This window comes from Oryctolagus cuniculus, chromosome 11 (assembly GCF_051225735.1).
Source record: "Oryctolagus cuniculus isolate XC-2025 breed Fujian yellow rabbit chromosome 11, ASM5122573v1, whole genome shotgun sequence".
Classification (NCBI taxonomy): Eukaryota; Metazoa; Chordata; class Mammalia; order Lagomorpha; family Leporidae; genus Oryctolagus; species Oryctolagus cuniculus.
The window spans coordinates 30,892,002-30,963,483 of NC_142877.1; the positions used below are offsets into that span (position 1 = coordinate 30,892,002).

Below are 71,482 nucleotides of genomic sequence, written 5' to 3' on the forward strand. Positions count from 1 at the left end.
ACTGCACATTGGTGGCGTGACCCTGGGGGGGTTACTCTAACTTCCAAACCTGTTCTCTCCTTTGTAAAATGAGAACACAACTGCTCTACCCTTTATAGGCCGATCTGAGAATTGCTCAAAGGGGTATCTGTGAACCGCTTGTCTACCCGTTAAGGGCCACCCATCGCTAAAATGGAAATGCATCCTCAACCTTCAGCCATTCAAATGCAAGGCCTCTGGCTTCCCTTGGAATACAAGGATCAACCAAAAAGTGCATGGGAAAATGGAATTAAGAGATAATTTTATTTTGATGCAAACTGTGGCAGGCTCCTGGTAATGAGAAAGGCCCCAGTGAAAATCCCCAGCAGTAAAGAATCCAGTAGCGATGGAAAAGCCCCTAGCCTGTAGCACTCTGCCTCTGATAGGTACCTCCTGGATTGTAATCCGCATCGCATCTCTTACTTGCCTGCCAGCCCCTTGCATGTATTTTAATAAGCCTACCTGCTCACTTCTCTCTGCTCTACTGCTGGGAATTCCTTCACCACTTGGGACCCAATCTTTGAAATCCATGCAGTTTTTTTTTCTTAATATGCATTTTCATGAACTTTTTGAAGACTCCTTGTAGACACAATTTCAAATTTGTTCTTTTTTTTTTTTTTAAAGATCTATTTACTTATTTGAAAATCAGAACCACACAGAGAGAGGAAGAGAGAGAGAGAGAGAGAGAGAGAGAGAGAGGTCTTTCAATTGTTACATCACTCCCCAAATGGCGGTAATAACTGGAGCTGGATCAGGCTGAAGTCAGGGGCCAGGAGCCTCCCCTAGATCTCCCATGTGGGTGCAGAGGCCCAAGCACTTGGGCCATCTTCTGCTGCTTGCCTAGGTGCATTAGCAGGGATCTGGATCAGAAGCTGGGAATTGAACCAATGTCCATATGGGATGCCGGCATTGCAGGTGGTGGCCCAGCCACTATGCCACAGCACTGGCCCCTGAATTTGTTCCTGCATCATAATAAACTTATCTTTTAATTCCATTTTCCACCAGCTTTTTCAAGTACTCTCGAATTTATTGCTTTGCTTTCTGCTACTTTTTCCAAGAGGTGGAGCTAGAAAGGGAGAAAAGAGCTCACGACAAGGCAGGAGAGGTCAGGAAACTTGGAGACAAAGCCAGGGAGAGAGGAGTTGCAACCAATAGTGAAGGTTAAGTGAGATTGCCAAGGGACTCTCTGGGGACCCAGTGATCAGCCGCTCCCTGCACCAGCAGAGAGAATGAGCTGGAATGCTGTAATCATGAGGAGGGGCCCATGGAAGCCCTCAGAGTTGCACTTTTCTTTCACAATAGAAAATATTCACCTTTTTAGCAACAGTGAGTGGGAAAGGACACAACTGGACCATATTTTTTTTTTTTTTTTTTTTTTTTTTTTGACAGGCAGAGTGGACAGTGAGAGAGAGAGACAGAGAGAGAAAGGTCTTCCTTTTGCCGCTGGTTCACCCTCCAATGGCCGCCGCTGCAGCCGGCGCACCGCGCTGATCCTGGCAGGAGCCAGGAGCCAGGTGCTTTTCCTGGTCTCCCATGGGGTGCAGGGCCCAAGCACCTGGGCCATCCTCCACTGCACTCCCTGGCCATAGCAGAGAGCTGGCCTGGAAGAGGGGCAACCGGGACAGAATCCGGCGCCCCAACCGGGACTAGAACCCGGTGTGCCGGCGCCGCAAGGTGGAGGATTAGCCTATTGAGCCACGGCGCCGGCTTGGACCATATTTGAATACATATAAGACTTTTACTGAAAAATGTCATACAAAACCATAAAAAACCTAAAGATTCCTGCAGGTAGGAAAGCAAACGATGTGAAAAGGCACATGTTTGCTTCAAATTTCACAAGAAGTCAGCTGACTTTTTGCACCCAATATTAAAAAAAAAATCCTTGTGCTGCTCTTTGGAAAGTGTCCTTTAAGGTTTTCTGGTCACCCTTGTTTATTCCTTTGGGGTGTGGCCGTATGATTACCAAAGAAATGCTCCTCTGAAAGTTGCAACCAACAGAAAGTTTGGTTAAAAGCAGCAGATTCCTTTGGGAGTTCCATGGACCTGCCAGACAACCATGCAAACCCCAGGAAGAGAAGCAAACAGAAGGCTTGGCTCTGGTAGGATGGCCAGAGCTGTGCTTGGCATCAAAGAGCATCATTTGAGTACAGGGCTCCTCAGCATCTTTTTTTTTTTTTTAATTTTTTGACAGGCAGAGTGGACAGTGAGAGAGAGAGACAGAGAGAAAGGTCTTCCTTTTTTTCCATTGGTTCACCCTCCAATGGCCGCTGTGCCACGGCCGGCGCATCGCACTGATCCGAAGCCAGAAGCCAGGAGCCAGGTGCTTCTCCTGGTCTCTCATGAGGGTGCAGGGCCCAAGCACTTGGGCCATCCTCCACAGCACTCCCTGGCCATAGAAGAGGGCTAGCCTGGAAGAGGGGCAACCGGGACAGAATCTGGCGTCCCGACCGGGACTAGAACCCGCTGTGCTGGCGCCACAAGGCGGAGGATTAGCCTATTGAGCCGTGGCGCCAGCCGGCTCCTCAGCATCTTAAAGACCCAGCTAGCTCCCAGGATACAGAGAAATGACGAACGCTGAGCTGGACACAGCACCCTTAGCAACGGTTTCTGCACAGAATATTTCAAATGAGCTTCTTTGTGATATGAACCCGAGTGCTTCAGCAAGTGCTTCAGCCACCTCTGAGCTTTAAGCTTGGCCTCGGAATTCATCTGGTGGCTGGGAGCTTCATTAACCTTCACCTCTAAGGAGAGGCGGAAACAGGACTCCAGGCAGCGTTTGGCTCGGGGCAGTGGGTGCCTAGCTATGGCTGTCTCCAGGTGGCTTCAGATTGCTGAGAGCGCCCTTTGCAGATGGCTTTGTTGGGAAATAAAGCAACAGTTGGGGCTAGCAGGCATCTGAGCTCAGCCAGGTTCCCCCGAATATTGGAATTGGAGTATTCACCATATCCTTGCAACCCATGTTCTTTGCGTGGTAGGAGAGAGTCCGTAAAAATCACACTAAAATATTTTCTGATGTTTCCATTTGCCTCTCTGCTGCTTCTCACCTTCTCAAAACCACTGGGAACCAGAACAGCAAAGGACAATCCAGGCAGCCATTCAGCGGCTCACACTCGTGTTCCAGGGCAGGGAAGAGAAAGTCCCGTACTGGCTTGTGATTTACCGGAGCCAAAGAGGCCTTTAGGGGAAAGGCCAGGAGTCATAGACACACCAGGTCCAGGACGTGGGCTGAATGGCGGCCGCCAGGGGGAGCCTCAGTCCCTGAGAATGGGCCTGCTCTGCCCCCTGACGGGTGGGGGGAGACCCAACTGCACCCCTCCATGCCAGGAGACAGCTTTTATGAGCACAGAGCCCTGTGCCTATCTTCCTGGGCCCCATTCCAGAAGCGAACAGTTGAGACCTGGACCTGAGTTGAGGTTTCCCTGCACCGCTGTGTCACTCACATCTTCAAGAGGGGCTTCCAGGGGCTTCGGAGGCCCCAGGGATAGAATGGGCTTGAGGGTGGCTGTAGGAACCAAAGGACCAGATGGGTCAGCGGTCACCTTGCCAGGCGTCACTGTGGGCAGACGACCCCGAGGGCCTGTGCCCTGACCCCCTGTCGCCTACTGATAGCAGGTGACCCCATCTCTCACCTCTCCAACCCCGGGACTTTGGCCTCCAGGGCACTACGTCATGTCAATACAGGAGAGGTCAAAGCAGTTGTATTAAGCAAAGCCCTATTTCTTTCCATACCTGAGTTTGTGGGATAAGATTTGCACATGCTCCGTGTGATTTTTACCTGTCTGTCTGCTTCCCTGACATCGCGATGAGGAACAGAAGCACGGGGCCTCACTGACAGGCTCTGCACAGCAAAACTGGTGCTGCTGCTGGACCTTAGAGCCGTCTCACTGCGCCATCCTCTCCGTTTCCCACCCAGTTTTTGGAAAAGGCCACTAAGACCCCTGCTGTCCTGCTGGCAAAGTACGGAAAGGGAAGCGCCGGCCGTGTGTTTGGAACGAGGCAAGGATCCGGTGTCTCTCCACGCACAAATGCTGTTGTTTGCATGGAATCCACGCACTGGACAAGCCAGAGATCCCGTGCAGAGAAGACTCGCAGCAGGCCTGCTCCGCCTCAGTCCTGCCCGCCGGTCAGCTTGTGAAACAGGTCCTCGTCGAGTGTCTCATTCTGGTCCTTGGAGCGGGTGGACAGGAAAATGTAGCCCCCGATGTACTCGTGCACGACCTTGCAATCCGCACTCAGGCAGGTGAACGCAATGGAGACGTTTTGGTCAAACTCGATCGCCACCTGGAGGAGGGAGGAGAGAACAGCATGGAGAGAAGCTGCACAGCAGGAAGTGACCCCTGGAGCCAGGACCGCTGACGTGGCCACCACAGGGACTTCCCCCAAAGGAGCAGGAATGGCAGTCAAGAAAACCTGTCTGCTCTCCTTGCGCCCTCTTGTGGCGCCGACTTCGCCACATTTGTAAAATCTGACTGCCAGCACGCATTCACAATGTAGGTTCTGTCTCTCTTCTTTAGATTGAGAAACTTCCCAAACAATGCCTGTGTTGAGGGTCAGGATGTTTTGCAGACTCTTTCCTGGAAAGTATAAGGTCTTCCCAAATTTCCCAACAGCCACTGCCCTGTGAACCTTCCCAGCTGAAGGTCATAAACCAGAAGCACGGGGAGAGCTGTCACTGGTTCTCAGCCTGAACTGTCTGCAGGAGTCACCCGAGCAGCTCTAATGATGTCTGACATTCAGCTCCCACCCCAAGCCTGATGTAAGTGGTCTTTGGCATGGCGTGGGCAGTGGCATGTCAAAATTCCCCAGATCTAGGCCGACCTTGTGGCGAGGCTGGTTAAGCCACCACCTGAGCCCCAACATCCCATAGGGGGCTGGTTTGAGTCCAGGCTACTCCACTGCAGATCCAGCTTCCTGCTAACGCCCTGGGAAAGCAGCAGAAGATGGCCCAAGTCCTTGGGTCCCTGCACTCCACAGAGGATGAAGCTGCCTGCCTCCGCCTGGCCCAGCCCTGGACGTTGTGGCCATTTGGGGAATGAACCAGCAGATGGAAGATTTCTCTCTCCCTGAGCCTCCTCTCTCTTTCTGTAACTCTGCCTTTTAAATAAATAAATAAATAAATAAAATTTAAAAAGAAAAAACCTCCCCAGATGATTGAAATATCCACCAAGATTTTAGAGCCACTGCCTTAGAGGTTATCTAATCTCAGAGCTTCATTCTACAAACGAGGGCCCCGGTGGTTATCAGCATCCTGCGTTCTTAAAAACAAGTGTGGGTCACCTACCACCTGCTGCGTTGTAGGTTTTCTTTTCTTTCTTTTCTTTTTTTCTTTTTTTTTGACAGGCAGAGTGGATAGTGAGAGAGAGAGACAGAGAGAAAGGTCTTCCTTTTGCCATTGGTTCACCCTCCAATGGCCGCCACGGCTGGTGCGCTGCGGCCGGTGCACCGCACTGATCCAAAGGCAGGAGCCAGGTGCTTCTCCTGGTCTCCCATGGGGTGCAGGGCCCAAGCACTTGGGCCATCCTCCACTGCCTTCCTGGGCCACAGCAGAGAGCTGGCCTGGAAGAGGGGCAACCGGGAAAGAATCCGGCGCCCCGACCAGGACTAGAACCCAGTGTGCTGGCGGCGCTAGGCGGAGGATTAGCCTATTGAGCTGCGGCGCCGGCCTGTAGGTTTTCTATTGGGAAAATGAGAGCATTCCGTCATGGGGGAGCAACATCAGCTTGCTTTCAATTAGCAATAGGTGCCAGAGTGCCTCTGACTTCACCTGAGTAACTCCCCATGGTTTTAGTCCCAGGGTGGGACATCATGGGAGGCTGTAACCCAGGCTAAGTCACAGGAAGCTAAGCTATTCTCAGGTATCCCTGTGCACCCCACCTGCAGGTTTCCTCTCTGGGGACTGAACTGCTCTCCTGGGTGTAACTGAACTTTTCAGTTCTCAACCAGTTAGATGTCTTGGCAGCCAGATGGATGGGGATTTATTTCATAATGTTCAGGATTTATTTCATACAACAGTCACATTCAGGTGGTTTCTGCTGAGGGATTATCATCAGTCTAAGTCTCATGCAATCCTATACTGGGTCGAAGAACATTAAATTACTCAGCAATTTTAGAGTCTGTGCAGAACATCTGCCCGGAGACCAAGCCAGCTGGCAGTGTTACTTCAAGAACATCTGGCCTGTACTTGCTAGGAGGCTGCCTGGAATTACAGGTGATTGTGTTAACAGACAACTATTGTAGCTTGTGGCTTCTTAGCTCTAAACATAAGGATGCCTTTGTAAGATCAGAAAATCTGTAACCCTGTGGAAACATAGGTTCACAGGCTCAACACAAATATCAGCAACCTTCGCATTACCTGTCTGATTTCCCAGTTGACATTCCACTGTTTCATATTTGTGAATCTCCAGGTTGTAATTGGAACCCCAGTGACTGCATCGATTCTAATCAATCTATTATAGGAAACTCCCAGAATGTCGTCTTTTTTGCTTCCTTTAAATCTGAAAAAAATTATATTAGTCAAGAGAAGCAACTTTCCACTCACATGCAACTTCTTAAGGATTAGAGAACAAGCTGCTACAGGAGATAATTAAAGCCATCCTGAAGAATTCTTTAAGTGAAACTGACATCAGAGGAAAGTAAGCTAAGAAGTCAAATCAACTCACTCAAAGCTGGTGCCAAGTGTGTATGCCAGGCACCCTCTGGGCCCCAGGGATTCAGTGGTGAACTAAGTGTGTAGAGCTGATTCTCATGAGGGAGTGACCCAGGAGGAAGTCTAGGGAGAGGGTATCCCAGGCAGAGGGCATAGCCACTTTTTCTGTTTGTGTTTTGCTTTATTCTGCATGCTGCAGGACCTGCTAGGTGGCCAAGGTGACTGTAACAGAGGAGGAGGGGGAGGAGCTTGAGGTAGAGAGCACAGCTCTTGTAGTCTATTGCAAGGACTTGGCGTTCCCTCTGGGTGAGACAGGGAGCCTTCACGTGGCACTGAGCAGAAGCCTGACATGGTCTGACTTCAACTTTAAAAGGATCATTCTGGCTACAACACTGGCAAGGAGATCAGGTGGGATCTCTGTGGAATAGGCCCACAAGTTGTGGTGAAGGTGCTAAGAAGTGGTCAAGAGGTGGGCATTGTGGTGCAGTCTCTTTGTGTGTCTCTTTCTGTTGCTCTACCTTTCAAATAAATAAGAAGTGGCCATATACCCTGTATGCTTTAAAGACAGATCAATGGGATTTGGTGATGGACAGGACATTGGTATAAGAGAAGGAGCAGTGCCAAGGATGACCCTAAGGTGGGGTTGGTGCTGTGGCATAGTAAGTAAAGCATCTGCCTGAAGCACTGGTGTACCATATCGTCACATATGGGTACTGGTTTGAGCTCTGGCTGCTCCACTTCCGATCCAGCTCCTTGCTAATGACCTGGGAAAGCAGTAGAAGATGGCCCAAGTGCTTGGGCCTCTGCACTCGCATAAGAGACCTGGAAGAAGCTCCTGGCTCCTGGCTTTGGATAGGCCCAGCTCCAGCCATTAAAGCCACTTGGGGAGTGAATTGGTGGATGGAAGACCTCTCTCTGTAACTCTACCTCTCAAGTAACATAAATCTTAAAAAAAAATGACCCCAAGGGATTTGGCTTGACTATCTGGAGGGAGGGGTTGCCACTTAATGGAGATGCAGAAGAATGCAGGGTGAGCAGGTCTGGGGGAAATATCCGGAGTTTTGGACATGTTAAGATGGGATGTCTGAATGGGAGAAAATATTTGCAAATTATGCAACTGATAAAAGATTAATAACCAGAATCTACAAAGAGATCAAGAAACTCCACAATGACAAAACAAACAACCCACTTAAGATATGAGCCAAGGACCTAAATAGACATTTTTCAAAAGAGGAAATCCAAACGTCCAATAGACACATGAAAAAATGTTCAGGATCACTAGTAATCAGGGAAATGCAAATCAAAACCACAGTGAGGTTTCACTTCACCCCAGTTAGAATGGCCCTCATACAAAAATCAACTAACAACAGATGCTGGCGAGGATGTGGGGAAAAAGGCACACTAATCCACTGTTGGTGGAAATGCAAACCGGTAAAGCCACTATGGAAGACAGTTTGGAGATTCCTCAGAAACCTGAAAGTAGCCCTACCACATGACCCAGCCATCCCACTCCTCAGAATTTACCCAAAGGAAATTAAATTGGCACATAAAAGAGCTATCTGCACCTCAATGTTTACGGCAGCTCAATTCACAATAGCTAAGACTTGGAATTAACCTAAATGCCCATCAACAGAAGACTGGATAAAAAAATTATGGGCTATGTACTCTGTAGAATACTACACAGTGATAAAAAAAATGAAATCCGGTCATTAGCAACAAAATGGAGGAATCTGGAAAATATCATGCTGAGTGTAATAAGCCAGCCCCAAGGGACAAATATCATATGTTCTCCCTGATCTGTGACAACTAACTGAGCATCTAAAAGGAAACCTGTAGAAGTGAAACAGACACTATGAGAAACAATGACTTGATCAGCCCTTGTCCTGACTGTTGAGGAACAGCTTAGTATTTTATTCTTTTTAGTATTTTCTTATTCTACTTAATACTGTTGGATGAACTCTTTAATTAATACACAAGTATTCTTAGGTGTTTAAAGTTAACTGAAAATTTATCCCTGTTAAAAATAAGAGTGGAGGATGGCGCCACAGCTCACTAGGCTAATTCCCTTCCTGCGGCGCCGGCACACCGGGTTCTAGTCCCGGCCAGGGCGTTGGAATCTGTCTCGGTTGCTCCTCTTCCAGTCCAGCTCTCTGCTGTGGCCCGGGAGTGCAGTGGAGGATGGCCCAAGTGCTTGGGCCCTGCACCCCCATGGGAGACCAGGAGAAGCACCTGGCTCCTGGCTTCAGATCAGCGCGGTGTGCCGGCCACAGCGTGCACCGGCTGCGGCGGCAATTAGGGGGTGAACCAATGGAAAAAGGAAGACCTTTCTCTCTGTCTCTCTCTCTCACTGTCCACTCTGCCTGTCAAAAAAATAAATAAAAAATAAAAAAGAAGGTTGAACTTGGTGTGGGGTTTCAGCCTGAAAAAAAAAAAAGAGTGGGAATAAGAGAGGGAGGAGATGTACAGTTTGGCACACACTCATTTGGGCTTACCCCTAATGGTAGAGCAGGAAATGTGCCATGGAATTCCAAATCTCATTAAGTTGGCATGTACTAATGCCATCTTACTATTAAAGTGATCAGTTTAAGTTCATAATTGATCGTAAAGATAGGATTAAGTGCCAAAGGGATCACATAAATAAGACCAGTGTCTGCTAGTAATAACTTACAGAATTTAAAAGGAGAGAACGATCCAACGTAGTAAGCAGGATACACAGCAGACTCATAGAATGGTAAATGCCCTAAACAGCACTCTGGCCTCAGAATTAGCCCTTAAGGCATTAGGATCTGGCTAAAAAAGTCCATGAGAGCTTCTCAGGCATGGAAAGCCAAGACACTGTGGCAAAAATATGAAAATATGAAAGATCTGAAAAGATGGAAGACCTATACGAAAGATCTCTGTGAGTGTGATCCCAGTAAGGAATGGGCCATCAAAGAAGGAGGTACCTTTCTCTGAAGGGAGAAGAGAACTTCCACTTTGACTATGGCCTTGTCTAAATAAGATTGGAGTTGGTGAACTCAGGAGGCTTCCATGGCCTTAGCCGCTCATGACAAGAGCCTCAGCTGATTACTGACGTCATAAATAAGAGTGTCAATCATTAAATCAACAACAGGAGTCACTGTGCATTTGCTCCCCATGTAGGATTTCTGTCCTTAATGTGCTGTACTATGTGAATTAATGGTAAAACTAGTATTCAAACAGTACTTTATACTTTGTGTGTCTGTGTGGGTGCAAACTGTTGAAATCTTTACTTAGTATATACTAAGTTGATCTTCTGTATATAAAGAAAATTAAAAATGAATCTTAATGAAGAATGGAATGGGAGTGGGAGTAGGAGATGTGATGGTTTGTGGGTGGCAGGGTGGTTTTTTGGGGAAAAACCACTATAATCTAGAAGTTGTCCTTTCAAAATTGATATTTATTAAATAAAAGTTTTCTAAAAAAATAAAGACGGGATGTCTATTAGCGATCCAAGGGTAGATAGATTTATGAATTTGTAGTTCAAGAGAGAGAGAGAGTTCTGGGATTAGCATTCAAGTGAACCAGCAGATTGACTGAGCCCAAGCAGATGGGTATAGTTTGAGAAGAGAAGTGCTTCAAGAACTGAGGTTTGGGCACTCCAGTATTATAAAAAGTTGGGAGGATGAGAAAGAACAAAGGAGAACAAAAGAACTGGCCAGTGAGGGAGGAGGAAAACCGAAAGTTGGCTCTCCTGGGTCAAGGGGGAGGGCATGGATTCAGCAAAGCAAAGGTCATGGGTGCCAATGGGTGACCTTGATGAGAGCAAGTGCAGAGGCCTTGGGAGGGCTGACTGGAATGTGTTTAAGAGAGAAAGGAAGTGGAGACAGCAAGTAGGTATAACACACTCAAGAAGTTCTGCTGTAGGAGCAGAGGTTTGGCCTAGTGGTTAAGATGCCTGCATTCCATATTGGAGTGCCTGGGTTCAATACCCATCTTGGGCTCCCAGCTCCAACTTCCTGCTAATGCAGGCCCTGGGAGGCAGCAGCAGGGGACAGCTCTCCCCGCCACCCACAGGGGAGACCTGGATTGACTTTGCAGCTGCTGGCGTTGGCTTCAGCTCAGTCTTGGCCACTGTGGGTATTTGGGGGAGTGAATAAGTGGATGGACACATGCACACTCCCTCTCTGTTTACCTGTCTCTCTGCCTCTCAAAGAATTTAATAAAAATAATGAATAAAGGGTTCTGCTGACAAGAGGGGCAGAGGTCGGGGACTCTGGAGGGAACAGGAGGCTGGGAAGCTGCTGTGAAAATGGATGGAGCAAAGAGAGAAAAATACCATTTGAGAGAAACAGTCCTAGTTGGATAAGTGACTTCCACACTTTTCTACCTCCTCCTTATCACCCTTGATTCAAGTTTACTCCACTCTTCTTAAATCATTTAATTATTCATTCTGCCACCTTAATCCTATCATCACAAGTTTATCTGTTTCTCTCTGACCTCTGGGAACCCCCCCTCCCCAGGCCTCTCCCCAGCCTCCAGGGAGCTGTGAAACAGAGACCCGGCTTCCCCTGGGGTGCACAGGGCATGTGTGTGTGTGTGTGTATACACATGCTCATGTCTGCACACATGTCAGTGTCCAGCACAACACCACCCTTCCTTACTCTTTTGCTGGGATGAATAACGCAGGAGTTGCTTGTTTGGGATAGACATGGGGGGACAGATGTTAAATGAGAGATTTTTATGACCAGCTGGGTCTTTGGAAATATTCAAGAAAGACAATGAAAACTCTAGTTTCCTAGAAGCCAGTACATTAAGATGCAAGTCAAGGCTGCAGTCCCCACATGATAAAATGAGAAAGCACTGGAGAGTACTTGCTGCACTACAGGGTTAAGTGTAGGTGTTGCTTCAATATGAACCTGACTGAACTAAATAACACACTTTGATTTACATGCACGCTGTGGAACACATTTTGGGAAATCCTTCATTTTACACCAGAGGCAGCGCCGCCATGCTCAGTGGGCTCAGGAATACAGACACTGGGTTCTGCTGCCATGGCATGCCCTTGACTGGGAGGGCACCTGGACACGATGCAGAAGTTCTTTTCCTCTGTCTCAGTGTAAAAGAGAAGGGGGCAATAGCTGGGTCCCCTACAGAGTCTCTAGGCTCAGAAATCTCCAGAGACCAATGGGAACAGGAGCGCTACCTGATAAGGCTGGGTGAAGGCAAGACACAGAGTTTGCTGAGATGTCTTAGTCTAGAACCCTGCAAACTCTGCAGAGCCACACTGCAAGATGTGGTGTGAGAAATACAGCAGCAAATAAGAGCCAGACGTGGAGGGAGGCCACAGACCTCCTACACTGAGAGTTGACATTCTCGGTCTGCTTTTGCAAATGAAATCTCTTTACATATTTTAAAATTTCCTTTTGCACATGTAGCAGAGTTTAAGAGGGATTTTGACACCTTGAAAGGAGGGTATGGGAGATTGTTACGAGCAGGGGGAGAGTCTGGGCCATTTGTGAAAGGGCAGTGTTAGCAAAGACTTCCATGTTCTAGCCTATGTGAGAATAAACCCGGCTCCCAGAAGCTTTTTAACATGACACGGACAGCGAGAGAGGCAAGCCGTGGTGTGATCACCTGACAAGGTAGTAGGTGAGGCCGAATTCAGGTAGGGACTGCCACGCCTGGATGAACCGCAGCTTGGCTTCGACCAGGGGCATCTGGGCCACGTTCTGGTGGGCTTCCAGGATCCGGGCCGCCAGCTGAGCAGAAACAGGAGACATCACTGACCGCGCCCTGATCGGTCCCTCACCCCCCCCCCCCCCCCCCGCCCCGGGCACAGTAAATGCGATGGCTGCTTGCAGCCCGACAAAGACCACTCCTTCTCCTCCACCCCTCCTCGCTCACTCTGGCTTTGTCTGCAGTGATGCCGGAGCATCACTGGGGAGAAGCAAGAGTGAGGTGAGCTAGCACACAAGCTTGTAGGGCTCATGGGAATGCAGTGTCTAGGGGTCCCTCTTGCTGGGGTTTGTGGAGAATCCATGGACAATAGTTCCACGGAGTTATTGTTGTTTCATTTTCTGTGAAAGAGAGAGAGAGAGAGAGAGAGAGAGAGGGAGGGAGAGGGAGAGGGAGAGGGAGAGGGAGAGGGAGAGGGAGAGGGAGAGGGAGAGGGAGAGGGAGAGGGAGAAGGAGAAGGAGAAGGAGAAGGAGAAGGAGAAGGAGAAGGAGAAGGAGAAGGAGAAGGAGAGAACTTTCCATTCATTGGTTTACTTCCGAAATGCCTGCAACAGCCAGGGCCGGGCCAAATCCAAGAGCCCAGAACTCAGTCTGGGTCTCCCATATGGTTGGCAGAAATCCAAATACTTGAGCCATCACTGCTGCCCCCAGGGTGCACATTAGCAGGAGGCTGGAACCAGAAGTGGAGCTGGGACTTGAACCCAGGCACTCTGATATGGAATGTAGGTATCCCAAGCTGTATCTTAACTCCTATGCCAAATGCCCACAACTTAGCTTTGATCTTGTGGGTTCTGAGTAATTTTTAAAAAATGTTTATTTAATTTTATCTACTTGAAAGGCAGAAGGAGAGAGAGAGAGAGAGAGAGAGAGAGAGAGATCTTCCATTTGCTGCTTCACTCCCCCAATGCCCACAACAGCCAGGGCTGGGCCAGGCCAGAACCCTGGAGCTTCATCTGGGTGTCCCATGCTGGTGGAAGTGGCCCAAGCACTTGAGTCACCATCTGCTGCCTCCCAGGATGCATTAGCAGGAAGCTGAGACTTGAACCAGCACCTTGATTCTGGATGTGGGTGTCCCAAGTAGCAGCCTAACCAGCTGTGCCATAATGCCCAGCCTGAATCATTTTATGCTTCATTAAGCTCAATATTGTAATATTGCCACATGCAGTCAGTAGCAAAGTCATTTGATGCAAAATTAACAATAATTTCCAATATCACCTAGTACCCAGCAGACAAATTTTTCTATCAACTGATTTTTCATGATGATGGCCTTAGAGAGATTCCTCCTTTTATTCCAGAACTCAAAGAATTTTCTGCCAACCAATGCACTAATAAGAGTAGCAGTACCTGTTTAGATTTGTGTTTTTTTGCACACCGAGGCGACACAAAACACTCCGGATTCATGTCCATGCTCTCGACACTGGAAGTCGCCTGAGATGATACATTCCGGTTTTTCATCCTCAAAAATGAAAGGATGTTGAGAACCTCTGGCTGGTAGGAGCTGTCTGCCATGGTTTTGCCCTTGGAGGCCAGGATGCAGGCAGCCATCCATTGGGCATATTGGTTCTCCTGTGGCAAACACAAGAGGGCTGAGAGGCAGGTTCAAGTGCAAAGCCACTGTGCCACAAACAAAGCAGGACTTGGGCTTTCTTCCTGGTCACAATACAAAGCCATCACCATCCACAAAGGAAAGAGGTGCACCCGTTCTGAGCGGCTGTTGGCCACCTACACTGACACTCAGTGCTCAGTGGAGTTTCTAGATGCTGTCAATAGGACAGGAATGTCGGCTCTGATAAATTCCACACAGGGAACTTCATGTTTAAAGACAGTTCAAGGACACAAAGGAGCACCGTGGAGCACAGGCAGGTGGACCCTCCCACTCCCTGACAGTCTTCCCTGATCTATGCAGGCACACGCCGCATGATACCACCAGATAGATGACAGCGCTTCCATGGGTTTACAATAGATCTGAAAAACTCCTATCAGGTAGTGACATGGTTGCCATCATAATGTCATAATGTAATGCATCGCTCATGTGTTTGCGGTAACACTGTGTGGAAAGAACCTCTGACCATCATATAAGAGCACAGCACACACGGTCATGGGCAGTACATAATACTCGATATTAAGTGAGATTGCTACCATTTTATGCATTGGCTCCACTTTGCTCATTACTTCATAGTCTACTCCTTCTACTTATTGCAAAAAAGGTGACATGACAGTGTGCTGAGTCATGCTGGCAGCAGTCTCGTGCGTCTTGTGCTGGCCTGGTGTCTTGATGGCAGCTGAGGCCACGCTGAGTGACCGACCTACAGTGTCTAAGTTTGCTCAAGTGCACTCTGTGATGTTCACACTGATGAAATCGCCTGATGACACATTTATCAGATCCTTGTCTGGTTGTTAAGCAATGCATGCCTGTATTTCCATTTTCATAGCATGTCTGATTTCTGTGCAAAAAGAAAATGCTGGAAAAAAATCTTAACTGATTTCCTGTATTATTTGTGGCCTGGTTTATCCTATGTCAAGATTCTAATCCTAAGGTTGCAATCAGGGCCACTGGTGGTGGCTTCTGTCTTTCTGTGAGGCCTTCGCTCATCTCTGACCTGTGCGGGAGAACAGGAGTGGGCCCCGGAAGCTGAGGGGATGCAGTGAACAGAGGGATTGCTCCGAGCTGCAGTAGGTGTGGGACACAGAATTACTGGTCTCAGTCTGTAGTGCCTCCCCTCCCTCCGTGTCCGTACTCTTTGCTGTGCAACTCCATGGTCCCTCCCAGCAGAGCCAGGATACACTTCCTGTCCCTTGACTGTAGGCTTGGCTTTGGCCATGGCTGGAAGTGACAGTGTGCCGATTTCAGGTCTAAGCTATAGGAAGCCTCGTACGTTCCCAGTTGTGCTCTTGCACTTCTGCCATCCCTAGAAGAAGCGCCTCACCCTGGCAGCCTGGGGCCCAGAATAAATACAATCAGGTCAACCTACAACAGGGTCTAACCAGACCTGATGTCCAAGCAGACCTGAGAAGTTGACACCAGCCTGGATCATCCAACCACCAGCCTAACCGCAGCCTGACCGCAGGTCCTTCAGAAACGAATGCTGACTGCTGAGTGGGAGTCTGAGACATCGTGATTATTAGAAAGCAATAGCTGAGAGATACACGGTGCTCTTGCTTTGAGAAAACATCTATAAGTTTGACTATTGGGCCTATCGAAGGTGAACTGGCTTAGAATTTTTGTGGTTTTACTTACATGGTCACATCTCAAATATACTTCATTCATGCCATCAGCTACGGGGATCAGTAACTTGATTCCAAATTTTCTCCCTGCCACATTTACATCTGGCACGACTTCACAGCCTGAGGACGAAAGGCAGGGGCAAAACCGAGTCGCGATCAGTCTGTAACAGGAATATCAGCCATGCACTGAAAAGAACAAAAGCTTTACACGTTTGGTTCTTATCTGAAAAACAGAAGGGCAAGCTGATAACATTAATTAAAGGACAACTAAATGAGAATTAGGGATAATTCACATGGATGAAGAAAAATTATTTTCTCCAATCATAAAATCAATTGAATTTATTTTCCAGGGTTTTGTTAGCTATTGTAAGTCATAGGAAAAATTGTGAGCTGTAAAATAAATCCAGGCAGAGGGAATTCTTTGATGGTCACCACGCTGAGAGAGTTGAGCACACTGGTTATTGAAACATTTCAATTAACAGAGAATTACCACTACATTATCAGCCATTTTCAAAAATCAGACTTGGCATTAAAGTGACATCAAATTAAACATGATTGCTTCTGAATCCAGGTTTTTCTGGATCCCACAATGCTCATGTGCCACACTTATGGACGCGATCACCACTATGTCTCGGCCAATGGACAGATTGGGAAAGAGGAGTCAGTGGAGGGCAAACAGCCAGACCTGCCACACCAAGTTCAAGGTCCCTGCCTCATGAGAAAGAGGAGCTGCAGGCGGGCTGTCATTGCCACACGGTTCCTCTAGAAGCAACTCTTGCTCTGTTTCACAGGAGTCATGTCTTCATTCTGCTTGCTGCACCATGACAAGCCATGGCCAGGCATAGGGCGCTCTTACCTCTAAGATTCAGCTTTTCTATTGGCTCTCCTTGTTCAACTTCCTTATTTTTAAAGTAGGCTATGGATGTGTCTTTGAAGACGAACCAATATTGTTTGAAAGCTTTTAACATTAGCTTCTTGGGCCTGAAAGTAAAAGTACAGTGAATGTTGAAAGCCCTGTTTAGAGACGTGGGACACATTCAAATTCTGAGCAGATCAAAATGGCTTTGCCAAATAGCAGTGCTCTTTATTTTTAAAAACATTTTCTCAAACGACTGGTTCATTTCTCAAAACTGCAAATGAGGCGTTGCTATGAGATGAAGAAGTTAGTGGAAAGGACCGAGTCGCACCATCTGGGTCCACACCCTGACTCTGACCTGTTCCCCTGAGAGAGGCACTGCATCTTCACTGTGGACAGGGACGGGGCAGTCTCCACATCTCATGGCTTCTGTCAAAATGGAATGAGGTTATCCACATGAAGTGCTCGTCACAGTCTCTGGCACAACCGCCACGCTGCTGAGAAATCTACACGAATGTGGTGACGGGAAATCTCAGCACGCTTCTGGGAGCTGAAAGATCGACAGGAAATGAGCAACTTCTCCTGTATTTTCCTCTTGATCCTTAAGAGAAAGCACTAGAGAATTCCAGAGGGCCACAGGAAGGTTGGCAGTGCTAATGGCAGGTGTACAGCTTGGGTTATTCAAATAGGAGATGAGAAACAAAGGTAGGAGGTAGGAAAAGGGACAGAAATAGGTAAAGGAAAGAAAAATGAGCTGCATGTGATTCAGTAGAACAATCCTGGCCTTGGGGGCAGAGCAGGCATCTTATGCCAGAGTTGTGGATTTCTGTGTTTAAGAATGGCAGAGAGGATGTGAAGGTGCCACTTGGATACCCACAATCCCATACTGGAGTGTCTGGGTTTGCATGTGTGTGTGTGGGGGGACCTTGTATCACTGGTTCACTTGTCAAATGGCCTGAAATATCTGAGGTCAAAGCCAGGAGTCAGGAATTCCATCTCCATCCAGGTCTCCCACATGGGTAGCAGGGACCCAAGTAGTTGAGCCATCACCTGCTGCCTCCCAGGGTACACACTGACAGGAAGCTGGATTGGAAGTGGAGGTGGACCTGGATCCCAGGCAGTCTGATCCAGCATGCAGGTGTCAGGTGCTGCTTAATCTGCTGCACCAGAACGCCTATCTCATTCACATAATTCTAAGGAATATATTTAAGAGATTTGTCTAATACTAAGATTCTCCAAAATTAATATTTTCAAAAGAAAATCTAAAGACACAGTCTGTAACCAAAAGGTATGGTCAGCAAGGTCTTTAGTCCTAAGCATCTAAATATTTCTCTTCATAATTAAGAATGAAACACTCCATTATAACTGGAATGAAAGAGTCTCACCAGAGCTCAAATTCCTTTGTGCATCTTGTAGCCTGCTTCCAACTCATTCACATAGCTAATACTTACTGCTCAAATTCTACACTCCAGAGACTGAAGGGGGTCAGGGGAGGGGAAGGGAGAAGAGGAGGTGGTTGGGAAGGGGATAATGTGCAGTCAGCTCTCTGTATGATCAGGTTCCCAATCCTCAGATTGAAACAACTGCAGATTGAGAATATTAGAACAAAATGCATTTGTCTGACCACGTACAGACTGTTTTCTTTGTCATGATTCCCTAAACAGTGTAACATCTATTTACATAACACTTACATTGTATTAGGTATTGTAAGTAACCCACAGATGATTAAATGTGCACCGGAGGATGTGTGTAGGTTATCGGCAAATGCTATGCCATTTTATATCAGGGACTTGAGCACCCATGGATTTTGGTATTTGTGGGGGTCCTGGAAGAAAACTCCTGTGGATACTGTGAGTTTAGATGCTGACTGAACTCAAGAATAAGACAGTCTCTTCATTCCTCATGGGACTCATAGTTTAAAGGGAGAAAAATACAAAATAGGTGAAAAAAAACAAAACTTAGTATAGTACATAACAAGGGTGTGGGGAGTACTGGTGAATTCACTGAGGTCGCAGCACTTAACCCAAGAACGATGGATGAATGGGACTTAACAGGCAAAGTGCAGAGTGCAGTCAGTGCTGGCCAAGCTTTCCTTCAACACCTGCCCTGTGCTGAGTCCCAGGAACCAGGAGGGGGTGGTTTCTGTGGTAGCAGCATTTTCCTGGCTGGAGAATGATGGTGACAATCCCAGCAAGGCCGGTTAGAGCTGGACTTCAGGTGGTGTTTACCAGAATCAAAGGCAGCCAGTTAGAAATGCTCGAGGCCAAGAGGGTTCCAAGAGGGCGGAATAGGGAGGGAGCTTACTGATATAGTCCAGGAAAAGATAGTTTAGTAAAAGTGGAGATAGTGTGGTCTCAAAGAAGAATTAGGAAAAAACTGCAGAGGAAACTCTTCCGTAATTAGAGGAACATGGTGGATCTACATGGAGGGTGTGGGTGCCCATGGCTCGGGACCCTAGCTGCTGAGAGCCTCTGCACCAGCGCTTTAAAGCAAGGATGAGATGAAACTGCAGTAGCCCAAGACACTGGCAGAAAAGCAGCAGGAATAGCCTAGAGGGAACGAGGCTTGAAGCCCTGTGGGGGAAAGTACACCAGCCTAACTAGAGAAGAGAAAAAATAAAAGGGATGGTACAGACACGATTCTCTCTCTCCAATCACCTTACAAAAGCATACAAGCTGATAGAGCAGGTGCCATTTTGGACATATGTGACAGCTGCGCCAGCTTGGGGCTACACCGGCAATCGGCTGAGCAGAGAAACCTGACTCTGATGGGGAGCAGTAACAGAAAACTAAGACCTAGTAACTGTGTGGAGCTTTTGAATAGGGACTGTTAAAAAAAAAAAAAAAACAAACCAGGGTGTGTGGGAGAATTCACGGTGTGGCTGAGATTTTGAGTAGTCTTGGTGGGAGATGCCATGAGCTCTGGCGGCCCTGGCTACCTGGTGAGGGACATTGCAGGGGAATCTGAGCTTACATTGAGGACTGCACAGATCCTTTGTGTGGTCCTTGGGACAGAACAGATGAATGCAATACCCACTGGGGCTCACACTCAGGCACTGATCGCCGTCAAGGAGAAGAGCTCAGCTGAGGGGAATTACTTCCCTTCTGATAAAAAGAGAGAGAGAGAGAGAGAGAGAGAGAGAGAGAGAGAGAGAGATTTACCATGCTAAACCTGGGTGTGTCACCTTAAGCACACCCTTAACCCTGAAGAACTGAACAGAGCTCTCTGGCCACCCACTACAAGCCCCTAGAGATTCATGAAAGCAGACAATCCACTTATCTACAGATCATAGTACAATGAGAAAAGCCACCACAGTAGAAAACAAAAGGAATAAACCATCAAGTATCTCCACAAATGCTGAACAACAAATGCAACAACCCAAGAAACAAGAATAAGGAAGACAACATCATGCTCCCAAAATAACATGATAATTCAATACAGGATTATGAAGATGATGAGATAGAAGAAATGCAAGAAATGGAACTAAAAAAATTGATGATAAGAATACTTAGAAGTAATCAAAAAACAAGCACACAAACTACTGAAATCCATGCAGGACATGAAAGAAAATGTCTCCCATGAAAATGAAATCTTAAGGAGGAATAAAAATGAAATGAAGAATTCAATAGAACATGAAATTGAAATATTGAAGAGAAATCAAAATGAAATGAAGAATTCAATAGAACAAATAAAAAATACAGTTGAGAGCCTTAAAAACAGAATCAGTGAGGCAGAGAGAGAATATCGGACTTAGAAGACAGAGCACAGGAAACTATACAGTCAAACCAAAGACAAGAAGAGGAAATTATAAATCTAAAAAAAAAAATGTTGGGAATCTATAGGATACTATTAAAAAAACCAAAATTCGGGTTCTGAACTCTTCAGGAGTTTCTGAAGGCTTGGAGAGAGAGAGAAAGGATTAGAAGGCCTTTTTAGTGCGATACTAGCAGAAAACTTCCTGGGTTTGGAGAAGGAAAGAGACATCCAAGTACAGGAAGCACATAGAACCCCCAATAAACATGACCAGAAGAGATCCTCACCATGACACACTGTAATCAAACTCACCACAGTGAAACATAAAGAAAAGATTCTAAAATGTGCAAGAGAGAAACGTCAGATTACTCTCAGAGGATCTCCAATCAGACTCACAGCTGACTTCTCACCAGAAACCCTACAGGCTAGGAGGGAACGGCGAGATATAGTCCAGGTACTAAGAGAAAAAAAACTGCCAGCCTAGAATATTATATCCTGCAAAGCTCTCATTTGAGAATGAAGGTGAAGTAAAGATCTTTCATAGCAAACAGAAATTGAAAGAATTTGTCACCACTTGTCCAGCCCTGCAAAAGATGCTTAAAGATGTGTTACACACAGAAACACAGAAACATGGTCATCAGTGTGAAAGAAGGTAAAGGAAGAAAATCTCTCAGTAAAAGTCACAGGAAGTTCAAAGTATATATTAGAAATATCTTTGGAAAAATGGCAAGGCAAAGTCACCACTTATCAATAGTCACATTGAATGTAAATGGCCTCAACTCTCTAGTTAAAAGACACAGACTGACTGAATGGATTAAAAAACAAAGCCCATCTATTTGCTGCTTACAAGAAACACATCTTTCTGACAAAGGTGCATGCAGACTGAAAGTGAACGGTTGGAAAAAGATATACCATGCCAACAGAAACCAAAAAAAGAGCTGGTGTAGCCATCTTAAAATCAGACAAAATAAACTTTAACACAAAAACTGTTAAAAGAGACAAAGAAGGGCATTATATAATGATTAAGGGATCAATTCAACCGGAAGATCTAACTATTATAAACGTATATGCACCTAATTACAGGGCACCTGGCTATTTAAAAGATATGTTAAGGGACTTAAAGGGAGACTTAGACTCCAATACAATAGTATTGGATGACTTCAATATTCCACTTTCAGCAATGGACAGATCAACCAGACAGAAAATCAACAAGGAAACAACAGATTTAATCCACACTATAGACCAAATGTATCTAACAGATAATTACAGAACTTTTCATCCTACACTTAAATAATACACAATCTTCTTAGCAGTGCATGGAACTTTCTCTAGGACTGACCATATACTAGGCCATAAAGCAAATCTCAGCAAATTCAAAAAAATCAAAACCACAGCATGCATCTTCTCAGACCACAATGGAATGAAGCTGGAAATTAGCAACTCAGGAATCCCTAGAGCATATGCAAACACATGGAGACTAAAAAACATACTCCTGAACGAACAGTGGGTCATAGAAGAAATCAAAACCTTTCTGGAAGCAAATGAAAATAACAACACAACATATCAAAACTTATGGGATACAGCAAAAGCAGTGTTAAGAGGAAAATTTATAGCAATAGGTACCTACATCAAGAAATTGGAAAGGCACCAAATAAATGAGCTATCAATGCATCTCAAGGATCTAGAAAAACTACGGCAAACCAAACCCAAAACTAGTAGGAGAAGATAAATAATTAAAATTAGAAAAGAAATCAACAGAATTGAATACAAATAACATTACAAAAGATCAGCAAAATGAAGAGCTGTTTTTTTGAAAAAATAAACAAAATTGATACCCCATTGGCCTAACCAAAAAAGAAGAGAGAAGACCCAAATCAATAAAATCAGAGATGAAAAAGGGAACGTAACAACAGACACCCCAGAAATAAAAAGAGTCATCATCTTTGTAGTCAAATTACTAAAAAGAGTTGTATGCCAACAAACTGGGAAATCTATCAGAAATGGATAGATTTCTGTACACATACAACTTACATAAATTGAACCATGAAGACACAGAAAACCTAAACATACCCATAACTGAGTCAGAAACTGAATCAGTAATAAAGGTCCTCCCAACAAAGAAAAGCCCAGGACCAGATGGATTCACTGCTGAATTCTACCAGACATTTAAAGAAATAACTCCAATTCCTCTCAAACTATTCAAAACAATTGAGAGAGAGAGAATCTTTCCAAATTCTTTCTACAAAGCCAGTATCACCTTAATTCCTAAACCTGAAAAAAATGCAGCAGAGAAAGAGAATTACAGACCAATTTCCCTGATGAATATAAATGCAAAAATCCTCAATAAAATTCTAGCCAATAGAATTAAACAGCAAATCAGAAAGATCATCCACCCAGACCAAGTGGGATTTATCCCTGGTATGCAGGGATGGTTCAACATTCGCAAATCAAGCAATGTGATACACCACATTAACAAATTATGAAGAAAAACCATATGATTAATTCAATAGGTGCAGAGAAAGCATTTGATAAAATACAACACCCTTTCATGATGAAAACTCTAAGCAAATTTGGTATAGAAGGAACATTCCTCAACACAATCAAGGCAATTTATGACAAACCCATGGCCAGCATCATATTGAATGGGGAAAAGTTGGAAGCATTTCCACTGAGATCTGGTACCAGACAGGGATACCCACTCTCACCATTGCTATTCAATATAGTACTGGAAGTTTTAGCCAGAGCCATTAGGCAAGAAAAAGAAATTAAAGGGATACAAATTGGGAAGGAAGAAGTCAAACTATTCCTCTTTGCAGATGATATGATTCTTTATTTAGGGGATTCAAAGAACTCCATTAAGAGACTATTGGAACTCATAGAAGAGATAGCGAAGTAGCAGGATATAAAATCAATGCACTAAAATCAACAGCCTTTGTATACACAGACAATGCCACAGCTGAAAAAGAACCTCTAAGATCAATCACATTCACAATAGCTACAAAAACGATCAAATACCTTGGAATAAACTTAACCAAGGATGTCAAAGATCTCTATGATGAGAATTACAAAATCTTAAAGAAAGAAATAGAAGAAAAAAAATGGAAAAATCTTCCATGCTCATGGATTGGAAGAATCAATGTCATCAAAATGTCCATTCTTCCAAAATCAATTTATAAATTCAATGTGATATCAATCAAAATACCAAAGACATTCTTCTCAGATCTGGAAAAAATGATGCTGAAATTTATATGGAGGCATAGGAGACCTCAAATAGCTAAAGCAATCTTGTAAAACAAAAACATAGTTGGAGGCATCACAATATGAGATTTCAAGACATACTACAGGGAAGTTATAATCAAAACAGCATGGTACTGGAACAGAAACAGATGGATAGACCAGTGGAACAGAATAGAAACACCAGAAATCAATCCAAACATCTACAACAAACTTATATTTGATCAAGGAGTTAAAACCAATTCCTGGAGCAAGGACAGTCTATTCAACAAATGGTGCTGGGAAAACTGGATTTCCACATGCAGAAGTATTAAACAAGGCCCCTACCTTACACCTTACACAAAAATCCACTCTACATGGATTAAAGATCCAAATCTACGACCTGACACCATCAAATTATTAGAGAACATTGGCGAAACCCTGCAAGATATAGGCTCAGGCAAAGACTTCGTGGAAAAAACCCCAGAGGCACAGGCAGTCAAAGCCAGAATTAATAATTGGGATTGCATCAAATTGAGAAGTTTCTGTATTGCAAAAGTAACACTCAGCAAAGTGAAGAGGCAACTGACAGAATGGGAAAAATATTTGCAAATTATGCAATTGATAAAGGATTAATAACCAGAATCTACAAAGAAATCAAGAAACTCCACAATAACAAAACAGACAACCCACTTAAGAGATGGGCCATGGCCAGTGCCCCAGCTCACTAGGCTAATCCTCCACCTTGTGGCACTGGCACACCGGGTTCTATTCCCGGTCGGGGCGCTGGATTCTGTCCCGGTTGCCCCTCTTCCAGGCCAGCTCTCTGCTGTGGCCCGGGAGTGCAGTGGAGGATGGCCCAAGTCCTTGGGCCCTGCATCCCATGGGAGACCAGGAGAAGTACCTGGCTCCTGCCATCGGATCAGTGTGGTGCACCAGCCGCAGCACACTAGCTGCGGCGGCCATTGGAGGGTGAACCAACAGCAAAGGAAGACCTTTCTCTCTGTCTCTCTCTTTCACTGTCCACTCTGCCTGTAAAAAAAAAAAAAAAAAAAAAAAAAAAAAAAAAAAAAAAAAAAAAAAAAAAAAAGGGAGAGAGAGAGAGAGATGGGCCAAGGACCTCAATAGACATTTTTCAAAAGAGGAAATCCAAATGGTCAACAGGCATATGAAAAAGTGTTCAGGATCACTAGTAATCAGGGAAATGCAAATCAAAACCACAGTGAGGTTTCACTTCACCCCAGTTAGAATGGCCCTCATACAGAAATCAACTACAACAGATGCTGGGGAGGATGTGGGGAAAAAGGCACACTAATCCATTGTTGGTGGAAATGCAAACTGGTAAAGCCACTTTGGAAGACAGTTTGGAGATTCCTCAGAAACCTGAATGTAGCCCTACCACATGACCCAGCCATCCCACTCCTCAGAATTTACCCAAAGGAAATTAAATTGGCACATAAAAGAGCTATCTGCATCTCAATGTTTATTGCAGCTCAATTCACAATAGCTAAGACTTGGAATAAACCTAAATGCCCATCAACAGAAGACTGGATAAAAAAATTATGGGATATGTACTCTATAGAATACTAAACAGCGGTTAAAAAAAAAGAAATCCGGTCATTTGCAACAAAATGGAGGAATCTGGAAAATATCATGCTGAGTGAAATAAGCCAGCCCCAAGGGACAAATATCATATATTCTCCCTGATCTGTGACAACTAACTGAGTACCTAAAAGGAAACCTGTAGAAGTGAAATGGCTACTATGAGAAACAATGACTTGATCAGCCCTTGTCCTGACTGTTGAGGAACAACTTAGCATTTTATTCTTTTTAGTAGTTTCTTGTTCTCCTTAATACCATTGGTTGAACTCTTTAATTAATACACAAGTATTCTTAGGTGTTTAAAGTTAACTGAAAATTGATCCCTGTTAAAAATAAGAGTGGGAATAAGAGAGGGAGGTGGTGTATAGTTCAGCACATGCTCACTTGGACTTACCCCTAATAGTAGAGTTAGAAGTGTGCCATAGGATTCCAAATCCCATTGAGTTGGCAGGTACCAATGCCATCTTACTAGTTAAAATGATCAGTTTCATCTCATAATTGATCATAAAGATAGGATTAAGTGTCAAATGGATTACATTAACAAGACCAGTGTCTGCTAATAATAACTGATAGAATTTAAAAGGAGAGAATGACCCAACATGGGAAGCGGGAGACACAGTAGACTCATAGAATGGCAAATGCCCTAAACAGCACTCTGGCCTCAGAATCAGCCCTTAAGTCATTAGGATCTGGTTAAAAAGCCCATGAGAGCTTCTCAGGCATGGAAAGCCAAGATACTGTGGCAAAAAAAAAAAATATCTAAATGAAAGATCTCTGTGAGTGAGATCACATTGGAAAGAATGGCCATCAAAAAGGAGATAACTTTCTCTGAAGGGAGGAGAGAACTTCCACTTTGACTATGGTCTTGTCTAAATAAGGTCAGAGTTTGTGAACTCAAGAGGGTTTCATAGCCTTGGCAGCTCATGACAAGAGTCTTGGCTGATTACTAACATCATAAATAAGAGTGTCAATTGTTAAATCAACAATGAGAGTCACTGTGCACTATAGCTTTTATTTTTTTTTTTTTTATTTTTTATTTTTTTTTTTTTACAGGCAGAGTGGACAGTGAGAGAGAGAGAGAGAGACAGAGAGAAAGGTCTTCCTTTGCCGTTGGTTCACCCTCCAATGGTCACTGCGGCTGGCGCGCTGTGGCCAGCGCACCACGCTGATCTGAAGGCAGGAGCCAGGTGCTTCTCCTGGGGTGCAGGGCCCAAGAACTTGGGCCATCCTCCACTGCACTCCCGGGCCATAGCAGAGAGCTGGCCTGGAAGAGGGGCAACCGGGACAGAATCCGGCTCCCCGACCAGGACTAGAACCTGGTGTGCCGGCGCCACTAGGCGGAGGATTAGCCTATTGAGCCGTGGCACCGGCCACTATAGCTTTTAATTTAGATGATATTTAACACAGAAAAATTTTGTTCCCAAGCTGTAAATGATACAGATGTTAATATGTATATATTTAAACCACCTTATTGATATGATTGACATATAACAAACTGTACATAGTCTCTAGGAGTTTGGGGATAAGTGTACTCCTGTGAAACCAGCACCACCATCGAAGCCATAAACATCCCCATCACATCTTGTGCTTTCTTTTCCTACCTTTATGAACAGTGTTGATTTTTCTCATGTGAGATAGGAACACTTAATATAAAATCTATCTTCTTAGCAAACTGCTTTGTGCTGTATAGTAGAACTCCAGAATTCTTCTTGCATAACTGAAACTCTGTATCTTTACCAACCCCCTCCTGGGTTCCCTCCCTGCAGCCCCTGGCATTCCCCCATTCTGCTGTTCACTTCTAAAGATTGATTACTTTAGAACCACATATAAGTGAGATCACACAGCATTTGTCTTTTTAATAGCCACACCGCTGTCAGCAGCCATACAGCAATAGAAACAGTTCTAAATAACTATTTCCAAAATGCTCTCTTCACTGCATTTTTATCTTTCCCCAGACTGGTTGTGTTCTCATTTGTTTTACAATCATGGTTACTTTACAGGGAGACCAATGCATTTATTATTTTGAAAACATTGAGGCTTATCACCGATGGCTACTTGTCATCTCAGAAGTGTCAGAAATGGGAAGACTTAGTTTTGTAAAAAACAAACGTGCATAACCCCATTTACAGGTATTTTCCATGAAACAATCAGTGGAACCACAGGTTTTCAGGATCACTTGCTATCTCTTCATGAAGTACTCTAAGAACTCTACCACATCTTAAGAGTCTAGTTTTGATGAAATGGACCACAGTCATAGTTCCTGCAGCCCACTGTGTAAGTCTTACTGGAACCCGTTTGCTACAGTAATTTGCCTAGGAATGGCTCAGCGGATAAATTTTGTGTGTGGTCTCTCTCTAGAAGTCATTTTATTTATTCCAAAGTCATCTTTCCAACAGTGGTTACAACTTAGTTTTGGCAAATCACTGTTTATCATATGTCATTTCCAGTGTACAATGTCTAATCAGATTTATATTTAGGGATTCATAAAAAAGCAGGCTCTTTGAAGACTGGTCAGACATAAAATTCTACATCGATTGTTCTCTTTTTAGAACTTCTCACAATACTCTCCAGCCTGTATTTGTTGGCAAAGAGAAGTCTGCTACCTAACTGGCGTAGCTCCTCTGTAGACATTTTTCCCCCTAATGATTTTAAAGACTTCCTCTTATCAACAGTTGGCTGCACCAACATGTGCATTTATACTGATTTATTTTGTTGAGATTCAAGGGTACTGGAATTTAAGGATTTTTGTCTTAAAAGTCATTATGTGCCACTACCCTGATTTATTTTGTTTGAGATTTGATTCTCAAATTCAGAGATTTCTGTTTTCAATAATCATGGAAGAATTCTCAAGCATTCTCTTTGGAATGCTTGCTTCTCTCCAGTCTTTCTTCTGGAACTCCTAGTGGATGTATGCTGGACTTTCTCATTCAATCTATGTTATGTTTTTCATGTCTACCTTTCTGAGTTCTTTAGGTATGCAATAGCTCGGGGTTGGTTCTGGCCTTTTGTACCCCCAGAAAGGAGAGATGGAAAAAGGAGACGCAGACGGACCTCAACAGAGACAGGTTGCTTTATTGGAAACAAAGAGGTTGATGACAGTCTGTTCTTGGGAAGAGACTGTGCACCGGGTGGTTTAGAACTCAGGTTCCGTTTAAGGACAGAATGTGCCACTCTGGGACTGAGGGAGGATGGGGGCGGGGGAGGGGGTAGAAGGCATCTGTCAGAAGAGTAGGGGGCTCTTTGAAGTCTCAGGGAACTTTCCTCTTACTGTTTCATAGCTGTTTTGCCATTTGCATTGCCAGGAGTTGAGAAGGGTCTGTTTAGGCACCAAGGGAGGAAATGGGGTGGTGGGGGTGGGGATGGGGGTGGGGTAGGGGTGGAGGTGGAGGAGAAAGGGAGGAGGGGAAAGGCACAAGTCCTTGAAGTTCTCTCTTCAAATGTTTTTCCACTTGATGTTTAATATAACTAATCAATTTAAACTGTCTATGCTTTGTATTTCTAGAATTTCTGTTTGGTTCCTTTTAATGCTGCCTGTTTTCTTGCATAATTATAATTTCTGCCCTTTGATTATGAGTCTCAACACTCATTTTATGATTTATTCAGGTTGTTCTGTGATCTAGAACTGCTAACTGTTGGGTCTGCATCCTTTACCTCACATGCTGAGTGATCTTTATGGGGAGTTTGTTTTTTAGGGGGTTATTAAAGCTCCCATTAGCCAAACATGAGAACAACTTTGTGAATTAACAGATGCACAAAAGCTATTCAGGGTGGCATTTAGCGGTGTGGATTCAGGACTTAATTCTAGAACATCATCGCCACTGAAAACTCCCCTATCTTGATTCATCTGCAATGTCCCATCATGTGTGATCGCAATGAGGTTCATGAAGAGCTTACAGTCTATGACAATCTCATTTCTTTGTAGAAGACTCAGGAATACTTTATAAAGATGTGTTTGTGGTTCAGAGTGTTACCATCTTTTTGTAGTTCAGACTATACCAATAGGAGTCAACTGTGCCTTCAAGTCTTTATACCACGGAAGTTAAATTAATGATCCTATTGTTTTAACAAACAAATCTTAGAAACTCAGGGCTAAATACTGTTACCTTTGGGCACCTGTTCTCATGATATGCATTGTTCATTGTCTCCAAGTTTTTCTTTGCATCTTGTATTATCAACCCCAGCTGCCCCCACGGAAGTCTCCCTTTGTTAAGAAAGTCAACAAACCATAAAGGGATACACTAACTGATAGACCTTCCAAAGACCTTATTTCTTTCATCTTGACACACTTTGGCACCAACCCAAAGGTGGCGGTCCTTTCTTTCTGTGGCAGGGGAAGGAAACCCCACAACGTTTCTCTGCCTGTTTAAGTTTCCGATCAACCTTAGGTGACTGGGCAACTTATGAGAAGCAAAGAGGAGAAAGAAGATAAACGAGCTGACTACTTTACATAAACTGGAATCAAAGCTCTAGAGACGATGATTTCCAGGTTGTAAAAGAACCTTCCCACTGGGAACTCCAGTCTGGCGTATGTGTTCGTTAAGTGGACGCTGGTCCTGTTTCTACCACCATTAACTAAGCACCCACCAAATGGCTCACAAGCATTATTTTATCTAATCTTCCCAAAAAATCCAAGAAGGGGGTTTGTCCCCATTTTATGTATCAGGACACTGGAGGCCCAGAGGCCTAAAAGCATTGGCGAGGTCACCTTGCTGGTGCATGTGGTGGAACAAGAATTCAACCCATTGTCTGACTGTGAACTTACCTAGTGGATGTGCAATGTGAAATTTCAGACTCTTTACCTACAATGTTTTTTTAGAAGTAACCCCTTCCCCCCTTAAGGGTTACTCACCTAAATAATTTGAGGCTGTCAGTGAGTTTAGGGATATCAGTGATGTCCTCCTGAGGAAAGACAAGCGACATTTCATGAGCAGGGATTTCATACATGTGGAGCTCATAGCTCATATCTACATCGGCACTGTCCAACATGGCAGCCACTTGCTGCACATAGCTATTTAAATTCGAATGAATTCAAATGAAAGAAAATGAAAAATTCAAGTCTATTCACCCAACTACACTTCTGGTGGTTACCTCGGTGGGTGTGGGTTTGGGGGAGGATGGGGGGACACAGGGCACATGCAGGGGCTCCAGGGTCAGTGGGTCAAGTTCCACTGCTTCCCTTGGGTGGTATCTTGCACGTTCGTTAAATATAATTTGTTAAGCTGTACATTTATCTTTTTCCACTTTTCTGTGCATGTCATACATCACAAAAACATAAAAAAAAATTGACGAAGCACTCCCTGCATCTACCATTCCAGTTAAAAATTGTAGTTACAAGTGACTTTTCTGTAGAAACCAAATATTTTGCAATTATTACCTTAGAGGGAGTAACTCTTACTACCTCAGGTCACTGATTAAACTCTCAAAAGGAACTTGGTTCAAAGTTCATGTTGGTGCTTGTTTTCAAACTGAAAAGCCTATTGTTTGGTGTCACATAAAAAATATTGAGGGAGGAGGAATTGTTTATTTATTCCCAGATGGATCACTTTCCTGTTGCATTAATTCAATGGAGGAAGCAGACAAGAGAACTTCAATTTAATGGGCCAACTCTGCATAAATGTGAAACAAGGCTTTGCATCTTTCCAGAACCCTGGCATTTAGTTTGTTTTAAGCATTGGCTCTTGCATTCCAATTTCTTATTTTAAGGCAATTAATGATAAGAGAACCCACACTCAGTACATAAGAATACAGTGACTCATTCTTACCCATTATTATTTCGATCCAATTACAAGGGGCCCACCTGTCTGAGTCAATGCAATTAAACTAATAATTACTCTCATGGTTGAAGAAGTTAAAGAACAGGGGAGGCAATGGGTGAATCAAACAGGAGGGGCATTGCAATTGCAAGACTGCCATTCAGTCAAGCAAGAGATGATAAAAGTTTTATTTCTTTATGCTTTGCCTAGGGTTTTGCTTATTTATTTCCTGAAGTCAGAAGGGTTCAGGGATGTTTGAGAATGTCTTAGACAAAGGCCTCACTCCTATCAGCCGTGCTGGGCACATATGTGAGAAAGTAAACGGATAGTAACACTTTATATTTGTCCGCATTTTCTCCATTCCCACAGCGGCCGTGCAGTAGGCAGGGGCCCTTTCTAGACTTCAGTTTAGGGACCGATTCCGTGTTCTGAGCAGCTGAAGCGGGGCCCTCAGCTGTCTTCCCTTCCCACCGCGCCAGTGGATCCCAGGATGAGCACCGGACACTCGTAGTAAGGAACACATCTCCCAGTCCTTTCCTAAGACCTGACCTGGGAAGGCTTGGCAGTTCTTGCCACATTTCAGTTGGTCGAGGGAAAAGCACGGCTTCCGTTTTTCAAAATCGGCTGGAACGTCTCCTAGTATTAATAAAGGAAAGGTAATCTCTATTTGCCAGTGAGTCAGAGCGGAGTCACGATTCTGAGTTTCGTGAAATGTTCATACCAGAGCGTTCTCTGCTTTTCCACCTTCCAGCGTCACTTCCAGGTGAGAAAGCGCCGCTTCGACCTCATCAACCTCAGACTCGCTCGTAAAATCCTGAGTTTCCGCGGACAGGGACAGTTTGCTGATGTGATACTACGACAAAAGCGGAGGTTTTAGAAATGTCATGTGTGAAATCTGTATACCTTAAATAAAATAAAAAGGAAAATAACGTATATACTTTAAGTTGGCAGGAAGGGCAAGCAAAAAAAAAATCATGCACATAAATAAATCCATGTGCGATTTTTTTTTAAATTAAATAATTCCCCTGGGATACTGAGCGGCCCTTGAAAGGAAGAGCTACTTCCGGTGCAGGACAATTGACGTGGGATCTGAGTCACTCTGGCATTGTTGTCCCCTCATGGGGACACCGATGGTGCTTGCAGTAGGAAAGGAGAGAGACTGCAAGACCATTGCCTCACGGTGGTGCAGATTGTTTTAAGGAGCATTTTAAGTTTAAGTTTACTCCCCTCACTTGAGCTCTTTCTTACACTGGAAGAACACGAGTGTAAGCGGCACACGCTTGGCTCATCTCCGTCCGGAGAAAAGCCGCCAACCTCCCCTACCTGCAGCGCTGCGAAGATCAGCATCTCCTCCTCTGTGCAGTCGATTTCTTCTAAGAGGACGGCCCACCTGGCTTGCTCATAGAGTTGGTTGATTCGGACAGCGTCGTACTAGAGACAAAAACAGATGTGCGTGAGTGTGCACTTCTAGTTCACTAGATTTAAAAAAAAAAAAATCTGAACCAACTCAAGACAGTCTCAGGTGCGATACGCTTCAGCCCGGGGAGCAGAACCGAACACTCGGCAGCTCTCTGCTGCTCCAGCTCCTTTTCCTGTTGATTTCAGAACTTTCTTCTCCCAAGTATTTTCCAGAGCTTCTTCACGGGGCCGAACTGACTCGTCTTTGATTCCATGATTTCCGCTCTCTTTCGCCCCACTTCCGTGGGTAGGAGACGGGTACCGGAAATGGTTATGTGACAAACAGTGTGAAGGAGGAGGGCCCTCCCTGCCAATCCGCACGCCCAGTGTGATCCCAAGCAGAACGCGATGGGGATCACTTTTTTCTCTTTCCGCTCCCCTCTCTCCCTCCCTCCATCCCTTCCTTCCTTTTCTTTTCTTTTCTTTCTTTTCTTTTTTTTTTTGACAGGCAGAGTTAGACAGTGAGAGAGAGAGAGACAGAGAGAAAGGTCTTCCTTCCGTTGGTTCACCCCCCAAATGGCTGCTACAGTTGGAGCTGTGCTGATCCGAAGCCAGGAGCCAGGTGCTTCCTCCTGGTCTCCCATGTGGGTGCAGGCTCCAAGGACTTGGGCCATCCTCCACTGCCTTCCCGGGTCACAGCAGAGAGCTGGACTGGAAGAGGGGCAACCGGGACTAGAAGCCGGTGCCCATATGGGATGCTGGTACTACAGGCAGAGGATTAACCAAATGAGCCACGTTGCCAGCCCTTCCTTTCTTTTTAAAACAGTTGCACACATGAGTGAGAACGTGCAACACTCTTCCTTCTGTGCTTGGCTTATTTCCCTGAAGTTCCCCCAGTTCCATCCACGCTCTGGCAAATGCCAGGATGGCCTTCCCTGTTTTAGGGCCTAATATGTCATCATATACGTTGACTACAGTTTCTTTACCCATCTGAGAAAAGGACTATGTTCCAGTTTTATTCTAACTTCTCCTTAGGTTTGATTTTGTGAAAAATTAATTGAAATTGCGGTAATTCACATGTGCTGTTTAACCCTTTCGCAGCTTGGATCTCAGTGGCACTCATTGCATTTACAATGTGGTGGCCAGCACCATTGTCCAGTGACAAAACTCTCATCTCGCGAAACCAAAACTCTGTACCCATGAAACAATAAACTCCTTTGTTTGATTTTTTTTTTTATAGTGAGTGTACATTGTGTTATGTCCTTTGGAAAAAAAGTTGAGAAAAACAGAGGAGGAATAGAAAGAGTGCTGAGTGCATTTATCATGCATTGATTAGCATTTGTTTATTTTTCCTGCATGCAGTGGGAGAAGCTGATAGGGAATGTAAAAGTCTGAAGCCAGCCAAACCAGTGGTGAGCAGCTCAGGAGGAATGTGACTTTGGCCCCTGGCATGGTCCTTCTCAGCATGTCCACAGGTGCTGGGGACAAGGGACAGACAGAACCGAGTGTGGAGAACTCGAGGGGCTGAACATCTGTCTTTGTTTTATGAACTTGGCCAGGTGTCATTGAACAGCTTGGAAACTGCCCCTCCCCCCAACAAACAAAACCAAAACATGCAAGAATATTCACACAGCGTTATTCAGAACAGCCCCAAACTGGAAATGTTCAATGCTCCTCAACTCGTGAGTGGGTGAGATGCCACTTGGCAATCCAACAGCGTGCATGACTGATACTGGCAACACCACACACACCTCAAAACGTCATGCCTGAAAAGAATGCAGATGCTGAAGATTACCTATAGGGCCAGCGTTGTGACACCGGCATCCCATATGGGCACCGCTTCTACTTCCCATCCAGCTCCCTGCTAAGGACTTGGGAAAAGCAGCAGAAGATGGCCCAAGTGTTTGGGCCCTGTACCCACATGGGAGACCCAGATGAGGCTCCTGGATCCTGGCTTCCACCAGGCTCTTCCTCAGTCTATGTAGCCATCTGGGGAGTGAAACAGCAGATGGAAGATCTCTCTCTCTCTCTCTGACTTTTAAATAAATAAATGAATCTTAAAAAAAAAAAAAAAACCACCTATTATAAGTCCATCTCTATGACATTTCTAGAAAAGGCAAAATTTGGGACAGCAAATCAGTAGAGGCAGGGGTCAGAGACTGATCAAAAATGAGTCTAAAGACACTTTTTGAGCCGGCGCCGTGGCTCACTAGGCTAATCCTCCACCTTGCGGCGCCGGCACACCGGGTTCTAGTCCCGGTTGGGGCGCCGGATTCTGTCCCGGTTGCCCCTCTTCCAGGCCAGCTCTCTGCTATGGCCAGGGAGTGCAGTGGAGGATGGCCCAGGTGCTTGGGCCCTGCACCCCATGGGAGACCAGGAAAAGCACCTGGCTCCTGGCTCCTGCCAGGATCAGCGCGGTGCGCCGGCTGCAGCGGCGGCCATTGGAGGGTGAACCAACGGCAAAAAGGAAGACCTTTCTCTCTGTCTCTCTCTCTCACTGTCCACTCTGCCTGTCAAAAAAAAAAAAAAAAAAAAAAAAAAAAAAAAGACACTTTTTTAGGTGACAGAAGTGTTTTTTTTTTTTTTTTTTTTTTTTTTTTTTTGACAGGCAGAGTGGACAGTGAGAGAGAGAGAGAGAGAGAGAAAGGTCTTCCTTTGCTGGCTGTTGGTTCACCCTCCAATGGCCGCCGTGGCCAGCGCGCTGCGGCCGGCGCACCGCACTGATCCGATGGCAGGAGCCAGGTACTTTCCTGGTCTCCAATGGGGTGCAGGGCCCAAGCACTTGGGCCATCCTCCACTGCACTCCCGGGCCACAGCAGAGAGCTGGCCTGGAAGAGGGGCAACCGGGAAAGAATCCGGCGTCCCGACTGGGACTAGAACCCGGTGTGCTGGCGCCGCAAGGCGGAGGATTAGCCTAGTGAGCCACGGCGCTGGCCAGAAGTGTTTTAAAACTGGATTGTGGGGGCAGGCTGTGGCTCAGTGGTTAACTAACTGCTTGGGATTCCACGTCCTACAATGGGGGGCCTAGTTCAGTCCCAGCTCCTCTACTTCCCAAGCAGCTTCCTGATAATGTGAACCCTGGAGGTGGCAGGTGATGGTTCAAGTACTTGTGTCCCTGCCACCCAAGGGGGAGACCTGGGCAGAGTTCAGGGCTCCTGACTTTGGCCTGGCCCAGCCCTGGCTGTTGTGGGATTTAGGGGAGTGAACCAGTGGATAGAAGATTTCTCTTAGTCTGTTTCTCTGCCTTTCAAATAAAATGGAAATAAATGAACAAAAGATTTGAAGATTCAGGCTTCCTGGACAATGCCTTAAAAAAAACGCCACACAGAATTGTGGTGATGATTGTGTACTTGTGTAACCTTACTAAGCATCATCATATTGTATACTTACAGTAAGTAAGTTTTATTGTATGTGTGTTATGGTGCAATTAAGGCAAGACAACTCAAATTCCCACATACACGGTGCACACCAAAAAACCAGGCAGACAACCCCCAGCTACTCCTTCCCCCAAAAACCCACCCCAGTTCACTAGTTCACTGTTTACAGACAAAACCGGAAGAGTATGTGCAGCCCGTGGAATGTGAAATGGCTTAACTGTCCTACGTGGCTGGCTGTCTCTCTGTCAGCCACTCGGTCCCAGCATTTACAACCCGAATGCTGCAGGAGTTTCGGTGCGAGTAAGTTACATCCCTCAGTCAGGATTCTCTCACGTGTAGTTAATAAGGATTTAACACATTTCGTTAAAGTTTCCACACTTGAACATTCTTACATTACCCACAAGCCAAATACAGCAATTCTCCAAAAGAATATTAATTACATAAAAATTACCTAGATTTACAAATTCACAACGTGGGTATACGGTGTCTACAATAAGACGTCCTCACTCTGTGAGACACCCTGTGTCTCAATGGGGACACAGGATTGCTCTGTGGCATCCGGCACAGCACGAGGACTTCCTCTTAGGAGGCCCGTCCATGTTCCCAGCGAGCCACTGGGGCATCACGAGGTTCTGGGTCTTCCCCAGGTCATTCCCAGGCATCCCATGGATCCTTCCCTCTCTGTGAACTCTTGCAGCCGGTTCTGCAGAGCCTCGGAAACACACGTTTCTCTGGCTGGGGACTGGCTACTTACACTCTCCTCAGTCCTAGATTATCTTCGTTTCCTGGCCAACCAAAAATACAAACCCCACGCTGGAAGCACATAGATCCTGCCACTTGCTCTCCTTGAACCCCTCTTTCTAGTCAATTCAAGAAACCCTCCTCTCCTTCCACCAACCAACAATGAAGAGATAACCAAACCTGCCCACCATGGCCTCCACACTCTCAAGAAGGGGCTACTATTTATACTTCCTCACTTCAGTTTCTCCATTAGCCCAGGGGCTGCTCTCAATGCCCTTTAGTCCTGTTATTAAAATGGATGCATTTCTTTTCTTACTGGACATGAGAACACTATGGACTATCAGAGTTACAAAAAGGCCTTTGTTTTTTTAACTCTGATATTTAGGGCATATTTAAAAGGAACATAAGAGCATACCCTGGATGGATTTTGAATGAATTCAGATGGGAAAAAAAAGGAGCACAATAAAAAGTTAGTCTCCCTCTTTCCTTGTTCCCCACAAATGGTAGCTATTCCATGGGCAGTTTTGCACTGTACTTTGTTCATATGAAAATGTACCTTGAGTATGTTGCATGTCAAGAGACCTGATTCATTCTTTTTAACAACATAGTGTGGGTATAGCAACAAACGTAACCTTTTCCCTACTGGCAGATGTTTAGATCGTTTCTAATGTCTTCCTAAAACAAATAATGTAGTAAAAACTTTGTGTACACACTTAACAATAGGCATGTGTGAACATAAGTGCACTATAAATACTTGGGAGTAGATTTGCTGCGTCAAAGTCGTGGAAGTCTACGTCCATAGATATTGCCAAATTACCTTCCATAGAAGCCAGATCAGCTTAAACTTTGACCAATAAGCAATGTATGGGAGAACCTGTTTCACCACTCTTGCTAAGACAGTATGTGAAACTCTGATCTTTGCCATTACAAGTTGATTGTAGTTCCTTTAGTAGGAAACATTTGCTCATATTCTTTGATCATTAGCCTCATGGGTTGTTGATCTTTTTTATTATTGATTTCTAGAGATTCTTTATATGTCAGGGAAATTAGTTCTCTGTTTGCACTATGTGTTGCAAATATATAACTGTGTATATTTTTTTGTCATGCATAATATTTCATTTTTATTAAAATATACTAACCTTTTATGAATTCTGGATTTTTAAATTTTTTTGAGCATATTGTTTTTGAAATGTATTTTAGCATTTAAAAAAAATTTTTTTTTTCCCTGTCTCGGGTTTATTTGTACAAACAGCACAGGAGGACACTAGCCCCACACAGACAGCAGCCCAGGGGTCACACCAGTCCTTCTGCCTTTGCATTGGCAGGCAAAGGCTGTTACTAGGGAGCCTTTGCGGGGGGCTGGGCACCTTTGGGAGGAGCATGAGCCGGAACTGGGGCTGCAGGTGTGGCCTGGGCCTTGGGTTTGGCTTGGGCCTGAGCCTTGGGTTTGGCTTGGGCCTGGGCCTTGGGCTTGGCTTGGGCCTGGGCCTTGGGCTTGCCTTGGGCCTGAGCTTTGGGTTTGGCTTGGGCCTGGGCCTTGGGCTTGGTTTCGGCCTGGGCTTTGGGCTTGGTTTCGGCCTGGGCTTTGGGCTTGGTTTCAGCCTGGGCCTTGCCTTTGCCCTTGCTCTTGATCTGAGCTTGAGCTTGGGCCTTGATTTGAGCCTTGACCTTGCCCTTGATTTGGGGCTCAGTCTTGGCCTTTGCCTTGGTCTGTGGCCGGGATAGCCTGAGACCCCTAGCAATGCGGGCACGGGCACGCCTTCCAAGCTTGGGGTGGGCAATGTAGGCAAGCCGATCGAGCTTCCGGCTGACACCCTTCGGGATCGTGGGCTTTACTTCCTTAGGCTTGACCAGGGCCTTGATAGCTTCAGCACGCGCAGCCATAGCCTTGGCGTTGTTGGCCTGCATCTTCTTCAGGCCCTTCTTGTTGTGCTTCTTGGCAAAACGCATGTTCCTCAGGAACTTGGGGTCCACCCCTTTCAAAGACTCGTATCTTTGTGATCGCGGTTTCTTGATGCCATTTCTGTGCCATTTTTGGGACTGGTTGTGCGTGGTGTGGTTCTTGGACTTGGCCATGTCTGCACCCTGCCGCCACCCGTGAGCTATGGATGGTGTCGGATGCCACGGGGGCCAACGTTTTTAAATTTTTTGAGCATATTGTTTTTGAAATGTATTTTAGCATTTAAAAATTTTTTTTGTTTGTTCATTTTGTTTGGAAGGGAAAGAGATGGGAGAGAAAAAGAGCGGGAGAGAAAAAGAGAGGGAGAGTAAAAAGGTGAGAGAAAGAGAGAGATCTGTATTCTATCTGCTGGTTCACTCCTTAAATGCCCACAACAGCTGGGCTGGACCAGGCTGAAACCAGGAGCCAGGTACTCATTCCAGATCTTCCACGTGGTGGCAGGGCTTCAATGACCTGAGCCATTTCCTGATGCCTCCCAGGGTGTGCATTAGCTGAAAGCTGAAATCAACAGAGATAAGACTGGAAGCAGGTACTCCAATGTGGATGCAGGCCCCCCAGGCAACATCTTCACCACTGCACCAGATTCCTGCCCTGAAGACATTTTATATCTCCAAGACATAATCAGCACATTACGTTCAACCTGTGGACTATCTGCCTTGCTCCTCTGAAAGTCAAAAGACATTCCCTAGTCCTTATTATGGAACTTGTTCCTATTAGCAGGGTGTCTTGTATGTGTACAGCGGTTTCTTGGGGACCAGCTTTGCTCTTGATTTGGTTGTAGAGTCTATGAAAATGTAAACTACACCTTAAATTTCTATAGCTCCCTTCATCTACACAGCACATACGAGAGTCTTGTACTTTGTAGCACCTGTAACTCCAGGAGGAGAGGGAACAACTCTGGGATGGTTGGGATCATTGTTGTTGTGCCCCAAAGCCTTGTCCTGCTAACTCGAGTGTTCTTTGGGTTGGCAGCTGCCTTTTGGCTGTTCCGATTCAAACAGATTTTACCTGACAGGCAAGAAAGAGAGGGCTCTTTACAAAGTAAGTGAGCAGAGGCTGATACCCAGGAGTCTAGGACAACAGCACAAGGACCTTCACTTTTGGGGTCTTTGTCTCCTTCTGGTAATATAAGCCCTTTGACTTCCTCCACTTGTTAGATGAATGCATAGTTAACATTGCCCCTCCATGTTCAAGATTCACCACGTCTGGAAGCTTGGCTGATGACGTCACTCACACGCTCCTGACAACTTTTCAGCTGTAGGTGACTACACTGATATTTTTTAGCATTAAGTTCAATTCTGAAGCACAGGTTTTAACAGGTAATCTCTTGGCAAGGAAACTGCTGCAAGTCCCCAAGGGTCAGGGAGATGCTACCATTCATTGATCAGATGCCTGAGCTGGGAAGCTTGGACTCTCACAGCACCTTGCAGGAGCATGCAGGGATGGGGCGGAGGAAAATACCTGAGTTTGCCGTCTACTTGCTGACCAAAACCTGTGAGTGTACTCTGATCAGAGGGACGAGGCCTGAAGTTGTGCAGTACTCAGTTCTGGCTCAGAGAAATGGGCAGTTGATGTGATCAGGGACAAACAAAAGCTCCCTTCCGGAAGGACTTCCTCGAATGCGATCCCAGCACACGGGTTCTGAAGCTGAGATTGCTCAGCTGAGGAGTGTGAAGTCAACCAGTGCATGACCCTGGAGCAAACACAACATCTGCATTTGGCCAAGGTATAATGGAAATTTAGCATTTCCTTCTGTGATGAATGTAGGCAAAACTCCACAGTACTGCAGAGTTCTTGTGACTTTGTAACAACTCAAATCACAGGTGTTCCCTCTTGTTTCACAGTTATTGCTGTTGTCTTCAAATAATACATATTATATAATCATGCATATTATTGCCTCAAATTAATGGCAGTTATGAGACCAGCCACAGGATTTTATCCTATTCATTAAAAATCACATGCATAATTATACCTATTTTGAAAAAGATTTTGTTCACTATAATTTAATATATTTTATTTTCTAACCTTATTAATTTTATTTAATTTTAGAACTTTATTCTAATGTCTGACATTTTTGGGTTAGTTCTTGGCATATGGTATTAGCGTAATAAGTAAATGAATAAGCAAAAATCAGATGAGGCACAAGTTGGAAGAGATAAGATGAGGCCAAATCACTGCCATAGCAATGAGATGAGGCACAGGAATATTTTTCTTACATATTGTCTAATTTCAGAAAAAAAATTAAGGCTGCTTTCTAGAATAGATAGCATACAACACAATTGCTTAGATTAACTGAAAATCAAGTAAGGAAAAACTAAAGTTGAGTTGGGAGTGAGGCTCACAAATGAAATCACAGATCATGTATGGATTTGGTTCTAGCAGCAAAGCAAAAAAGAGAATGCAGAGAGTTGCATAATTCATGCTACTTTTTTAAAAAGAAAATCAAAACACTATTTAGGAGAAACAGTATTGTAATTTCTCCTAAGGGTTTTACAAAGAAGAGGCAAAATTTTCCCTTCTGCCATGATTCAGTGGGAGTTATGCATTTCCCATGGGTATTACCTTGGGTCTAACCCAAAGACTGAGCAGAAGCCTCTCCACAGAAATGAATAAGATTGATTTGGAAGAAGATGCCAATTAGGGAAACAGTGAGAACCAAATGGACCTTTGAAGGCCAGACATACTATCAGGACCAAGGAGAAGACAGCGCCACAAGAGACAGAAACACTGCTGCACAGAACGGCTGCCCGAGGCAAGCTTCTCACACAGGTGCCTAGCAGAGAAGAGCAAAGAGCAACGGAACTGGGCTGGGAGCAGCTCAGTGAAGTCACCACAGGGTGTTTAACCACTGACTCGGAGCCCATTCAGTGGCTAGTGAGGAACACGGAAGGACAGAAGTTCAAAGGCCTTATCTCAGCCCACATTAGTTGTCCCAATAAACCTCTGGTGGGGTGGGAGGTGTGCACTGAAAATGGAGGTGGTAACCACCTGGCGGCTTCATTTATCTAGACAATCCCTGTTACTTATCATCAAAGATTTGGCAAGCACACAAACGAAAGTCTTGCCTGTACTACCACATGGTCATGGCTTGCTCATGGGAACTTCCCCTTCACCTTGGCCTCTGAAAACACCCTTCTGTGGGGAGCAACCCGGACTGGACTGAGTTACTGGAATTAAGACTTATTCTGTGCATCTGCTCTCCCACAATATGGCGCTGGGAGAGAAGTAAACAGCTTCCGCACAGCTGCCTCCAGTTCAACCAATAAACTGTAGGACTTGCTCCTGATTGGAGAGCAGCGTACTCGGCGTGTGGGCAGCCGAGTTGGGATTGGCGGAGGAGGACTATAAAGGAAGAGAGAGACGGCATGCACCAGGAACATCTAAGGGGAACATCTAAGGGGAACACCTGTGCAGCCCCCGAGAGAGCCGGCCGGCGGTGTGCCGCTCCCCCGCGGAAGTGGGGAATGTGGCAGGGGGAACCACCCTTCCACGGAGGTGGAAGGGTCGGTAGCCAACCCGGGAAGAACCAGCAGCAAACCCGGGAAGGGCCGAGCAGACGAAAGAACAGCGCAGGGTCCTGTGTCATTCCTCCATGAAGAGGGGGAGCGACATAATGGTGCCGTGACTCGGATATGAAGCCTAGGCAGGGTTTAGTGTCGTTCCCCCACGAAGACGGGGAGCGACATAATGGTGCCGTGACTCGGATAGGAAACCTAGGACGGATAGGAAACTTAGGAGGAAAGAAATGGGAAAATACCGGAGAGAGAGACTAGCAAACAGCCTAGGGAAAAGCTGGATGGAAAAGGTGCCGGAAGAAGCTATTGAAAGCCTAGGCATAGACTCGGATATGGACTGTGGGAAAGAAGTTAGGATTGAAAGCGAAAGTGAAAGCTTTCATAGACTCGGATGCGGACTATGGCGGGGAAGCTAGGAGATTGAAAGCGAAAGTGAAACCTGGAGGAGGCTTGGACTCGGATACGGACTGTGGGGAGTAGCCAGGAGAAATGAGAGGAATATTGTTGGAAGAAAACTTAAGGAAACATACCGGGTAGAGAAAAATGTTAGGGAGGATGAAGCCGCGAGTGCAGGCCGAGGCGGAGACATAAGCCACCTTGGAATTCTTCAAGTCACCCCGGGGAGCAAGAGGCGAAGATCTGGAACCAGAGGCAGAGACGTGGGCCGCCAGGTTGAAATTCGCCAGGTTAGTCCGGGGAACTTGGACTGAATGCCGGTGGTGGCGGAAACATTCGCGGAAGCCGCCGCGTGCAGAGAGAGCACGGGGCGTGAATAGATAGGGAACGCGGGGCTGGCGCGAGGCCGTGGTGCGGGCGCGAAGTGCGTGGAGACCGCGGAGCGTGCGCGCAGAGCCGGGAACCCGCTGGCGGGGCGAGGCGCCGGGAAGCCGCGCAGAGCCGTGAAGCTGCCGTGGGGCGAGGTGCCGAGAAGCAGCCTCGGGGCGGGCGCCGCCGGGAAGCCGCAGGGATAAGAGAAACAGAAGTTTAGAAGTAAAATGAGAGAAATAGGAATGCTGGAAGATAGAAGTAAAATGGGAGAAATAGGAATGCCCGGAGATAGAGAAATAGAGAAATAGAAAGGCCTCCCCACAACATGGCAATGAGAGAGCTTGGATTCGGTCTGCCCGATTAGTGAGGCGATGAGCACCTGAGGCGGCTAGCAGCTTATGCGCCGCAGGTCACCGAAGACAGGCACAAATTAACATCAATAAGGCCTCCCCACAACACTGCAATGTGAGAGCTTGGATTCGGTCTGCCTTATTAAGTGAGGCGATGAGCACCTGCGGCGGCTAGCAGCTTATGCGCCGCAGGTCACCGAAGACAGGCACGAATTAACATCAGTAAGGCCTCCCCACAATACAGCAATTAGGAGGCTTGGATTCGGTCTGCCTGATTAAGGCGGTAAGCACCAGCAAGCAGCTCGACCAGAGTATGAGCTGCAGGTCACCGAAGATAGGCACGAACCAACACTAATAAGTCTCCCCCACAATACGGCAATGAGAAGGCTTGGATTCGGTTTGCCTGATTGTTAGGGCTTGTAAGCCCCTGCAGGCAGAGCAGAGCATGCGCTGCGGGGCACCGAACACAGGCACGCATCAGCGCCTAAAAACCTCCTCACAACATGGTGAAGAGAGGACCCGGATTCGGTTTGCCTGATTGATAGGACGTGTAAGAACCTGTGGCAACTCTAGCAAGTAGAGCAGAGTGTGTGCTGCGGGACACCGAAGACAGGCGCGTATCAACGCCAAAAAATAAAAAGAAAGGGGGATCTGTGGGGAGCAACCCGGACTGGACTGAGTTACTGGAATTAAGACTTATTCTGTGCATCTGCTCTCCCACAATATGGCGCTGGGAGAGAAGTAAACAGCTTCCGCACAGCTGCCTCCAGTTCAACCAATAAACTGTAGGACTTGCTCCTGATTGGAGAGCAGCGTACTCGGCGTGTGGGCAGCCGAGTTGGGATTGGCGGAGGAGGACTATAAAGGAAGAGAGAGACGGCATGCACCAGGAACATCTAAGGGGAACATCTAAGGGGAACACCTGTGCAGCCCCTGAGAGAGCTGGCCGGCGGTGTGCCGCTCCCCCGCGGAAGTGGGGAATGTGGCAGGGGGAACCACCCTTCCACGGAGGTGGAAGGGTCGGTAGCCAACCCGGGAAGAACCAGCAGCAAACCCGGGAAGGACCGAGCAGACGAAAGAACAGCGCAGGGTCCTGTGTCATTCCTCCATGAAGAGGGGGAGCGACATAATGGTGCCGTGACTCGGATATGAAGCCTAGGCAGGGTTTAGTGTCGTTCCCCCACGAAGATGGGGAGCGACACCTTCCTCCCTAAGCCTCGAAGGCTCCAGCGCCATGAGCCACTTTCTCCCGTTCCTCCACTCCTATGAATCTGCAGCACGCACCACGCAGGGCACAGAGATACAGAGATCCCCAGAGACACCTGCGAACTCAGGGGTCACTCAGCATGCTCACCGGAAACCAACATATGAAATTTCACAGACGAGTGCTCATGGATCAGTGTCACCTTGCAGAACTGAAGAGATCATACACATTCATCCTAATTGTGTTAACTAAGTGACTCAGTTTTGCACTTCCATGCATGCACATTAAAAGGGAAAGAGAAATCGGAAAAGAGGAACGTGTCTTACTTTAGGGTTCAGGTCAAAGAAACTGTAGTATTTAAACCGCAGCAGCAGCTGCTCGTCTTCTTGGATGCCTTGCTCCATAAGGGAGCGGGAGGAGTCCAGCCAGCTGGAAAACAAAAAGCTAGGATGAGATTTAAACGTCAATCATTGTTTGTGCACATCTGTTATGCTATGTTACAGATGAGGGCATTTAAAAATGTGCATGGAAAAATAAATCTAAAAGATACATGGTGCAAAAAGCCTGCAAAAGACATGCAGTTTTTTCATAATATACATTTTCTACAAATTACCAAAACAAACATCTTTTAATTCAATTTCCATGAACTTTTTGAAATACCCTATTAGTTATTACATATATACATATATATATATCCTTGAACAAAATCAAATTACTATAACCCAAACCATATAATAAGTAAGCATATAATAGCTTATGCATTTTATCATATACTTTCACACACATACATACACATACTTCAGAAAGGTACTTCAAGAAGTTCATGGAAAAGTCTGACTTGACTTTGGTGGGTTTTTCCACATAGGACACAATAGGCCATTTTCCATGTAATCTAAAAATCTGTTCTACATCAAAAATTTTTTTTACCAAAACACACCCATAGTTTTAGTTCAACTCTCCATGGAACTTTTTGAAGTGCCCTTGTGTGTCGGTGTGAGTAGTTTTCCCTCCACTCATTGACAGTTTCAGTAACAGAGAAGTGGCCAGGGCAGCTCTCGCGACCTCTGTTTACAGGAGACAAAACTGTGTCTCAGTGACATTAAGGGATCTGTCACACGCTGTGTGGTGCAGCCATCAGGAGACTCTGTCTGCACTAGATCTCCACTGTACCAGGTGGTTCACTTAAAGCCAGCTCAATCTTATTGTCCAGAACTTTTCACAATAAAAGAAATATTCATGTCTGCAGTCTAGTATGTGAGCTTCTAGCCTCAGGTGGCTACCGAGTATTTAAATGTGAATAGTGCTCTATTTTAATTCATTTAAATTCAAATTCAAATTTAGATATCCATATGTGGCTGGTGGTTTCTGTATTGAGTAAAAGATTCCTAAGGTTGAAAAATAAAAACAGATAATGATAAGGAGATGGTGGAGATGAAAAGCTACTAAGACAACCATAAGGGGATGATTGCCATCTAATGTAATGTCATCAAATAAAAATGCCTTGAATGTCTATCGTTTGACACCCTGTGGGGCAACAAGGGTGACCAACAAGTCACCTCCATCCTCCAGGGAGTTGACAGTCCAGCTGGGGAGACCACGCTTCATAATAATAAAGGGCCATTGCGTCTGCGTCCGCGGAGCAAGCGAAATGTCAGCACCACAGGAAAGTGATCGCTCTCGAATGGAGATGTGTGGGAAGGGGACAGGGCAGCCTTAAAGGGAGTGATTGAGCAGTGGAGACTGTCAAGAGGGATGGTCCTAGAGATGCAGCCATGAAAGCAGGTGCAGGGGTGCCCCAGGTCTGAATGGGGGACACAGAGACATCTCTTAAAGAGAATTGAATGCTGCCAACAACTTTGACTTTTAGTGGCAAGGGGGAGCCAAAGAAATGGTGGTTTGGAAAATACTTTGGGTGTGTTTTCTGAATCATTTCAAACAGGGCTCCTGGTCTTGGTGTCTCCTGGGGAGAGAAGTGATATCCTACAAGAGAAGTGGGAGCCCGCGGGCCACCTTGCAGCTCCCCTGCTGGCCTGCAGAGACAACACTCCTGAACTGCCATTCTACAGCCCACAAAATACACTTGCACACCATAGTGGCGAGGAATTAGTATCCAGTATGGTATTCTGTTTTCTAAGCACATACATTCTGTTCTTTTAAAATGTACTGAAATGACCAAAGTCTGCATTCTCCCTCCCTCCCTTTTTGTCGATAAAATCAGCATCAACTTTTGCTAATGATCCCCAGGTCTACTATATTAAAAATTCAACACCCCTCCCCTCGCTTTCATCAGCAGCAGTTCAGAGAGAAGCAAAATGGCCATGTCCTGACCCTGCGTTAAACTTGGCTTTGTCGAGCAGAGTCCGAGGCTGGTACACGTCAGTGAGTGCGTCTGGTGGCTGGGGAGGCTGGCTGAAGGCCAGGATGCTGCAGTTCTGTTCCGTCAGGGGGCTGTCACTGAACCATGTCATGGTGGATGACACGGGTGTTCCGTTGATGGGGTCGTATGTTGGAGTCATGGTCTTACTGTACAAGCCAGGACTTACTGAAAGACAAGGGAGCAGGCATTCTGACGTGAGACTAGGGCAGTGGGGATCCTCAGCAAAATTACTATTCACACTCCTTACACTAAACTGAATTTTGGCCTTCAAGGTTTGTACCACATAGAGGAATCCTATGAGTCACCACGGTAGAGATGAGCTATACACAGGAAGCAGTCTTGTCTCTATATTCAATTCTTGGAAAACATGGGAAATCAGACACAAAAGCTTCCCCAAACTAACCCAGATGAACGTTGGGGTCCATCTCTTCTCTAATAATCCAAAGCTCTCCTCTTTCAGCAGGAGTCTTAGGATGCTCAGTAGAGATCTGGAGCCCTCGCAGCTGTGTTGTGCGCACCTTCTGTGTTTCCCAGCTGCTTCAGCAAAGGGCAGCACTGACCAGTCTTAAGATCCAGCATGCTGATCATCTGACTCTAACCTGCATAAAGTGCAAATACCCTCTTTTTTCTTTGCATTGGAATAGACTTGTCAGGAAGACCTCAATGTTACACGAAAGCTGGAGATTTGATTATTTGCTATAAAAAGGGAATGGTAATACTCCTCCCTAACTTTTATCTGCCCTAGAAAAAAAACTGAATCCAGGAAAGAACCACACAAAAACAGAACCAGGAAGAGAGATGTATATTCAAGGGATCCAACTTTTCTCTTTTCTAAAAATCAGTCTTTTTTTAATCCCAAATTCATGTCCAATTGTACTAAACTTTGTATACATCAGTAACATAAGATATACCATTTTTTAAACGATTTTATTTGCTATTTGTTTGTGAGGTAGAGTTACAGACAGTGATAGGGAGAGACAGAGAGAAAGGCCTTCCATCCACTGGTTCACTCCCCAAATGCCGCAATGGCTGGAGCTGGGTTGATCTGAAGCCAGGAGCTTCTTCCTGGTCTCCCATGTGGGTGCAGGAGCCCAAGGACTTGGGCCATCTTCTATGGCTTTCCCAGGCCACAGCAGAGAGCTGGATTGGGAGAGGAGCAGATTGGACTAGAACCGGCGCCCATATGGGATGCTGGCATGGCATGTGGAGGATTAACCTACTATGCCCTAACACCGGCCCCAAGATACACTATTAAAATAATAGATAACTGGGGCTGGCATGGTGCAGCGGGTAAGGCTACCACTTGCCACTCTGGCATCTCATGTCAGAGTGTCCCAGCCGCTATCCAGTTCCCTGCTAATGTGCCTGGGAGAACTCTGGGCTCCTATCTTCAGCCTGGCTCAGTCCTTGCCATTGCAGCTATTTGGGGAGTAAACCAGCAGAGGGAAGATTCTCTCTCTCTCTGCCTTTCAAAATCAATAAAATAATCTTAAAATTACAGTAATAGATTATTGAGCAGATTTGTTTTTTAAAAATCTGCGATTTTATTCCTCCTTTGGGAGTGTGGGGAGATGAACATTCTTCTGGTGGGTTTTACTCCATATTCACAAATTAAAGCAACGTCAAAACTCGTGCCACAAATCTCACCTGGTGAACCTGAACTTGTTGAAGAACTCTCAAGGTTTAGTACATCTTCAATTACAGATTCCTTATTACTTTTGTCTTTTTTCTTCTTCTTCTTGAAACAGTCACCAGAAAGTTTTAATAAGGACAGTTCTTCTGATCTTCTAATATCTAAATGTAAAATAAAACCCCAAACTAACAAATAACAATTTAAAAGAAGTAAAATGAAAAGCATAAAGAAAATCCCTCCTAAGAGCCATTCTGTGCATTTGAAGCAATTTCTCAGGAAATTCACGAGAAGTAAAGTAACTAGTTGCATCAATTAACAGAAGAGGAACATACGATGGAGAAAATCGTGTCTGGAGATTCAGTCTGATAACATTCCTAGCTTATTTTTTTAATTTTTAAAAAGGTATATTTTATTTATTTGAAAGGCAGAGTTATAGAGAGAGGGGGGAGAGAGAGAGAGAGAGAGAGATGGAGAGAAATCTTCCATCCATTGGTTCACTCCCAAAATGCCTGAAACAGCCAGGGCTGGGCCAAATCCAGGAGCCCAGAGCTCCAGCTGGGTCTCCCACAAGGGTGGCAGGGACCCAAGTACTTGATCCTCACATACTGCCTCCCAGGGCATGAAGTAGCAGGAAGCCGGATTGGAAGCAGAATAGCAGGGACTCGAACCAGCCACTCTGATAATGGCTTTGGGTGTCCTGAGCAGGGACTTAACTGCTGTGCCAAACACCTGTCCCCATTCGCTCTTCTGTGTCATCTATTTACCATCAATTTTCTTTCCCTCCCTTCCTCTCTCTTTTTCTTTTCTTTTTTGGTTTTTAAAACAACCACCAAGGGTCTTACTTGCTGTTTTCCTTATGAATCACAGGTCCTGAAAACCTTTCTCCCACCTCCAGCCCAGCAGCTCCTTTCCGCCTGTGGCAGGTGTCCCCAGGCCCGCCCATCTCCTGTTGGCCCTGTCCATTTCAGTGCCTGTCAACCTGATGTCCCAGGGCCAGGGCCTGTAAAACAGTCCACGTGGTCGGGGAATGAATGGTCCCTAGAGCAGCCCTCAGCGGCTGATGAGAGTGCGGCATACACACTTTGTCCTCTGGGTGGGACAGCCCTGGGGCTGTCTATGCTGTCTCCTAGGCACCCCAGTTGCCATGGCATGACTTGGTTGGTGACATACTCTTTCTGACTGGTGGCCTTCTCTTCCTCGTCTCACTTCTCTACCCCCTACCAGTATTCCCTGGCATCACTTCTCAAACTACTTGCACCTGCATCCTTATCTCGAGATCTGCTTCCAGAAGCCAGACTGGCATTCCCCATTTCCTCATTCACCAAATATATTTATAATTGCTGATCAGATTGGCAGACAATCATTAACTGCACTGACTGGCTACAGTCCCAGGTAAAAGCTCAGGCATGTGGCTGTCTCAGCTCTGTGGGCCCTTCCACCTTCCGTCTCCTCAGTTCATAGGTGCTCAGTGCTGAGACTGAGCCAGCACTCGAACCAGACTCTTTCCAGTCACCGAGCACACTTGATCGAAAGATTGCAATGCACACCTATGACCATTTTGGATGCACAATTTAGACAGCAGCCTGGTGGTGAGTGGAAACTTCAGGCATGATCAGTGAAGATAAAACAGACAACAGAACAAAACCCCCATATCTACAAGTCCAAAATTTATGTATTTTTTAAACAGAAAATGCATCATCCTGCTAAATTTGAGTTAGCTTCAATTGATTAGATATAAAAAGCAATGATTAGAAATGTCAGATTGAGAGGCCAGCACTGTGGCACAATGGGTTTAGTTGCTTCCTGAGCTCTGGATCGAGTCCTGGCCGCTCCACTTCCGAGCCAGCTCCCAGCTAATGCACCTGGGAAGGCAGTGGAGGATGGCCCAAGTGCTTGGGCCCCTGCACCCACATGGGAGACCTGGAAGAAGCTCCTGGCTCTTGACTTTGGCTTGGCCCAGCCCCGGCCTTTGTAGCCATATGGAGAATGAACTAGATGGAAGATCTTTCTCTGTTTCTCTTCTTTCTCTGCAACTCTGTCTTTCAAATAAGTTATTAAAGAAAAGAAAATAAAAGAAAGGAAGAGAAAGGAAAAGAAAAGGAAAGGAAAGGAAAGGAAAGGAAAGGAAAGGAAAGGAAAGGAAAGAAAAGAAAAGAAGTACCAGGTTGAGCCCTTGGAAGCACCACGAACGCTATCTTCAGGAAAAGTCACATCAGAATGCTCCCACTCCTCTGAAACCTCACGTGCTTGTGCTCAGCTGCCACGTGTGCCTCCAGTCCACGGCAGTGTGTGGGGGATGCGATTTGATTTACTTATATATAAAAGAAAGTCGTCTTGTTTTCAAATCCCTATTATAATATCACTGAAAACACAGTGCATTTGCTCCTGCCATTTGCCCAGCCGCTGGCAGCAAGACTACTGGAACTTTCAGTCACTTACTGTACAAACACATACTGTGCATGCTGTGTGCGGGCATCGTGCAGGAGCTGGGAGCGTGGAGCTGCTCATGAAGTGGCTTCTGTGCTCACACCCTTTCCTCGGTCCCCACTGCCCAACACTGGCATTCCCCGTCCTGCTGGCACCTTCCCCCTTGTTTTACCACCTACCGCTTTCCACCACCTACCCTATGGTCTTGTCTTTTTTATTACATGCATTGGTTGTGCTCTGACTCTGCCTGCCAGCATGTTAGCACCAGGAGGGAAGGGGTTTCAGTCATCTTTATCACTCATGTATCCCCAGCACTCATCACGACCCCTGGTGCATAGCAGGTGCTTAGTAAACAGTCTCTGAGTGAGCGAATGACGCAGCACATAGTTTAATGAATAAGATAGATTACTCAGTGACATAGTAGCTAGGCAGCACCACGGGCTGACTTTGACCTTGGAATCAAAATATACACTTTCAGAAAATATAAAGTAAGAGTATACTCATGGCACAAGATTCTCTTTATAGAGTCGCATAAATGTTACGCTCATGGGCTACCAACCTATAGAGAAATGAGTTTCTAGTCATCAGTCCGTGTAGTGTTCTGACTCAAAAGTGCTTTTTGCAGACACTGCAATTTCGTAGAGCCAGGTGTTTATGAAACAATTAAGACGTTGCAACACCACTATCTCAAAACCACTACAGTCACACGAGCCGCAGAGTGATGACAGGTGTAACGGAACTCTTTTGTCTTAACTATAATAGTGGCTTGAGTATAGCTTGGAGAAATGAATTGGGATGGGTAATCTTAACGGTCTGGCTCTGCTTTTTATCACCCTCTTTCGAAATAGTTTTAAGGTTTGTGGAAATGAATCTGATTTATGCCGGCAGAGTTCTCTTTGGTTTAATGCCTCTTAGACGTCTGCAGTATGTCTGGGCTGAAGTGTGCCACTAACGAGAGAGTGTCCCTGAGCCCACCATGCCAGGCAGGCGGGAGGCGGACACCAGTTTCCTGTCCGCTCCTGAGAGTCCACAGGGCACAGGGTACTTACTCAGGGTCCTGCAGATGTCACTCACAGCTCTGAACACCACAGCTGAGAAGCTGACCCGCAACCGCACTGTCTTCATGTTTGGCAGGCGAAGGCGAAGAGTTTTATGCTGGGGGGTGAACAGAAGCTTGGCATCCGCCTGAACTCCACATTTGTCCAGGGTCCAGTGGGTTTTCAGAAGCCAGCAACGCTTCTGCTCCCACCAAAGGGCAAAGTCTGACCAGTCCTGTGGCAGGTCTGCAAGAACGGATAACACAGAGAATACCATGAACCAGGGCAAGACTCACAGGGAGGGTCCAGGCACTGCAGAACCCAGGTAGGGGTGTGCAGAAATTGCAATAAACAACACCTCCTCAGCCCCCTACCTCTTTCCACAGTCCCAGGCCCGACAGTCCCTGGCTTCTCTCCAAAGACCCCAGAGGTGAGGCAGGGAGAACAACAGGTGACTGTCACGTGACCTAGCATCTACATTTAAATACTGCAGAGGGGCTGGTGTTGTGGCACAGCGAGGTAAGAGTTAAGGCCCCAGTCTGCAGTGCTGGCATTCCATATAGGTACCAGTTCAAGTCCTGACTGCTCCACTTTAGACCCAGCTCTCTTCTTTGGCCTCAGAAAGCAGTAGAAGATGGCCCAAGGCTTGGGCCCCTGCATCCAGATGGGAGACCTGGAAGAAGCTCTTGGCTCCTGGCTTAGGATTGGCACAGCTCCAGCCATTGTGGCCAATCTGGGAGTGAACCAGCAGATGGAAGACCTCTCTCTCTCTCTCTGCCTCTTTGTAACTCTGCCTTTATTTATTTATTTATTTATTTGACAGGCAGAGTGGACAGTGAGAGAGAGAGAGAGGCAGAGAGAAAGGTCTTCCTTTTGCCGTTGGTTCACCCTCCAATGACTGCTGCTGCCAGTGCGCTGCGGCCAGCGCATCATGCTGATCCGAAGCCAGGAGCCAGGTGCTTCTCCTGGTCTCCCATGCAGGTATAGGGCCCAAGCACTTGGGCCATCCTCCACTGCACTCCCAGGCCACAGCAGAGAGCTGGACTGGAAGAGGAGCAACTGGGACAGAATCTGGTGCCCCGACCGGGACTAGAACCCGGTGTGCCGGTGCCTCAGGTGGAGGATTAGCCTAGTAAGCCACGGCGCCGGCCTGTAACTCTGCCTTTAAAATAAATAAATAAATCTTTAAAAAATAAATCTTAAAAAAATAAATAAATACTGTGGAAAGAACAGGCACATAAAATGTTTGCTCATGATAAATGCTAGCGTCTTTGTCCTTAACACCCCTGGGTGCCATGATGTATTCTAGGCAGGCCAGAACCGTGTGGCTTTGGTTAGTGAAGTTCTCTTCTTTTGTAGACATGTGTGCTTGCACCACGGCGTCACACGGGAGGACCAGTAGTCCCCAGCGAGAGTGCAGTCAGGACTGCCGTAGAGCTGACACCTCAGCCTTCTCAGAAATGCCCAGTACTCGTCAGCCCTGCCACCCTTCTTCCAAAGTTCTACACTGAAATCAGAGTTGAAAACTCGCTCCCTTGCTTTGAAGGCATTAACGGCAAATCTTTCCTCTCCTTCAATGTTGGCATTCGAGTTTTTTCCTTTCAGCGTTGCTGGAGTCAGTATTTAATCTTTTATTTTGTGAAATTAAGAGGCCCCTGTATTTTCCTTTTTTCTTTAAATAGTCTCTTTCTCTCGCTTTAAATAAGAAAACCTTTCCTTCAATGCTGTTAGTAGAAGTGGAAATTGGGTCCGGCGCCGCGGCTCACTAGGTTAATCCTCCGCCTAGCGGCGCCGGCACACTGGGTTCTAGTCCCGGTTGGGGCGCCGGATTCTGTCCCGGTTGCCCCTCTTCCAGGCCAGCTCTCTGCTGTGGCCCGGGAGTGCAGTGGAGGATGGCCCAGGTGCTTGGGCCCTGCACCCCATGGGAGACCAGGAAAAGCACCTGGCTCCTGGCTCCTGCCATCGGATCAGCGCGGTGCGCTGGCCGCGGCGGCCATTGGAGGGTGAACCAACGGCAAAGGAAGACCTTTCTCTCTGTCTCTCTCTCTCTCACTGTCCACTCTGCCTGTCAAAAAAAAAAAAAAAAAGAAGTAGAAATTGGTGTATCTATTTTTTTTTAAAGTCAAGACTTTCAATAATAATTATTTTACTTCTCAGCGAGAGAGAGAGAGAGAGAGAGAGAGAGAATGAGCTTCCTGCTGGTTCACTCCCCAGATACCTGTGAAAGGTGGGGACAGGCAGGAAATAATCCATGTTTCCTACGTGGGTGGCATACTTGAGCCAGCACCTGCTGCCTCCCACAGCCTGCATGGATAGGAATCTGGAGTGAGGAAGAGGAGGTGAGTATGGAACCCAAGCACTCTGATAAGAGGTATGGATAGGTGTACATCTCTGTATATATATTACATTTATTTAAAAAGGACTTTCTCTCACTAGTGTAAATGAGAAGCCAGCATGGAGGTCAGGAAATAAAAAGAAATACAAAGAAAACAACACTGTTAAATTCTACAAACACGATGTTGGCTCTCCTTTGTTTATACAGACAGAGTGTTAAAGACACGGAGCATCCAGCTAACTTGAAGACTGAGCTTCCAAGTATTAGCAGGGAACCAACAGAGTAGTAGTCTAATTTCCTGCCGCCCAGGGCCCCCTGAGATGTTACCAGTGGAATGGGCATTAGATCAGTTGGGGAGCTTTAATTCGCCATCTAGCATTCAAGTGATCCCAGAGGCGGGTGACTGGATTCAACCTGAGGCTCTTGCACAGTCCCCAGATTCTCTCCTTCTTCCTGCATGAGATTTGGAGGCAGCGAGTGCTTGCTACTTTGGGCCATTATAAAGGGAGCGATCAGAAAAGCTAACTGATCAGATCCCAGATAACAAGAAGGCTCCTATTCGTTGGGGATGCACCAGAGAGGATTTCAAATACAGAGAAATCACAAGGCAAGAGTAACTTACTGATCTGTTCTACCAACTTGAGCATCACTCCCCCGACATGCAGGTCTCCAGACACTCTGAGTGTGACATCTTTCTGCTCCTCTTCGTTTGGGTGGTCAACACGCACCACGAGCTCCCAGGAAGCAGATGCAAAGTCACCGGACGACAGCATTGTGGCCCAGGCAGGTGTCTGACTAGTGGAAAGGCAGACAGAGCAGAACATGAGGAAGAAACTGCAACATGCCGGGAGATTCTGCGGAACACAACTTTATTTTTTCTAATGTTTTTGCTTTTCATTTTAGCTTCCTCTTCCAAAAACTGCAGTGTGCCCAATGCCTTAGAGGTTAAATTCAGCATCTTAGCTTTAAGAAGTCTTATAAAAATGGCTTCAGATCATCTAAATGGATGGACTCCGTCTTTCTACTCATCCACTCCTTCGGGACCACTTGGCTGCATTTTCCTTTGTCCACCCAGTGTCCCCATCTTCACTTTCCTGCTCTTTTGCTTTTTCTTGACTTTCTCTGAACTATTCTAGCAGCAGGCAATAAACTATGGCACTCCTTCACGATATATTTCTTAAAAATAAACTTTATTGAGGTATAATTCCCATGCAGTAAAATGCGCAGATATAAAATATACAGTTCAATGCATTTTTTTATTTTTTATTTTTTTTTGGACAGGCAGAGCGGACAGTGAGAGAGAGACAGACAGAAAGGTCTTCCTTTGCTGTTGGTTCACCCTCCAATGGCCGCCGCAGCCAGCGCGCTGTGCCTGGCGCACCGCGCTGATCTGATGGCAGGAGCCAGGTACTTATGTTGGTCTCCCATGGGGTGCAGGGCCCAAGTACTTGGGCCATCCTCCACTGTACTCCCTGGCCACAGCAGAGAGCTGGCCTGGAAGAGGGGCAACCTGGACAGAATCCGGTGCCCTGACCGGAACTAGAACCCCGTGTGCCGGCGCCACAAGGTGGAGGATTAGCCTAGTGAGCCGCGGCACCGCCAGTTCAATGCATTTTGTTGTGTGCAAATTACACCTCATAAAGCTGACTTGACAAAAGGATGCCATTACATCTTTCTCTATCTCTAATATCTCTATTACACATGTATTAATACATTCCTCCCAAAATATTAGTATCTTGTAGCATGAAATCTCCAAAAATAAAAATATAACAAAAATGTTTATTTTAGTTATTACAATATAACATGTAGCTTTAACATAAGTGCATGCCAAGATGGTAGGTATTAATAATTACTGTCATGTATTTGATTCAAGCTTCTGCTTTTGTACCATATAAAATTGATATACAAATTGAGGTTTTAGATACACTTTTGGCAAAAGATGGAAAAAACGGCAGTGACAGACCTAAAAAGCTAACATTTTCAAGTACAGATCGGGGTGAGAACTTCAAGTTCCAAGGGGAACTTCATTTCCCCTCACTTGAGGCTCTGGGAAGGCAAAAACCTAGCAGGATCAACCCTGGGACATTGTAGGGTGACCATCGGAACATCAGAATCCAAAACTGGCAGAACTTAAGCAAAACTTGAGATGTCAGTTCTCTCTTACTTTACACAGAAAGAAATACTGCTACTACTCTGGGTTGTTTCAAACACTTAAAATAAAAACCATTTAAATCATGATAACAGCTCTTTTTCGCTTTATTATGTACTGAGAGCTTCTAAGAGACCCATGCTTTCACAAGGGCTACTGTTGAGGAAGAGCAATGCACTCAAACTCCTTCAACAGGGCGTCTCATAATCAAATGCAGATTTTCTCCAGAAGCAGGCAGGTCAAGAGACCCTGCACTCCTCACAAGTGATGCACACTTTTGAGTTGCCAGGACTTCTGATTGCTTGTCCCTGGCAATTGGATGCCATTTCTTCTCTTCTCCTAACCTGTGAGATCAGAACACTGCTCCCTTGGGCGATAGATTGGCCATTTCCTTATAATGAGATCCAGTCTAAAATCAGACAATCTGGTTTCCCCACATTCCTTCCCTATCTTTCTGCACCTTCGTTTTTGAGCGAACCTCTCATCCGCAGCAAGCTGTTACTTGCTGCGGAGAGCAGCAAACTTGAGCCCCGAAACGCAACGGAGGAGACCAAGGCAAGAGGCCAAGAGCCCCTGCCGACGCAGCTTCCCCGGGGGCGAAGCTCCGTGTAGGAAATGCAAGGAAGAAAGAAAGCAAAAAGGTGCGGGGAACAGGTTCCAGCGCTCCCCCTGGAAGGAAGCTCTTAGGGTGTTTTGCTTCCAAAGGCCACTCCGCCCGCGTCTGCCAGCTCTGCAGATCTTGAGTGGACAACAAACACCTGCCCCTCACCCCAGTTAAAGGCAGCGGCCAGAGGCGCAGGGCCAGAGAAGGTGGCGCACGGAGCTGGTACTATAGTCATTTAAATGCAAGGAGCTGCAGAAGGTAAAGGGGCGGGAAGGTTAGGGGTCAGCGGTGCCCATCGCAGCCTCCCGATACCCGGGTCCCTAACCCTAGCCCCTTCGCACCCACCTCCTTTCCTGGACTCTGTCGCCTCCAAGGAAACTTGCAGACCGGCCAGTGAACTGCGCCCCTAGAGCACCGGCAGAGGCCACTCCAAGTTCAGCGGGGCGGCTACTGCTCTGCTAGGCTCAGGGGCCCAGAGGTCCCGGGGCCTCCAGCCGAGGCTGGGTTCCCGCACCTCTCCCGGCGCTGTGCGCAGGGGGCACGGTCTTCTCCCTGCGCGCCCCCAGCTGCATGGTCGGGGCTGGCGCGCTGCGGCGGGGCAGGCGAGGGCACGCCCAGTCCTGGGCCTGCTGAGTCTCGCGCTGGCTGGAGAGGAGGCGCAGTTTGCATTTTCTTTTTGTTTTTGAAGGGCAAAAGGTGGCTGTGCCTACTCTTGTGTTTAACAGGGATCACATTTCAGTTAAATTTCAACACTTAAGAATAACTGTGTATTAATTACAGAATTAAACCAGTCATATTAAGTAGAACAGACAAAAAACTACTAAGAGGGATAATGTATTAAGTTGTTCATTAACAGTCAGGGCTATGCTGATCAAGTCACCGTTTCCCATAGTGTCCATTCCACTTCAACAGGTTTCCTTTTTGGTGTTCAGTCAGTTGTCACCAATCAGGGAGAACATATGGTATTTGTCCCTTTGGGACTGGCTTATTTCACTCAGCATGATGTGTTCCAGATTCCTCCATTTTGTTGCAAATGACTGGATTTCGTTGTTTCTTACTGCGGTATAGTATTCTAAAGAGTACATATCCCATAATTTCTTTATCCAGTCTACCGTTGATGGGCATTTAGGTTGGTTCCAGGTCTTAGCTATTGTGAATTGAGCTGCAATAAACATTAGGCTGCAGACCGCTTTTTTGTTTGCCAATTTAAATTCCTTTGGGTAAATGTGATCCCTGTTAAACACAAGAGTAGGAATAAGAGAGGGAAGAGATGTATAATTTGGGACATGCTCAAGCTGACTTGCCCCAAATGGTAGAGTTAGAAACATACCAGGGTACTCCAATTTAATCCCATCAAGGTGGCATGTACCAATGCCATCTCACTAGTCCAAGTGATCAATTTCAGTTCACAATTGATCATAATGAAAGGACTAAGAGTCAAAGGGAGCACATAAGCAAGTCTAGTACCTGCTAACACTAACCGATAGAATAAATAAAGGGGAGAGTGATCCAACATGGGAAGTGAGATACTCAGCAGACTCATAGAATGGCAGATGTCCTAAATAGCACTCTGGCCTCAGAATAAGCCCTAAAGGCATTCGGATCTGGCTGAAAAGCCCATGAGAGTATTTCAGGCATGGAAAGCCAAGACACTCTGGCAAAAGATCTCTGTGAGTGAGATCTCAGTGGAAAGAACAGGTCTTCAAAGAAGGAGGTACCTTTCTCTGAAGGGAGGAGAGAACCTCCACTTTGACTATGACCTTGTCTAAACAAGATAAGAATCGGAGAACTCAGAGGGCTTCCATAGCCTTGGAAACTCATGACTGGAGCATAGGGAGATTACTGATGCCATAAACAGGAGTGTCAATTGGTAAAGTCAACAACAGGAGTCACTGTGCACTTACTCCTCATGTAGGATCTCTGTCCTTAATGTGCTGTGCATTGAAATTTAATGCTATAACGAGTACTCAAACAATATATTTCACTTTGTGTTTCTATGGGGGTGCAAACTGTTGAAATCTTTACTTAATGCTACTAAACTGATCCTCTGTAAAAAAAAAAAAAATTATCAACTCCCAACTTGACTCTCACTGGGATTAAACATGACAATAGGTCTGATCTGATTTCATCATCATTAAAAAAATCATCTATTATTTTTCACTTTATGTTTCTGTGTGGGAGCAAACTGTTGAAATCCTTACTTAATGTATACTAAGCTGATCTTCTGTATATCAAGATAATCGAAAATGAATCTTGATGTGAATGGAAGGGGAGAGGGAGTGGGAAAGGGGAGGGTTGTGGGTGGGAGGGACGGTATGGGGGGGAAGCCATTGTAATCTCTGCCTTTCTAATAAAGTAAATACATAAAAATTTAAAAAGATGTTTATTTTGATACAAAATTTGTTTGAAAACTATGAGTGATTTACTCATAATAATTCATTTTGATGAGATTTTTGAACACTCCCTTAAATGCATGGATTTCAAATTCTTTTGCACCAAAAGAAAAAAATTAGAAAGAATTATTAATTTGAACAGTAGAGTGACAGAGAGAAGGAGAGACAGAAAGAGAAAGAGATCTTCCATCTGCTGGTTCACTTCCCAAATAGCCACAATAGTTGGGGCTAGGCAAAAGTCAGGAGTCAGAACTCCATTTGGGTCTCCCATGGGTGGCAGGGGCCCAGGTACTTGGACCATCTTCTGTTGCCTTCGCAGTGCATTAGCAGGGAACTGGATCAGATACAGAGCAGTAGGGATTTGAACTGGCACTCTGATATGGGATGCCAACGTTGCAGGTCTGGGTAGTTTAACCCACTGCACCACAATAATGGCCCACAAAGAAACTTTTTTTAAAAAAGATTTTATTTACTTATTTGAGAGGTAGAATAACAGACAGTGAGAGGGAGAGACAGAGAGAAAGGTCTTCCTTCCATTGGTTCACTCCCCAGGTGGCCGCGACGGCCAGTGCTGCACTGATCCGAAGCCAGGAGCCAGGAAATTCTTCCCCGTCACCCACGAGGGTACAGGGACCTAAGCACTTTGGCCATCTTCCACTGATTTCCCAGGCCATAGCAGAGAGCTGGATTGGAAGAGGAGCAGCCAGGACTAGAACTGGTGTCCATATGGGATGCTGGTGCCACAGGAGGAGGATTAACATAATGCGCCACGGCTCTGGCCCCCAAAGAAACTTTTAATTCCATTTTCCTTGGACTTTTTGAGATACATATGCATATTTACCTCCAAGAGCACAAACCATGCATATACAGCTGATGAATTGTCAGCTGATGAAGGGACATCCTTGTGTATGAACTCCCATTCTGAAACAAAACATCCCTCGTTCCCAGAAGACACCTAGTGGTCCCTTCTAGTTTTCACAAGGAGTAATATTAGCCTGACTTCAAACCTGTAGATTTTGCAGCTCTCTGTCTGTTATTGTGGTGGAATGAGGAGGTGAGAAAGTCATGCCAAGATGGCCGCTGAGGTGAAAAGGTCATGCCAAGATGGCCGCTAACAACAGAAACTGCCTGGCAACAGGCCGTGATTGGATGGCTTTGGAAACCACATGACAACAGAGGAAACCACATGACAACAGAGCCTGACTGACAGCAGGCCATGATTGGATGGTTTCAGAAACTACCTGGCAACAAGAGCCTGACTGGCAACAGGCTGTGATTGGGTGGCTTTGGAAACTGCCTGGCAACAGGCTGTGATGGGTTAGAGCATAGACCACCCCTTGACCGGATTGGCTGGCCTTGGCTATATAAGCAGCTGTAGCAACTGAAATAAACAAGTTTGCAGGCTGCTCTCCTCAGGCCTGCTTTCACCCGACTCTGCACCTCATGCCCCCACCATGCTCCTCCTCTCAGGAACGAATCTTCTCAGAAAAAAATCAACAGCAACACATTATACAAACAGACACATGGTTTGCATCATTGTGTGTCTGCCTTTGTTTAGCACTTTATTTGTGAGTTTCACCGGCAAGATGTGTCCCAGGCTTTTAATTTAATTTTATTCTTTACCTACGCCCTGGTTACTGTCATTCTTGTACACAGGTCTGACTTATCCCCCAAGGTTCTGAGTTAGGAGTAGGTTAAAAAGTGCATTATGGGGGCCGGTGCTCTGACATAGTGGGTAAAGCCACTGCATGCAGTGCCAGCATCCCAAATGGGCGCTGGTTCGAGTCCCGGCTGCTCCACTTCCGATCCAGCTCTCTGTTATGGCCTGGAAAAGCAGTAGAAGATGGCCCAAGTTCTTGGGCCCCTGCACCTGGGTGGGAGACCTGGAAGAAGAATCTGGCTCCTGGCTTCAGATGGGCACAGCTCTGGCTGTTGCAGCCAACTGGGGAGTGAACCAGCGATGGAAGACCTTTCTCTCTCTGCCTCTTCTCTCTCTGTGTAACTCTTTCAAATAAATAAATAAATCTTTAAAAAAAGTGTATTATGGATTTCAGATTTTCATGTATTTGACATGTATTTTCACATACTCTTACCTTCTTTATAAAATAAGCAAAATCAACATTTTGAGTCAGCAGACAGTATAGTGATTCAGGTGGCAGAAGCATGGAGGATAAAGAGGAGTGATCTCCCCCAAACTCAAAATTCACGTGTCCAGGGTACAAATGTTGACACGTCTACTGATAAAGTGATGTGCAATGAGTAAGTCATAGTGTGTGATCATTTGGAATGTGAGTAGAGTGGATTGGCTGAGCAATGCACAGTGCTGAGCACAAAGGGAAGCAGTGAGCAGAGGGCCTTTGAAAGTCCCAGCTCCTGAACTTGTTAAAGCCCAAGGTGCTTCCTTCCCCTTGTAGTCAGTTTTTTCCTAACTGCTGATTTTATTTGACGAAACCCATATGGTGTCACTCAAAATACATTTCTTTATTATCATCTCCAGCTCACAGATGTGCTGGACACTGAGAAATGACACAGATACACAAAAGGTATTTCTGTTTGTGTTGAGTCCTTGGGGCACACAAAGTGGGAGCTGTGTTTGTGTGTGCAGCGTCCGTTTTGCCTGGGCAAAGATGGAGAAGGTGCTTATTATAGCTGCACTCTCCTTTCCAGCTGGAGGGATAATGAACACTAGCTATGCCCAGACAAGTTCTACCATTCTCTCCTTGCCAGGGTGGAAAGGGTGTGGCCTGGTTGTCTAGAGGTACTGGATGGAAAAGGGGGGAGGGGAGAGCAAAGAACAGTAAAAAGTCCTTCTCCAGAGCTGCAATGGAGCTACCGCTGAGAATGAGGCAAGAAACATGGCGCTCCTCTTCCTCCCACCTCCTTCCTCCCTCTCTCTCCTGCTTTAATTTGCACCCATCTCAATCAAAAGGTGCAAGGGAGTAACAGTGATAATCAAGTCTTCTTTCCACCCCTGATTATTATGTTCCCTTCCCTGGAGATAATAGCTACCTGTTTCCTGTGGAACCTTCCAGAGATAGCTCATGCATGGCAACTTTTGTTCCTTAAGCAAGTGACAATATTCCAAACATATGACTTGCATTCCTCACTTTAAACTATCTCAGTGATCATAGTGGACATCAGTCATACTCATGGCTGCCCATCATCCTTAGAAAGTCCTCTTTGCTATTGTGTAAATCCTTGTTTTAATCTCAGTATGGAAGTCAGAACTCAAAATCTCAACCTCCCTTGCATGGGTCTGTGATCTAGGCGCTGGCATTCAGATACTTAATTTGGAAGTGAGTAAGGTGCAGGGGCAGGGAGTAGTTGGAGCTCCATCTTTCCTGCCAAGGTGGTGGCAGGGGTGACTGGGGCACTGGTAGTGGCAATGGTGATGGTTTCCTGGAGGCCACAAGGGCAAAATCCTGCAGAAGTGATGCTGGTGCCTGTTGGTGCCAGTACCAAGTGCAGTAAAGTCAAGTTCACATGCTGCAATGGTCCTTCCCTCTTCACGTCAGTTCTGTCATATCATTTCTGACATTGTTCTTGATGCTTAGCTCCAATTCTCTCCTGTTGTCCCAAACATTCCACAATTAGTACTATTTGAATAATTAGTTTTCTACTTAAAATAGCCAGAGTGGATTCTTATTTGTGCCTAAAAATCCTGACAGACACAGAATTTGGTAGTGGGTTCATTGGGTACAGCAGGTGTGGCTTTAGGAAAAGTAGTGACTCTTTTCTTGCAGTGTCAAAATGTTTGCTCCAGCTGTTGTATCTGATATGTAAATATGCAGATTGTGGGGCTGGCACTGTAGTACATTGGGTTAAAGCCCCAGCCTATAGCACCAGCATCCCATATGGGCGCAGGTTCCAATCCCTGCTGCTCCACTTCTGATCCAGCTCCCTGCAATTGTGCCTGGGAAAGCAATAGAGGATGGCCCAGGCCCTTGGGACCCTGAACCCACATGGGAGTCTGAGAAGAAGCTCCTGGTTCCGGATTGGCTCAGTTCTGGCTATTGCGGCCATTTTGGGGGAGTGACTCAATGGATAGAAGACTCTCTCTGTCTCTAGCTCTCTCTGTAACTCTGTCTTTCAAATAAATAAAATAAATCTTTTTTAAAAAAGGACACAGATTGCAAGCAAAATGAGTCTGTAATATTAAGTGGCAGGGAATATTCAGAATGTTGATTTACATTAATGATTTCTTATTTATTTGAGAGGCTGACAGGGAGAGATATGGGGTGGGAAGGGGGAGGGTAGAAGAGAGAGAGAGAGAGAAAGAGAGGGAGAGAGAGAGAAAGATGGACAGCATTCCCATTTGTTGGGTTACTTCCCGAATGCCTACAATGGCTGGGACTGAGCCAGGCCAAAGCCAGGAGCCAGGAACTCAATTCAGGTTTCCCACTTGGGTGGAAGGAATCAACTGAGAAAGCAAAGTGCTTTTCAGGATCTGCATGAACAGGAAGCTGAAATCAGGAGCTGGCGCCAGGTACCGAACCTGGGTCTTCTGATATAAAACATGTTCATCTTAACCGGCGTGGCAACTGCCAGGCTAAATAACTGCCCCCACTCCTTTTTTAAAGCAGTCTTGATAGAGAAGATGTGCACTGCTCAGAGCCAGGCAGCTGGCAGGCGGACATGGATTAAGCCTCCCCTTCACCAGGAGAGGCTCTCTCTGCTGCAGCTGAGGGTCCAAGTTAATGGACCATTATTTGGGCTGAAAAAAAAAAAACCCACCAAAACCCCAAACCTCCTACCCCCTCATTCAAACTAAAGTTGTTACAAGCAGCTGTTGCTGGGAAATGCAAAAGCAGAATCTTTGTAATAACATCATTATGAGGATGGTTGAAAGACTTCATGCACCTGCTATGTGTACAAAACGTGTCCAGAACAGTACTGTGATTTATTAAGTTACTATAGGTGTCTTTATTTCTAAGACTATTAGGTTTAGAGTATGGATACAGGGGCTGGTGTTGTGTCTCAGTGGGTCAAGCTGCTGCCTGCAGAGCTGGCACCCTGCATCTGAGCCCTGCTTTGAGTCCTGGCTCTTCCATCCAGCCCCAGCCATTATGGCCATTTGGGGAGTGAACCAGCAGTTGGTGGCTTTCTCTCTGTATTTCTTCCTTTCAAATGAATAGGGGGTGGCGCCACGGCTCACTTGGAAAATCCTCTGCCTGCGGCGCCAGCACTGGGTACTAGTCCTGGTTGCTCCTCTTCCAGTCCAGCTCTCTGCTGTGGCCCAGGAGGGCAGTGAAGGCTGGCCCAAGTGCTCGGGCCCCTGCACCCACATGGGAGACCAGGAAGAAGCACCTGGCTCCTGGCTCTGGGGCGTGGCAGCCATTTGGGGAATGAACCAACGAAAGGAAGACCTTTCTGTCTGTCTCTCTCTGTCAGTCTATAACTCTACCTGTCAAAAAAATAAAAAAAATTAAAAAAAATAATGAAATAAATCTTAAAAAAAGAATATGGATACTGTTGATTTTAGGGGGATGCTCAGTTTGATTCTTCTTGTAGCCCAACAAAGAGTTCAATATGCTTTAAAGAAAGACCTTGGAGTAGGTGGGAGATGGGATCACTGTCCCCTAACTCCTCATGCTCTCTCTAATTAACATTACAAATTCATACATTTGCCAGGGATTTTACAGTTCTTCTCACTAGAGCTGAAGCATGCAGTCATCCCTTGTATGCATGGGGGATTGGTTCCAGGACACTCTGAATCAAAAAATGCTGTAGTATTTGCATAGAACCTACATACATCCTTCTGCTTAGTTTAAATCATGTCTAGATTACATACAGTATTTGATATGAGGTACACACAGGTAAATAGTTGTTATACTGTCTTGTTAGGAGATAATGACAAGAAAAAAGTCTGCATGTTCAGTACAGCTTTTTTTTTGGGAAAATTTTTTAACCAAGGCTGATTGAATCCACAGATACAGAATGCAGAGATATGAAGAGGTGACTGTACTCCCTTGTACCTTTATTTTGGGTGTGGTCATGAGCAGAAGTTTGGAATGGACTTGTGGGATGATTTATTTTGCTCCATTGGCTAAGAGAAGAGCCTGTTCTGACTTCAGAGGATGGTTGATTCCAGAGCTAGGGCAGGAAGATCCAAGATGAATATAGAGCATCTTGTGATACTGGGAAGTGAAGAAGTCCCCTGAAAATGATGAGGGGTTGTCCAAATGAGCCAGGAAGCATCCAGAAGGAGTTCCTCTGAGCCATTCTGGGAAAATTGGGACAACAGGGTAAGTAATGTAATAATGGATTAAAACACACAGAACTAAGTAAATGTTGTTGAGTCCATGCTAATTGAAACACGAATCTGAACAAGCCAATAAGTGATAGACAAAGGCAAGCTCTTCCTTGAGTAGAATTCCAATTAATAAATGTAGAAGGAGTGATAAAAATAGAAAACATTCATCAATCACCATACAACACGGTAATAGGCATAGGCAAGAGTGTTGGATGGGGGGCTGGTGCTGTGGCACAGTGGGTTAACGCCCTGGCCTGAAGTGCTGGCATCCCATATGGGTACTGATTCAAGACTGGCTGCTCCACTTCCAATCCAGCTCTCTGTTATGGCCTGGGAAAGCAGTAGAAGATGGCCCAACTCCTTGGGCCCCTGGACCCGCGTCGGAGACCCATAAGAAGCTCCTGGCTCCTGGCTTCTGATTGGCGTAGCTCCGGCTGTTGCAGCCAGTTGGGGTGTGAACTATCGGATGGAAGACCTTTCTCTCTCTGCCTTTCCTCTCTCTGTGTAACTCCGACTTTCAAATAAATAAATAAATCTTTATAAAAATTGTGTTGGATGAATTTTAAAATGAGTGAGTATGATGAGAAATAGGATCTTTGAAGAGTCTCAAAGTACTTCCTTGTAAGGTATCTGCTCATTGCATAGGGAAAGAGAGTAACATCAGTGGAGAACACTGGTAGGTATGATTTTAACCAAGTGATTACAACTAGTATGTGTAATAGTGCATGCTGGTAGCACCCGCTTCTGGTCTGATGCACTGAGAAGTGCCGAACATCACTTCTAGGGCATTCTTGCCCCAATTGCACAACCTCACTTTAGTCATGAGAAGATGTGAGACAAACCCAGATCGGAGGATAGCCTGGAGAGTCAACCACTAATATTCTTGGCAAATGTCAAGGTCATGAGACAGAGAAATGGAGGAAGTATCCCAGATCAGAGGTGACTAGAAGAGACATGACAACCAAATACAATGTGAGATCCTGGATTGGATCCTGGGATAGAGAAAGGATGTGGGTAGGACAGCCCATGAGATTTGAACATGGCTGTGGATTAGGTAATAGTATCACATCAGTACTGATTTCCTGGTCTCCACGCTGTGCTGTGGTTCTATAAGATGCTAACAAGGGAAAACGGGGTGAAGGGGACCCAGGGTCTGTGTGTGCTACTTTTGCACATTTCTGTGAAGTCTAAAATTATTTATTGAATTAAAAAATTTAGTTACTTATTCGAAAGGTAGAGTGAGAGAGAAAGTGGGGAGGGAAAGAAGAAGGGGGAGAGAGAGAGAGAGAGAGAGAGAAATCTTCCATCTACTTGTTCACTCTTCAAATGTCTGCAACAACCAACCAGGTCTGGGCCAGGCCAAAACCAGGATCCAGGAACTGCATCCAGGTCTCCCACATGGCTGGCAGGGCCCCAAGCACTTGGGCCATCTACAGCTGCTTTTCCAGGTTCATTAGCAGGGAGCTGGATTGGAAGTGGACAAGCTAGGGCTGGAATCAGCTCTCCAATATGGGACGCTGGGGTCTCAAGTGCTGTGCCACAATGCAGCTCTAAATTTAAAATTATTTAAAGCACGAAGGAAAAAAAATCATCACAGAAATAATCCGAGAAGCCTCTCAGAGGAACATAAATACCAGTTTAAAGAGTCTACTAGCTGGCGCCGCCGCTCAATAGGCTAATCCGCCTTGCGGCGCCGGCACACCGGGTTCTAGTCCCGGTCGGGGCGCCGGATTCTGTCCCGGTTGCCCCTCTTCCAGGCCAGCCCTCTGCTGTGGCCAGGGAGTGCAGTGGAGGATGGCCCAACAAGTCCTTGGGCCCTGCACCTGCATGGGAGACCAAGAGAAGCACCTGGCTCCTGGCTTCGGATCAGCGTGATGCGCCGGCTGCAGTGCACCGGCCGCGGCGGCCATTGGAGGGTGAACCAACGGCAAAGGAAGACCTTTCTCTCTGTCTCTCTCTCTCACTGTCCACTCTGCCTGTCAAAGATAAAAAATAAAATAAAACAAAATAAAAAAAAAAGAGTCTACTAGACACTCAGAAAATGAGCAAAAAACAGCCATAGGAGGGTACAAAACTGTTGCTTTTAATCAAGGACAAATTTTAATTGATCAAAAATTTAAAAAGAATAATATATATCATTCTCTGCCCCATGCCTCCTCCCCTCCCCTCACTGGGCTTGTGAGCACTGTGACCGGTCATTGTCCGGTCTTTCTTCTCTGACCTCTAGCATTTCATGACGGCCCCAAGATGACTTCAGAAAGTCTGGATTCCAATCCTCGCTGCTCTCTGACAGGCTGCGTCTTGTCGAACCGCTTACTTGCAGGAAGTGTCGTTCTTCTGAGTCTGGTTTAGCCTAGGGCATTACTGTTCCGAGAAGGGGATGTTCCTGGGGTAGGGCTGGGGCAGATCGAGGCCCAGAAGCTTAGTAGAAACTGCAAAAGGCCCACTTGTGTCCAGCCTTCGAGCACTGGGAGTGTGAGCTCAAGTCTGCGTGTACCAGGTCACCAGGCAGCTTCTGCTTTCTTTTCCTTTCTGTTTCTTTAAAAAAAAAAAAAAATTATTTACTCGAAAGGGAGCAAGACAGAAGGAGAGTCGCCATCTGCTGGTTCACTCGTTAAATGCCCACGATGGCTGGGACTGGGCCAAGGACAAAGCTGGGAGCTGGAATTCGGTCCAGGTCCCCCAACGTGGGTGGCAGGAACCCAACACTTGAGCCATCACGGTGGCCTCCCTGGGTCTGTACCAGCAGGACACTGGGGACGGGAGACAGAGCTGAGTCCTGAGCGCAGGTACTCCGACATGGAGCATGGGCGTTGTAACTGCTAAGCCACGTGCTCTTCCTGGGTAAGCACGGTGCCTGCGTCTTTGCATGCGCTATCCCGTTCAGTCCTGCTCACCCGAGAGAACACACGTCTACAGATGAGGAAACTGAACCTTAGGGATCTTGAACAAGTTCCCAAGGTTGCTTAGCTACTAAATGGCAAATTTAGGATTTTACCTTAGTCCCTAACTTATTGGATGTTCTCAAAAGCTCATAAGACTGTTTCTACACATATAAGGCTATTTCTTTTGCAAATCTCCAACAGTCTCTAGCTGGAATAAGTTGATTTTCTGGCAGATTCTGAAACTTTACAGCCATGATGAGGTCTTTTCCTGAGCCAGGATGGTTTTCTCTTTGGTGCTTCCTAACTTTGTTTTAGATTCTTCTTTCCCTGTCAACTGTCCTTCCCCATCCCCTACTCTGTGTTTGAAAACCAGCGAGGCAGTCGTAAGGCTATGGCAACAACAGATAGAGAAATTTAACTTTACTTGAAGATTGACATTCTAATTATTACGTGGAACTGGTCTATTCGCTACCAAACACATTTTTTTTTTTTCCTGTTAATCACCAGCAGCATCTGGAGTACTTTTCATGATCCATCTGGATGTTTTTGGCTTTCATCCAAAGAGAGGAAAGTAAATAATACCCATCTTCTTGTCTCAAACAGTAGAAGAGGAAACAAGCAAAATAGGTTTTTTTTTTTTTTTTTTTATCTCACTGCATGGGTCTTACCTGGCCAATGTACTGGAGATAAATATGTTTCATCACACTTAATGTGATTGTGGAGCTTTGAGTTGTTTGGGTATACATAATTTATTTTAATTCATTGAACCTACTGTTTGGAATTATCTTCATTTTTCCTTCCAGCATAAGGCCATGCTAAATCTTTGGGCATGTGCTTAATGACTTCCTTAAGACAAATTCTTACCAGTAGGTAGCACCACTCAGTCAAAGATTACATGTCTTACAAGGGGTTTGGTACGCTTGCCAAATTTTCTGCCGAAAAGATTGTGCTTATTAACACTCCCAGAGCTCCTCTAAGATTATTATTTATTTTTTTTTTAAATTTTTTGACAGCAGAGTGGACAGTGAGAGAGAGAGACAGAAAGAAAGGTCTTCCTTTTGCCGTTGGTTCACCCTCCAATGGCCGCCACGGCCGGCGTGCTGCGGCCGGCGCACCACGCTGATCCGATGGCAGGAGCCAGGTGCTTCTCCTGGTCTCCCATGGGGTGCAGGGCCCAAGCACTTGGGCCATCCTCCACTGCACTCCCTGGCCACAGCAGAGAGCTGGCCTGGAAGAGGGGCAACCGGGAAAGAATCCAGCGCCCCGACCGGGACTAGAACCCGGTGTGCTGGTGCCGCAAGGCGGAGGATTAGCCTAGTGAGCCGCGGCGCCAGCCAAGATTATTATTTATTCTTATCAGGTGTCATCTTCTGTTGAGTGTCTGGGCTGTGCCGAGAGCTCCAGTAGGTCCCTGGGACACTGCCTCTGACCCCTAAGTGAAGTTGGGCAGTGATGATGGATGTGTTAATTGCTTGATGATTTATAAGATGTTTCTATGCTCCTTTATTCAAGTCTTTTCGAACTATAATTGCACTTGAAGAACCTGTGGATGATTCTTTATAGATCGTGCTCTGTTTTTATTATTTTAAGGTTTATTTAATTTATTTGAAAGGCAGAGTTACAGAGAGGCAGAGAGAGAGGCAGAGAGAGAGAGAGAGAGAGAGAGAGAGAGAGAGAGAGAGAGAGGTCTTCAATCCGCTGGTTCACTCCCTAGATGGCCGCAATGCCCATCTGAAGCCAGGATGCAGGAGCTTCTTCTGGGTCTCCCACATGGGTACAGGGGCCCAAGGACTTGGGCCATCTTCTCCTGCTTTCCCAGGCCATAGCAGAGAGCTAGATTGGAAGAGGAGCAGCCAGGACTCGAACTGGCATTCATATCGGATGCCGGCACTGCAGGCGGTAGCTTTACCTGCTATGCCACAGCGCTGACCCCTGTCTTCTGTTTTTAAATTCCATTTCCTCTATTTAATCTTTACAGTAACTATGATAAGTTAAGCAAAGGAATCAACACAGTTCAACAGGTGAACCATCCAACCTTCTTGAACTAAAACACAGAAGGAAAGAGATACCTTGTTAAATAAAAGATCACTGAGAAAGGCCCTTTGTTTTTAATCTAAGTTGACAAAGGAACCCCTTGCTTCTTCTTGTCACACCTCTCAAGGGTGATGGAGAAGGAGAGATGGGCAGTTGACCAGAGGAGTGGGATCAGAAACCCATGTAACCCCCATACTTTGTAGGACTGAGTCTGTTAGGATTTTATGGCTGTAGGCAACATAAACCAGTCCTTTCTTAAAAATCCCCTCCTCAACCTCACAAATTAAAAGAAATTTGTGGTATGGATATGGGGATAAGGTCTGCAGAATCAAGGCACATCTCCCAAGTAGACTTTGGAAAGTACAGGAGCCACGGCTAATCGAGAATCTAGGAGTTCCTTTTGGTTCCTCTCTTGGGATGAGCGGGCTCCCCATGGCTTCAGGACTCATGTCTGTGATGGGCTGCTGAAGTCCTAGCCCACCGTGCCTGTGAATGTGACCTTGTTTAGCAGGTGGGTCTTTGAGGGTGGAAGTCACCAAGTGAACAGGAGTTTATACTATGGTGCGGGCCTTACATCCTCACACCCCATCCACAGCTCTTGAGTCTTTGGAAGCCCCTTTGTTAGCATCCCTGATATGGGTGATAAGCTATTAACACCCGGAACGGTAATACTGTTACTATTTCAGTATGAATCCTTTCATTTTTTCCCTGTCTACCTGTAGAAAAATATTTTGGTGGTTGGTATGTGGTATAGCAGGTTAAGCCACCACCTACATCGCTGGCATCCCATACTGGAGCTCCAGTTTGAGTCCTGGCTGCTCTGCTTCTGATCCAGCTCCCTGCTAATGCGCCTGAGAAGGCAGTGGAAGATATCCCAAATACTTGAGCCAATGCTGCTCACGTGGGAAACCCCAGTGGAGTTCCTGGCTCCTGGCTTTGGCCCTAACCTTTGCAGCCATTTGGGGGAGTGATCCAGCAGATGGAAGATCTCTATCTCTCTCTCTCCCTCTCCTCTCTCTCTGTCACTCTGCTTTCAAATACATAGAATACATTTTTTTTTTTTTAAAAAAAGGAAGCAAAAAATGTTTTTGATAGTAATGAAGTTCAATGTGTATACTGTTCTGTAAGCTGCCCTTCCTATTTAAAGGATTCAAGTCCACACAATTCTATCCATTTAACACATGTTATTAGCCAATGGATATTTGTTCAGTACCTGGAGCTACCGTGCTACGTGTTGAAGGATTTTAAAGATGCATTCATCAGACTTCCTAATGTCAAG

The 71,482-nt window shown here is 45.9% G+C and overlaps 1 protein-coding gene and 1 pseudogene across 6 annotated transcripts; both read right to left on the reverse strand.

Annotated features, from left to right (window-relative positions):
• Positions 1–1,747: 1,747 nt before the first annotated feature.
• On the reverse strand, positions 1,748–57,214 carry FERMT1 (FERM domain containing kindlin 1). 5 transcript variants are annotated; one of them, XM_008256296.5, is made up of 15 exons: positions 56,984–57,214; positions 54,508–54,680; positions 51,563–51,796; positions 48,101–48,247; positions 46,405–46,618; positions 44,403–44,505; positions 32,087–32,194; positions 31,485–31,616; positions 29,860–29,909; positions 16,443–16,567; positions 15,600–15,706; positions 13,706–13,927; positions 12,260–12,384; positions 6,371–6,512; positions 1,748–4,299 (listed from the first exon to the last, which is right to left on the reverse strand). In XM_008256296.5, the coding sequence occupies exons 2-15, from the start codon at positions 54,656–54,658 to the stop codon at positions 4,126–4,128; spliced, it is 2,034 nt and encodes a 677-aa protein (XP_008254518.3). In that variant the 5' UTR covers positions 54,659–54,680; positions 56,984–57,214; the 3' UTR covers positions 1,748–4,125. The 5 variants fall into 5 exon arrangements, 4 of the variants coding, with proteins under 4 accessions (XP_008254518.3, XP_089163391.1, XP_089163393.1 ...); XM_089307265.1 differs by having other exon boundaries at positions 54,508–54,676; positions 56,984–57,122; XM_089307266.1 differs by lacking the exons at positions 1,748–4,299; positions 6,371–6,512; positions 12,260–12,384; positions 13,706–13,927 and having other exon boundaries at positions 15,642–15,772.
• Positions 37,493–38,425, reverse strand: LOC100341416 (large ribosomal subunit protein eL29 pseudogene; annotated as a pseudogene). Its single transcript, XR_016215903.1, has one exon. The product of XR_016215903.1 is annotated as a large ribosomal subunit protein eL29 pseudogene (transcript).
• Positions 57,215–71,482: the final 14,268 nt, after the last annotated feature.

Excerpts from the sequence above, each read along its gene's own strand:
- FERMT1 (XM_008256296.5), bottom strand. The coding sequence starts at position 54,658 with ATGCTGTCGTCCGGTGACTTTGCATCTGCTTCCTGGGAGCTCGTGGTG. Across the intron at positions 51,797-54,507 it reads CAAGTTGGTAGAACAGATCA|ACCTGCCACAGGACTGGTCA; the intron begins GTAAGTTACTCT and ends CCGTTCTTGCAG. Across the intron at positions 31,617-32,086 it reads TGATCTTCGCAGCGCTGCAG|TATCACATCAGCAAACTGTC; the intron begins GTAGGGGAGGTT and ends CTTTTGTCGTAG.